This window comes from Camelina sativa, chromosome 4 (assembly GCF_030686135.1).
Source record: "Camelina sativa cultivar CO46 ecotype springtype chromosome 4, ASM3068613v1".
NCBI classification, from domain to species: Eukaryota; Viridiplantae; Streptophyta; class Magnoliopsida; order Brassicales; family Brassicaceae; genus Camelina; species Camelina sativa.
In genome coordinates, this window is record NC_141883.1 from 8,654,367 (window position 1) to 8,726,455 (window position 72,089).

The 72,089-nt window shown below is 37.3% G+C and overlaps 2 protein-coding genes, 1 long non-coding RNA gene, 1 other non-coding gene and 3 pseudogenes across 12 annotated transcripts; 3 read left to right on the plus strand and 4 right to left on the minus strand.

The window, feature by feature from the left end:
- Positions 1-8,237: 8,237 nt before the first annotated feature.
- On the minus strand, positions 8,238-9,686 carry LOC147945612 (uncharacterized; annotated as a pseudogene).
- Positions 9,687-13,849: 4,163 nt separating this feature from the next.
- Positions 13,850-17,579, plus strand: LOC104780200 (agamous-like MADS-box protein AP1). Of its 8 annotated transcripts, none has more exons than XM_087510071.1 (8): positions 13,852-14,232; positions 15,768-15,846; positions 15,939-15,998; positions 16,120-16,224; positions 16,393-16,434; positions 16,677-16,718; positions 16,897-17,015; positions 17,240-17,579. In XM_087510071.1, the coding sequence occupies exons 1-8, from the start codon at positions 14,048-14,050 to the stop codon at positions 17,343-17,345; spliced, it is 738 nt and encodes a 245-aa protein (XP_087366197.1). In that variant the 5' UTR covers positions 13,852-14,047; the 3' UTR covers positions 17,346-17,579. The 8 variants fall into 8 exon arrangements, with proteins under 8 accessions (XP_087366200.1, XP_087366197.1, XP_087366199.1 ...); XM_010504697.3 differs by having other exon boundaries at positions 13,874-14,232; positions 15,939-16,003; positions 16,125-16,224; XM_087510074.1 differs by lacking the exon at positions 16,393-16,434 and having other exon boundaries at positions 13,850-14,232.
- A 6,513-nt stretch (positions 17,580-24,092) lies between these two features.
- Positions 24,093-25,618, plus strand: LOC104783720 (BAHD acyltransferase At5g47980 pseudogene; annotated as a pseudogene). Its single transcript, XR_015596664.1, has one exon. The product of XR_015596664.1 is annotated as a BAHD acyltransferase At5g47980 pseudogene (transcript).
- Positions 25,619-29,415: 3,797 nt separating this feature from the next.
- LOC147945613 (putative long-chain-alcohol O-fatty-acyltransferase 5 pseudogene) lies at positions 29,416-30,962 on the minus strand (annotated as a pseudogene).
- A 1,712-nt stretch (positions 30,963-32,674) lies between these two features.
- LOC104780202 (uncharacterized) lies at positions 32,675-34,187 on the plus strand. The gene is made up of 2 exons (XR_766665.2): positions 32,675-32,891; positions 33,553-34,187. It is a non-coding gene; the product is annotated as an uncharacterized LOC104780202 (long non-coding RNA).
- A 2,293-nt stretch (positions 34,188-36,480) lies between these two features.
- On the minus strand, positions 36,481-40,185 carry LOC104780203 (O-fucosyltransferase 27). Its single transcript, XM_010504700.3, has 10 exons — positions 39,692-40,185; positions 39,334-39,418; positions 39,066-39,136; positions 38,880-38,968; positions 38,540-38,783; positions 38,339-38,451; positions 38,153-38,243; positions 37,927-38,055; positions 37,310-37,860; positions 36,481-37,238 (listed from the first exon to the last, which is right to left on the minus strand). The coding sequence occupies exons 1-10, from the start codon at positions 39,887-39,889 to the stop codon at positions 36,764-36,766; spliced, it is 2,046 nt and encodes a 681-aa protein (XP_010503002.1). The 5' UTR covers positions 39,890-40,185; the 3' UTR covers positions 36,481-36,763.
- Positions 40,186-47,202: 7,017 nt separating this feature from the next.
- Positions 47,203-47,309, minus strand: LOC147945614 (small nucleolar RNA R71). Its single transcript, XR_015597880.1, has one exon. It is a non-coding gene; the product is annotated as a small nucleolar RNA R71 (small nucleolar RNA).
- Positions 47,310-72,089: the final 24,780 nt, after the last annotated feature.

The window sequence follows — 72,089 nt, forward strand, 5'->3', positions numbered from 1 at the left end:
GTCTGCTTACTCCTATTTTTCAGCGACTGCGTATTGCTACTGACTATGTCTCCATTTGTACGGAGAGGTGCGTTATTGATGAGGAGCATTTGAGGAACTCCACTTGGATGAAGAGGGAGATTCTATGGCGTTTTTGTGATTCTACTGGTACTCATCTGATCAGATTGCCACGACCAGACCTCACCACTATTGGAAAGGATGCAGAGCAGTTGCATTTTCTTCCTGGTCCCGCTGATTTTGTTATACCATCACCTTCCCATTGCCAGAGTGCTACCCCACCTGCTGAGCCACCTGCTGCCGGTTTTGCTGATGATCACCCTGCTGGGGGTTTTGAGTTCGGTTCTTCCTCTGGCACTACAGCGTTAGATTTCCCTGAGCCACCACAGCCTTCTGCTACTATGAGTCAGGGAGCCTACCGGGAGTACCAGACATCCACCATGCGTGCCATCTGGAACGCGATTTCTCGATTGTCTCGGTGTGGCTGTGTCCGTCCCACTAGGCGAAAATCACGTTCTCCTCCCCTTGGTGGAGCGAGCGGTAGCGACGCTGATCTTGTTGATGGTGATGCTGATCCTGAGGATTGATCCTACTTCTGTTTACGGTTTCTTTTATCTTTTTTCTTTTTCACTTTGAGTCATTTTTATTTTTCCTTGAGTCAGTTTGTCATTTTTTCAGATTGAACTTGTATTGCATTATGAACCATTATCTATCATGTTGCATTTAATGTTGTGTTTGAGTGATTCTTAACAGAGATGACTTCCATGAGAAAAACACAAATAACATGCAACTAACAGGGATTCCGAGTCGGAGAACATTGGACAATGTTGCATCGATCGATGCAATATTTGCATCGGTCGACGCTGAGGTTAACAGATTGGTAACACGTATTTGGTTCATTATTTCACTACTTTTTCAATTTGATTTTTCTTTCTTGATCAACTTTAGGCTTGATAACACTGGGGACAGTGTTGTTTAAGTCTGGAGGAGATTAGTACTAACTACGTTTTCTTTCTTGAGTGTGAGTTGTGTCTGTCAAAACCATATTTTTGAGTCAAATTTTTCAAATTTTCTTTTTGGAATTAGGATCTCTAACTAATGGTTTCTGTTCTTTGGCTAACACTCTTATGAATCTTGATTATGCTTGATCTCAGAACTGAAGTTTAGAAAAAGGCTATGAGCTGTATCAACAATCCTGAAAGCCCTTATCCAAAGGATATCTGTTTAAACTAACGTTGTCTCAAGTTTTATCAGGATTTTAACCGGACTTAATCTATTACTTTGGGGTTTGAAATCAGTGGACTAGACTTCTTCTTCATGCCATACAAAACAGTGCAATTTTTCAAAGTATGTCTCCTCTTTCTCTTCCCTTCGGTACTTCAAAAAAAAAGATCAGAAAATAAAAGAAGAGAGGAGAATAAAAGATGAGATGATTTTGATCAGTTTAGAGGGGTAGGTAAATTACCTGTGACCCCATTATTCTACTCTTGAGTCAAATGATCACACAAAGCTTGGAAGCGAGGGGTAGGTAAATTACTGATGATCCCGGTATTCGCTTACACTTTTGATTAAAAGAAAAAAAAATCAATCCCTTGGAAGTGAGAAAAGGGAGAGGAAAGGAGATGTATGAAGAATGTCTTGGCTTGAAGAGAGTCCATATGCCACTGATCGATATACCAAGGTAAGAACTCACTTGTATTTGCTTTAATTTATGTAATGAGATGACAATGGTGAGACTGGAGATTCCTAAGGATTGTGAGATTTGAGTAAGGAATGTTGATGCTTCTCAATTGACAAAGTATATGAAGTAAGCTCTGAAGATCAAGGCGATGAAGAGTGCGAAAAACAGTTACCTGCAGTTGAGAGAATTCCATGTTTTCAAACCTCTTTCACAGGTCTAAGTTTCTGTTTTGGTTGAGGGCAAGCAAAGGCTAAGTCTGGGGAGTTGATATATCATGGTTTTTGTGGTTTTTAACCATGGTATAAGTACGCTTTTTGAGTCTTTTGATTTGTTTTCTAGGTTTTTTTTTTGAGTCTTTATAGGTTTAGGTACTCATTGGCACAGATAGAATACAAAGAAGCTAAAAAGGGTGATTTGGACCATAATCAAAGCATTAAGGCTGATCAACGAAGGTCGGAGACGAGTTCAAGAGTATGCATTTGTCGATGCATCATTAAGCATCGATCGATGCAGTCCCCAAAAGCCGAACTAGAAGTTTTCTCCACAAGCTTTAGAAGATTTACAAAATTTGCCAAAGTTTCCCTTATTTACAATTAAGGCCCAAAACGTGTTTTAGAGTATATTTAGTATTTTTATGGTCATTGTTAAGACCTAAGTTATTTTCTAGCAAGTATTATTTTTCTGCAACCTTGAGAGATTTTTGAGAGCGGTTGGAGAGACGGATCTGATTTCATCTGTAGAGAGAAGATTCCTAAACTCCTTATTTACTCTTTTAATATCTATTGCATATTATTCAGAATCATGATTTGTTCTTCATTGAATATGTCTGAGTAGTTTGCTTGTTCGGTTTAGGGTTTTTCTTAGGGTTTTGATGGTTTATTAGATCTGTTATTTTTAGGATTCATTATCTTCTGTGATCTTCATCTTAGGTTGTTCTTCATATTAATTCTTGATTGATCACCTAGAATTAATAACCTAGGAAAATAAATTGATATGAGAGTATAATTGATTTTCCTGATAAAACCTTTTGATGAGCAAAATTATTTCCTGCAAACAAATTTGATTTAATAATTTTGTGAACAATCTAAACTTGTTTTTAAAGCTGATTTTTAACCTTGAATTTTACAAAGAGATTTGGATTTTCTGGTTTTAAATTTAGATAATATTTGCAGTGAGAACTGACTTATTTTACAAAAGAGTTTAGAGTTCTAGATCTCATTTAAATTGCTTGAATCCTATTAATTTATTGATTTAATAATCTGTAATTTTCTGAGAAATTCCCTATGCCTAGCTCTTTGATCCTTTGAATTTACAACACTTTTTAATTCTATTTTCTGAATTGTTTTTAAATTAATATATTGATTGAGCATAATTAAAAGATTAATAAGTCTATTGTGTGATTTAGAGTCTCTATGAATTCGACCCCTAGAGTATTACAACTGCAAGGCTGTTAGTACCATTCGAGGTATTACAATTTGAGCATATCAGAACTCACTCAACAGCTGGTAACTGTTCATCACACTCTTCATCGCCTTGAACTTCAAAACTTACTTCTTATACTATGTCAATGAGATGCATCAACATTTCTTACTCAAACCCCACAATCCTTTGGAATCTCTGATCTTATATCATTGTTAATCTTGTTACATAAATTTGAACAAATAAAGACGAATTCTTACCATGGGAATATCGATCAGTGGCATATGGTCTCTCTTCTTACCAAGACATTCTTCATACATCTCTTTTCCTCTCCCTTTTCTCACTTCCAATAGGCTGATTTTTCCCTAATTATCTAGGATCTCATTTTATTTATTTTTATCAACCCCTTGCTTTTTATTTTTATATTTTATTAAGCAGGTTTCCATGAGATTCAAAGCATGCATGCTTTTATTCGACATCCGTCGGCTCATATATATCCTTTTTTTCTTTCTGATCTTTCTCTTCTATTTTTCTCTTTTTTTTAGAGTATTGAAGGGAAGAAAGAGGGGAGACATACTTTGTGAAGAAGTGCAATGTATTGTATGGCTCGAAAAAGAAGTCTAGTCCACTGTATTCTACCTCCCAAGGTAAGAGATTAAGTCCAATGAAAATTCTGATAAAAGTTGAGATAATGTTAGTTTAATCAGATATCCATTGGATAAGGGCTTTCAGGATTGTTGACACAGCTTATAGCTTTTCAAAACTTCAGTTATGAGATCAAGCTTAATCAAGATTCATTAGAGTGTTAGCCAAAGAACAGAAACCGTTAGTTAGAGATCATAATTCCAAATGAAAAATTTTAAAAATTTGACTCAAAAATACGGTTTTTACAAACACAACTGACACTCAGAAACAAAACGTAGCCAGTTAGTAACTATTTGAATCATGTGGTGTATACAATTAGGGCGGTACAAGGTTCTTATAAATGGTCATCCCCAAGGTGTATACAATCCCGCTTTCGGATTATTCGGATCATGTGGTGTATACAATCAGTGCGGTACAGGGTTCTTATAAATGGTCAGCCCCAAGGTTTGATAGTCCCCAAGAGAGGGCTTCGTCAGGGTGACCCTTTGTCCCCTTATTTATTTATTTATTTATTTTGTATACGGAAGTTTTGATTACAAACATCCGAAAAGCGGAGCATGAAAAATTGATTATTGGGATAAAGATGGCAAGACCTTCCCCCTCTATTTCCCACCTATTATTTGCGGATGATAGTTTGTTCCTTTTTCAAGCTAAGAAGGAGCAATGCGAGGTTATTCTATAGATATTGAAGCAGTACGAAGGAGTTTTGGGACAACAAATAAATTTTACAAAATTGTCCTTATAATTTGGGCATAAGGTTCCAGAGGACACCAAAGAGGAATTGAAAACGGTTCTGGGAATTTCTGGTATTGGCGGAATGGGTTCCTATTTAGGATTATTGGAGAGTATGGGGGTTCCAAATAAAACTTTTCTCTTTTGTTAGGGAGAGGCTTCATACCAAGGTTAATGGGTGGTCAGGTAAGCTACTATCCAACGGGGGGGAAGAGGTCATGATAAAGTCTGTAGAAACTGCTTTATGAACCCACATGATGTCTTGTTTTTGCATTCCCAAATCAGGAATGGCAAAATTAACAAGGATTGTCGCTAACTTTTGGTGGAGTCATAATGGTTAATGAGGAGGAATCCATTGGATGGCCCGAAATAAGCCTTGTTGCGGTAAGCAAATGGTGGTTTGGGTTTTTGAAGTGTGGATGATTTTAATACTGCACTTCTGGCCAAACAATTATGGAGACTCATAACGGTACCTAATTCATTATTCGCGAAAGTGTTTAAAGGACACTACTACTGGAATTCAGATCTTCTAAGAACCAATTAAGTCATACTCTCCGTCATATGGCTGGAGGAGTATTATATATGCTCGACCTCTGGTAAATAAAGGACTTATTAAAAGGGTTGGGTTTGGGGCTTCCAATTTTGTATGGACAGATCCATGGATATCAACTCAACCCCCGAGGCCAGCTTTACATCATGATTCGAATGTTGATATTTCACTTAAAGTTGATCATTTTATTGACACAAGGACAAATTCATGGAAATTGACCTGCTCAATGCTACCTTTGTTCCGGAAGATGTCTCGTTCATTTGTGTTATGTCTTTGAGGACCCCGCATTCTATGGCCTCTCTAGGCTGGTATTTCACCAAAACTAGTAAATATACGTTTAAATCGGGCTACCAGACAATACATAAGGATCTACTAGGTTTCCTAATAGTGGGGGGGGGGGGGTTTGGACCAGATATTCAACCCTTACAAGCTTTTGTATAGAAAATCAGGTGTCCCCCTAAGTTAATACATTTTATGTGGCAAATTCTTTTTGGTTGCATAGCCGTTATCAGGAATTTACACAATAGAGGAATATGCTGTGATTCTGGGTGTAAAAGGTGCAACAATCATCAAGAAACTATAAATCATGCCATTTTCATTTCTCGCCAGCTCTCCAAACATGAGCTCTTTCTCAGGTTCCAACGGCTCTAGGTGTGTTCCCATCTGAGTTGCTCTGTGAGAACATGGATTATCTTTTCTGGCGAACACCAAAGGATGCAAATGCGTATGTGTTTCCTTGGTTGTTATGGTTTATCTGGAAAGCGCGAAATGAAAAGGTGTTTGAGGATTTGGATAAAGATACACGGGATGTTTTACAACACGCGGAAAGTGAGCAAAAAGCCTCGAATACAACTCAATTGGAGCTTATCCACGAGCCTCACCAACCTTGTCCTGGACCCTTACAATCCACAACCTACTCGGGATATAGGTTTTTTTATAGATGACTCTTGGAAAGAGAGCAATTTTTTTTGCAGGGATAGGGTGGTACTGTTCCCATAGTGAAGACCCCTCGCCAATCATGGGGCCTGCAAATCTCCGTCGAAGTTTGTCGGCTTTACACGCAGAAGTGGAAGCACTCGTGTGGGCGATGAAGTGGATGATGGAATCAAACAAGAGAGATGTTGTGTTCGTAACCGACTGTTAAAATTGGTGAAGTTTGTGTCTTCCCTGCCGAGTGGCCAGCCTACTCTCCCTACCTAGAAGATCCAAAACGATAAGAGGATTTTTATTGATTTTTCTTTATTTTTAGTTTCTCGTCAAGCTAATATAAAAGTCGATAATTTGGCACGTAGAGTATGCGCGAAACTGCTTCTGAATTTATTTGTAAATGATGTTCCTTCGCATTGGCTGTTCTAAAAGTAATCAATTAAAGATGTTGACACAAAAAAAATACATATAGTTTATTTATTTTCTCCGATAAATGGCTAGGGTTTTATACTAGTAAACATATAAGTTTCTTGTAATCAAATTTAAAACCAGATTGTTCTAAACAATTGCTGCTATTAGCCAACATTGTACACCAACAGTTCAGTTTTCATCACAGTTGTTACTTAAATCAAATCTTGGTTGTATTTCAATCCCTCATATAACAGATATATTGTTTAGTGGGTAAACATTATATCTTTGTGGTATGGACGGTATTTATTTACCGTTGAAAGAAAGAACGTGCACGTAGAGAAAATACAAAGCGTTGGGAATGTAAAGAAGGCAAAAAAAAAAAAAACTATGTCCCTAAATCTGATCAAAGAGTCAATTGCAAAATACAAACTTGTCTTAAGAATTGCAACATCGTGTAAGAGTTCCCCCTTGGCCTACATTTGTGGTACCACATCTACTTGATTCTTCAAATATAGTTATCTATTATACCCACTAGTTGTTCCCAAAGAGCATGTCATCCATCATCCTAGTAAACCATGTCTTATAATCCCACTAATGAAAATATATATATCGTATATTATGATAGATCGGTTTCTACTTTTCCTTTTCTGATTAAAATTATATTATCTTTTAATTTTTCTTACAAAATGTATTATCTTTATATTTAATTTTTATTACTGTGACCGCGAAATCGGATGGTCCCCAACCTTTGATAGCTCAGCGTGAGATTTGAATATTAGGGTTTAGTACAATTTGGAAGCCTAATTTATGCATTATGGTCCCCATAATCTTCATTATATAAGTTGGTAATTGTACACTAGATATATGAATTTACAAAAAACAAAAGTGACCAAATATTAATATATTTTGTTACAACGGACCACATTTGAAGGTGAACCCATGAAAGGTCTATCGCGCTCAAGTTTTTATTACTAATCTACTACTAAATCGCATTAACCCAAGCTAAGTTATTTTTTATTTTGAATGGACCACTACTTTAGCAACGTATATATACATACAACTAGGCACTTACATTATTATCTATAAATAACCATAGCATATGTATAGTCTCTCATGCATTTGTGTACTATATACAAACGTAAGAGTAGATGTCTAAATATATACATTTTGCTATGTAAAAATACCAATTTACCACCCCTATAGACTATAGTCTGGCCTTCTTTATATGCGATGGTCAATCTTCTTAAACGATTTTAAGTTCAAAGTTATTTTCAAAGTTCTTCCTATGTTTAAATTGAGTTTTGTAGAGGATAATATGGACAAAATTCTGAATCCACTGATATTATATGAAAAAATAGTTGTCATCAATCAGATGTCCTTGTATCAAACATAGATCTTGACTCTTTGTTCCCCAGATCGTTTCCTATTGGTAATATATAGATTTAATTTGTCTTTAAAGATATTTTCAAACGTTTTTAATAATTAAGATCAAGAAATATATACGGTATATTTTTTTTTCCGTCAAATTAGATATATAACTTTTGACGGTTAAAATAGAGTTTGTTATTTGGAAAAATACCATTTATTAAAAAGTTGCGGGACACAAGATTTTTCCTCACAACATCTCAGATTCATGTAACTCTTCTAGGTTTGTACATCTGTGGAATGCAGTACACGTACAGTATTCTGTATAAAACTGGTACTGATACGTTTATCTATATACTAGCTAGTATATGTTTATACTTATGCTCAATATTTTTTTTTTTTTTAATAAAATGTAAAATTTATTCAGAAAAACTTTTGTACAGCAGTTGCAGCGTTTGTTCTAATAAAGAGCATACATTTTAAAAGAAAAAAGCTTGAGAAACTGGTGCCTTAGTTAGGAGGATAGCGAGTGGCGAGCCATGTGACCAGACCATCGTGTAACTTCCCGTCTCCCTGTTCTTGGATTGAAAGCAATCGATTGCGAATTTGTTGATCAAGTCGTCGACCTAGCTGAGCTGCAGGAAGGAAAGTGTCCCCATTGCGTCTTGCGTTTCGTTCCATCCACAATGAATGAATGGTGAGCTGAAAAACATATCGTAATAGATATAGTCTGGTAGAGCCCAATGAGGTATCTGTCAATAACGGTAGTAGGTGAGGCCAAGAGGGTGTGTAACGCGTGAGGAGTAGTTTGGATGTGAGGCCAGACCAAACCTCCCGAGAGTAACAACAAGCAAAGAACAAGTGATTTCTAGTCTCCAATGACTGGTGACAGAGAGTGCAGGTCGGATTGACACCCACATTCCAAGCCCGCATTCTATCACATGTGGAGAGTCGATTATGGATGGCTAGCCAAACCATAAAAGCATATTTTGGAGTAGCGTGCTTGAACCAAACCCCCTTACTCCAAACGTTTTTCTGTTTATGCAGTCTTATGACTTCCCATGTGTCTTTAGTGCTGAACGTATCACGAAAACAGTCCCCTTTACCCTTCCAGAGAACTACATCGTCCCCTGTTGCCTGCGGGTGAGACTGCAGCTGATCAATGAGCTGCTCAACGTGGTTGAATAAAGCATTGCGATGGTGCTGTCGGCGGTGAGTTGCCATAACCTCAGCGACAGTCGAATGTAATCCAATACCCAAATAAATACAGCCTCTTTGACCTATGGACTCAATCAAGCGCCCGTAGGGAGACCACTGATCATGCCAAAAAGAGGTGTGATGGCCGTTATGCACCCCATATTTCACAAAACCAGAGGCTATACCACGATATTTCAGGAGTTTCCTCCACATCCAGGATCCTAGAGTAGTAGTAACTTTGATCGACCAGAAAGAGCCTTTGCAAAACAGATAGAGTCATAGCCACAGGACCCATAGTGAGTTAGTCGACAGTATCCTCCAGATAAGTTTCAAACAACTTACCTTATTTACTTCCTTTAGAGAGCGCAGGCCTAGACCACCCTCATCCTTGGGAGTACAAACATCACACCATGCAACTTTCGCCTTCTTTGTGTTTAACTTTGGACCAGACCACAAAAAAGCAGAGCATAGGCTATCTATTTCGCGGATACAAGAGCTGGGCAGCCGAAAAGCAGACATCCAAAAATTAGTTAGACTATGAATGGCTGAAGCAATCAGTTGTAGGCGACCAGCAAAGGATAAATGCTGAGCCGTCCAGCTACTAATGCGCTCCCGGACTCGCTCTATGAGAGGACTATAGTCTGCAGATGTCATTCGCTTCGTGAGGAGTGGCAACCCAAGATAACGGACAGGTAGGCTACCTGAGGCAAACGGGAAGGATTGAAGAATGTCATCCCTTTCACTCTCGCTTACCCCTGCCATATACAAGGTTGATTTTTCTAGGCTGATGGACAGTCCTGACATCGCTGCAAAAGTGTCAAACAGGTGAAGAATACTCTCAATAGAGCTTTTTGTACCATTAGTGAATACCAATATGTCATCGGCAAAGCACAAATGTGTCAGCTTCAGATTGTGACAACGGGGGTGATACCCGATACGTTGCTCCAGACCCGCCTTGTCAAGTAAAGTAGACAAAACATGCATACAAATGACGAAAAGGTATGGGGACAAAGAACAACCTTGCCTCAAACCTCTCTCACTACGAAATAGTCCTGCCAACTCTCCATTCACCTGAACAGAAAATGATGCTGTTGTGACACAGAGTTCAATCCACTTGATAAACTGTGGAGGGAAATCTAAAGCAGAGAGCGTATTGAGCAAAAACGACCATTGCACTGAATCAAAAGCCTTTGAAATGTCAATCTTTAAAGAGCATCGGGGAGATACTGTTTCTTTGTGATAGTCTTGAACAACCTCTGACGCCAGCAAAACATTTTCCATCAGAAGTCGTCCCTTGACAAACGCTGACTGATTCGGAGCAATGAAGTGTGGGAGGAGTAGCTTCAACCGGTTTGCCAGAATCTTTGATATCACCTTGTATAAGACGTTGCAGCAAGAACTAGGACGATAATCTTTCATCTCCTTAGCCTCGATCTGTCTTCTTAGGTATGAGGGCAAGAATGGTTGTATTCACTCCTTTTGGAATGAATCCATAGAGGAAAAAAGACTGAACAGCCACAACAAAATCCGCCTTAATGATTGGCCATGTCTCCCTGAGGAACTCCACCGTATAGCCATCAGGACCCGGGCTTTTGTCATGTGGCATGGCAAATAATACCGCCTTGATTTCGTCGACCGTAACCTCGCTCATAAGTTGGACCTTGTCAGCCTCTGAACAACGATAGGACAAAAGGTTTTTCAGCTCCTCCACCGAGGTGCCTGTAAAATAGGATGGTTTATGTGTAAGAAACTCATGAAAATATCGCTCTGCTTCCGCCTTCATCTCTTCCTGAGAATCAACTATTACACCATCAGGGCGGAGTATCTCCTTCATCGCATTTCTCGCTTGTCTAATTTTTACAGCCCTATGAAACACCTTATTGTTGCCATCCCCCACCTTCAACCAATGTAACTTAGAACGTTGCTTCAAAAAACGTTCCTCTAAGCCCGAAAGGTGCATCCATTTATGATAAGCAACCGATTCATTCCTCATTGCCAAACCCGCAGGGTTCAGAAGAACCTCCAGTTGTAGTTTACATAAACGATCAAAGGCTGCTTTGGTTTGCTTGGATAGATCTCGAAGGCGACTCTTACTCAGATTTTTGATTGCCGGCTTTAGAGTTTTCAGTTTTTTGGAAAAACGGTATGTTGCTGCAGTAGAATGAAACAGAGGCTCTGTGATGTTCCAGTGAGCCTGAACCAGTGGCAGAAAATTCGTATCAGAAACCAAAGCATTTGTAAACTTAAATGGTTTTCTCGTGTGTTGCTTCTCCACACTAATCTGAATCCTACACCGTAGATGGTCAGAACATCCCCCAGCCTCAAAAACACTGTAAACCGGCGCAAATTCAGTAAGCCATGAGTCGTTGACTAGAACACGATCAAGTTTCTTACAGATAAGTGCAGCACCATCTCGTTTGTTGCACCAAGTAAACAATGGCCCATGAGATTGCATATCAGTCAAGGAACAATAAGAAACTACGTCTTGACTGATGGATCTGTATCATAACAAGAGTGTTCCTCCGCCTTCAGAATTTCATTAAAATCGCCATAGATCATAAACCATGGACTTATGCTCAATATTGCTTAAGAAATATATCGTTCTCATTAAATCGAGATTAGAAGATCAAATTTGTTTTTGGCTGGAGTTGGAGGTCCATCTCTTCCTCCTTTTAAATTCTCATGAAAAGTAAAATCCATTATCAATCTCGAACCATATTCAGAAAATTAGGGTTTCATAAAGTATGAGGTTCAAATCAGTTCTAAACTCAAGAACTCAAAAATAACAAAGGGTATGGTTGATATTGGAACCTAGGATTGTCGATTCTTCGAAAATACAAAATTTCATTCCGGGCAATGGACGGCAAAGGTATAAGAAACTGATATGAAATTAGGTTTTTCTTTTTCTTTTCCAAACTTTTGATTACCACTAACCTAAAATCTAAGTTAATAAAAGAAAAACTATTTGTTATTTCCAAGGTACAAAAGAAAAAGTTTAGACTTATTTCCCTAATTCTTCTAGTGATATTTAATAATATTTATATACAAAAAAAAAAATCATGCAAAATGATTAATTAGTGTCTACTTAGAGTCATGTTCTAGAATAATTATTCATGGTTCTATAATTCGCATGAATTTCGATTTCTCAATTTTAGAACTCGGGATCGGGTTTCCTTCAATTAACCATTAATAAATCTAGTTCTGTAATATCCCTGAATATTTAAAACCTTACAAAATTTTATTTAATCTACCGGCGGCCTCATTTTTGATATCCAACTTCAACTATAATACTATTTTCCGCCAAAGCAAACCGAAAACATATATTTTTTATGGTTTAATTTTATTTAAAATAAGATATATAATTTCTAGATTTTTAGTATTAATATTGAACTAAAAATAGTAATTATATTGTTCATTATAAGAAATAAAAAATATAACATAATTTTTGTGTAGTGGTGGATCAAGTTCTTGTATAGATAGGTTCAAAATGAAGGATACAAGACTAACTGTAGAAGAGACCAACTTCATCGGTGCTTTTGTTATATTGTGGTCATCTGTTGGACTAAACATTCCGAAGTGCGTATAGGTATGTGTATTAAACGACTAAAAGTATTCATTCTGGAAATAGTCTAGGTAGAACTATCCATTAAAGATTAGTATGTTGTAGTTAGTTAGATTTGAATTCCTGTTTGGTAATTGGTATATTATTTGTAATGGGGTATCAATCATTTTTTTATATTAAAAATGTAATAACAAAAGGCTAGCATATTTAAACTTTATAGTAAGATTTTAAAAGTATGGAAACATCTCATTTAAAATTTAGAACTCTCAAATTTGTTTCAATTTGGTTGGTAAGAGATAATACAAGTTGAACCTCATGACGACTTAAGAAGCGTTTCAAGAACCTCATGAGTCTTTGGTTGTATTGATTGTAGACTATATCTTTTAAGTAGTGTTGCTTTCTTGTTTTCTCTTTATTGCTAAGAAATCAATTTATAAAGGTTGTAAAATCAGACTTTTCATTTAGATGAACCACGTCCGTCTACGGAGTTTAGCGGTAAGCACATATACCAGATCATGAAATAAGATGCAACATACTGGAATGTCTGGTAAATTTTTTGAAATCGATGATCCATTAATGTCGTTTGTTTTAAATATATTTTTATTTTCCGTGTATGTAGTAGTTCCATATCTGTTATGAAATACAAATAACACGACTTAATTTCGTGAACAATAAAGATAATGTATGTCAACCATAAAATAAAAAATAAAAATAAAGATAATGCTGTTTAACAAAATGAACACAAAAATTGTTTTAACCTTCAGTTGTAATAGCCAATTACGTACTCATGGTATGGAAAAAAAAAACTACAAAATTCAGTTTTTGTCTTCTTTGTTAAAACCGAGAACTTGTATTTTGTTCAATAAGATTTTTTGTTCATTTATTAACTTTCACTATGTTAAGAAGATGCATATGTGATAGGTCAAGTTCTTTATTGATACTTTAATACATATGCATCTTCTTATCCATTCATATATATTTTATCATATGGTCAAAAGAACCAATGGCATCACATCATTTGTTAGCAAAACTTTGATCTTGAATTAGTAGAAGGAGCCAAACTCCGTATACAATTAAAACCAGCAATTGGGTTAATTATTATCTTCATTCACTAATAAAAAATAATTGATCTTCAGCAATTGGGTTAATTATTATTATTATTATTATTATTATTATTATTATTATTATTATTATTATTATTATTATTATTATTATTATTATTATTATTATTATTATTATTATTATATTTTATTTATTTATTTTTTGTCAAAAAAAAAAGAAAAGTATATCACTTTCCCTAATTGTATCATTTGATACTTTCTCTTTTTTCCTCCATATATGCCTTTTGTGTGTGTAAATATATGTATATGAATGGGTTCACAAAAATAGAAACATAAATCAAATCTTTGCGTAATTTCTCATCTTCCTCTACTTTTCTTCTTTTTAAGAGAATCTAGGGTTTCTTCTTCTTCTTCTTCTTCTTCTTCTTCTTCTTCTGTGGTCAAATTTCCAAGGTAGTCGTTTAGCTCTCTCTTTGGAATTCTGAGAAGAAATTGTAGACATGGGAAGGGGAAGGGTTCAGCTAAGGCGGATCGAAAACAAGATAAGGAGACAAGTGACATTTTCGAAGCGAAGGACAGGTTTGGTTAAGAAAGCTCAAGAGATCTCAGTGTTATGTGATGCTGATGTTGCTTTGATTGTCTTCTCCCCGAAAGGCAAGCTCTTTGAGTACTCTGCTGGTTCCAGGTTTGAATTTTTCCTAAGCTAATTAATTTACCATCTTATTTTAAGATCGATTTTTTATCTATATATATAGCAGCTTATATTTCATGTTTGACAGATTGGGGAAACTAGTAGGTTTCACCTAGTGGAGATTGATTTGAAATTGGCTGAGATTGTTTAATTAAATATATTAATTGCCGCTTATGTGGCTGTGAGAGTTTGATACACATGTTAGGTCTTGCATCTCTAAGTTAGAAATGATCATAAAACATGATCATGATCAGCCAATATATATATATATATTTTTTTTAAAGAGAAGTAAATTAATAGTGGTGACCTTCATCAAGCAAAGAATTTTGAGATATTACAGTTCATATATCAATAGAAAATGTGGTGGAAGAATGTGCTAAATGTGTGTATTAATAACATTTTATTCTCGAGAACATATCATGAAATCAGAGATCTTTCTTTCCATTCCTATTTCAGTTTGAAATCTACCAAAATGTTTTAGATTTGCAGTAGATCTAATGCTCAAAGGTAGTTCACTTTGGTTACTAATATTGAGAGATTAAAGAAAGTTATAAATTCAAGTAATTAAGTAAAAAAAAAAAAAAGCATCGATCTTGAATCAAAATAAACTGCAAATTTTTTCTTATGCATTAATTCTGCCATTTACAATATACTTAAAAATACAAAAAGAATTGTTGGCAAAAAGTATTCTATAATACAAAATAATTTGATGGGATTTTAACTAACTAAGTATATTCTGGTAATAATAAAACATTATTTATCAGACAGATTCAATATAAAATAAACACAATCTAAACTAAAATAGCAATTTCGATTTTCTTTAAAATTAATCTATTATCAATCTGAAAATCTTAAATAATCTAGTAATAAGATAACATAATTTATAATGTTAAATGCCAAAACAGAACAGTAAAATAGTTGAAGACTTAATTTGTGATGACTCATGTTAGTCTTTTAATAAACGGTATCATTAGTTCAAATGAACCACACACCTAAAGAATTATCTCAATATAAACAAATATACTAAAGAGGGAAAACAAATCTACTATAAATAGGAAGAGTCAGGTTTCGATCATGATTGTAATAACATGAAACTCTGATTTGATTATGTTAAAATAAAAATTTAAGCTATACAGCTAAACTCTTGTTGGAAATTCGAAGCATGACAAGCCGTTGTCATGGAGCTTTGTGCATTGTTTTGTCTTTTTGTTGGTCGAACCTAGGACTAACCTCGATCCTCACAAGAAAATATGCAAACCCATATTGCTTGCAAATATGTTTCAATAAATTTGATTAGTCTTGATCTACTGATTGCTATAGTCTAAACAATACCTTAAATTATTTTATAAATTGGTCTGTAAATGTGGATCAAAGTTCTCGATTATTGCTAAATGATTTAGAAATGTTTCTAGACAAAAAAAAGGAGTGTTTGCCGACTAAAGTAAAAAATGACTGTTCAGTAATATGTTGTATGATAATAGTTTATCCATCAAGTGTTGATTCTCGGTTAATATAACGATTTTATTTAGCATGGAGAGAATTCTTGATCGATATGAGAGATCTTCATACGCTGGTCAAGAAATTCCTACACCAAATTTGGATTCACAGGTTCGTAAGCTCATCAATCTATCTTTTATATGACATATTAGTATATGAATCATTGTCTATGGTAAACTTAACTAATTATTGTGTATCTTTAGGGTGAATGTTCAACAGAATGTTCAAGGCTCTTGAGGATGATTGATGTCATGCAAAGAAGCGTAAGGTTCGAAAATTATTACTAAAGGATCATCAAAACATAAATTACATAGACATGTAATCTCAATATATTCAAGAAAACAAAATTGCATCTTCCCTTATTTAATTTCTTTATTTCGTGAGATAAGGCACTTAAAAGGAGAAGAGGTGGATGCTCTAAGTATCAGAGAGCTTCAGGGTCTGGAGATGCAACTTGATACTGCCCTCAAGAAAACTCGCTCTAGAAAGGTTCTTATTTATCCAATAGCTATATATATAATATATCTTGTATACATGCATAGATCATTTGTATATATTATGTCTATTAATGTGCAGTGTGTGTATGCGTATATATAGACAGATATATAGATACACTACATCTAATCATGTAGCTATTGTTTTGCTTTGGGAGCACAGAACCAGCTCATGTTAGAGTCCATAGCACAACTTCAGAAAAAGGTAGCATACTAACTTGGAGACACTTAATCGTAATGGCTGTACCTTTCAAAACTCATGAGTACCTGCTGGTGGTTTTTTTTCTCTATTGGATTTTTAGAACAAAATACTTAAAACTATATCCACATATACGTAATCTTCAGTTTCAGATAAACGAAATAAAACATATTCTAGATCTAGATGAATTGAGTCCAATATGGTTTAAACTAATAAACGTGCGACTTTTCTTTTGATGGTACGTATAGGAGAAGGAACTAAAAGAACTGAAGAAACAACTAACAAAAAAGGTGAAACTGATTTTAGAATCTTTATTTTTATGTAGAATTCACTTAACTTTTTAAGAGGGACTAGTCTAGGTTTTTGTTTAGAATTTATCTTATCAGTTACACATATTGTATTTATGTTTGAATGTTAATCAATCGCTGAAAGGTAAATAGTAACTATAAAACGAATTCAATTTGGCAGGCTAGTCAAAGAGATGACCTTGAGCCGCAAAACCTTAGGCATGACTTGGGCGCACCGCTATGTGCACCACCCCGCGCGCTGCCCCCACCTCTATCTCCTCCTCCTCCTTCATCTTTTGGGTACAATATTGTTCAATTTCAACATAGCTACGAAGATATTAATAGTAGAAATTATGATGTGTTCAATGTTTCTTAGGGATAGGAAAACTAACGTTACTAATTAACATTAACATTTTTTTTTTTTATTACCATTAACATATTATAGTCTACATCCTTGATCAATAAGTGGCCTATAGGAATATTTATCTATCATGTATATGAATTAATAAACTACTTTTATATAGGGATACATCACTAAGGAATGGAGTGGAAGAAGTAGCTGCCGGAATCCTAATTCGGAAAACGAACACAACGTTGCCGCATTGGATGCCCAGGCTCACCAGAGAATAGAGCTCCAACGTTGCCACAACACATCTTGCTTTGTTAACTTTCAGTAATATAGAGTAACGGAATAACTTCTCCGGTTAAGTAGAACTACTCAGAATACAAGAAAATATATTATGCTTTGGCATTCTTAGAACCATCATAAGATGCCCTCAAGTTTCAGACTTCGAACAAATTAGAAAACTTGTATGTCAAATGTGATTTTGTATATTTTATTTATGAACCTGAGTGTTTGCGACAAATCAAATTTCAATGTAATAATAAAAAAAAACAGAGATACAATAAAATAACTAAAAACGTCATGCAAAATGTGTTGCTATAATAAAACAAAATGCATGACAATCTTTCTCCTATTGATAATTTTCCCAAAAATAATCACGATATATTATAAATATTCATAACTCATAAACACTTAACTGTGAAATGACTATATCTTACAAAGATTTTCATGTATTTTTTAGTGATATTTAAATTATGTACATCCTATTTGAAGATTGGGAGGTACCGCTTTTTCTTTTTCTAATTTGTTATAAATCTAACCTTGGCAACTTATTTGATTTTGTCTATTGGAGCTTTAACTGAAGGCAATGCTTATTGTTGATTAGGAGGATAAAACCGCTTTTGCTATCGTGTCAGTCGAGGTTTTGTTCTTGTGAGCGTAATTTTCTATCTATCATGGGAAAAAAATTCCAACCCTGAAAAAACAAAAGATATATGGAGATTTTATAATAGAGTTAGTGCCTAGCTAGTTGTGTTGCACTCTCGCGGGTGCGATTCTAGTTTATATTCAAGGCTCCAGCTCATTTGATTATTTGTATTAAAAGTGGGATTTTTAGACGCCAAAAGATTGGGAAGTTGTGAAGGGGGGATTGAGGAACCTCTGGATGACTACTTAATGATCAAGCTAGTTTGTATTCTTTTACGTATATACTAAAAATACTTTGAGAGAAATAGCTAAAGAAGTAGAAAAATATATCTCGACCGACATTATTTGTGGGCTTTTATGTCCTTTTTTGTCATGTGTACTCAATTTTTGTCTGACTATTTCCAAACGCAATTTTTTTTTTCCGACTTTTATAACCATGTGATTCTTTTTTAGTGTTTTCTCTTGATCACACAATACGCAGAATCATTTTTGGTAAGTCATCTATTCTGAAATCGTTCATGTAAAAAAACTAAAAAGAAAAATATATTTTGGTGATAGAATAGTAAAATCAATACATTAAAGTTTTGTTTATGTCTAAAGTAAAATCTTGCTAGAACTTAGAAGATATAAAAAAAAACTTTTTCGATTTAGAAACTCTCTCAAAACTAAATCTTTTTTTCTAAGTCTTGTGGAAAATCTCTCCTTAAACTTTGTATTTATAAAATTAAACTACTCCTTATTCTATTAGAAATACACAAACTTTTCCAGTTCCGGGGATGGGGTTTTCAAAACTACTCCTTATTCCATTTTTTGGACAACTTCCTTATTTGTGATTCATATTTCTATATCGTTATTACTATTTCTCTATTTCTAAAGTTTTCTTATTCAAAAAATAGCTTACTCTTCAAGTCTTGGAATTACCCAATATTCTCCTCCGTAATTCCAACTTGAACTCCAAGAAACTCGATCGCTTGAACTTCGATCAGTCTTCTCATTTCTTTGAACTTAACTCTTGCTATTGGCTTAGTGAGGATATCCGCCTTCTCCTTCTTTCCAGATACATGTTCTACATTAATTTGTTCATTCTCCACACACTCACGAATACAATGGTATTTGGAGAGTATGTGCTTACTCCTCCCTTGAAACACTGGATTCTTGGTGAGTGAAATGACCGACTTGTTGTCAATCTTCAGTAAAATCTTCTCATCTAGACTTAATAATTCTTTTAACAACTCCTTAAGCCATATGACTTGCTTTGCTGCTTTTCTTGCTGCCATGAACTCTGCTTCACACAATGATAATGCGATGTTATGTAGCTTTTGGGAAGTCCATGAAATAAGTGATGAACCAAAGTAGAACATATGTCCTCATGTGCTTCTTCCATCATCAACATCAATATTGTGACTACTATCACTATACCCCACAACGTTTGCTTGACCCGTCTCTTTTAAAGAATAGTCCTAAGTTGATGGTTCCTCTCACATACCTTATAATATGTTTAAGTGCTTGTTCATGCGACTATATCGGGCTTTGCGTATACCGACTTAGAACGCCTACAACAAACGCCATGTCTTGTCTTGTATGAAGGAGATACCTTAAGCATCCTATGTGTACCGCCCCGACCGCCACCTCTCAGTGGGCCCCATGTCCAATTGCAGTCCATGGGTCCACTTTCCCTAATGGGTCTCATATCCTCTAACTAGGCCCATGAGCCAATCCATATCCGACGGCCGGTTTGCTACAACCGGAAGGCTTTAAAGACTTGTTACCGTCCCTACAAGTTACCACATGATCTTTTCCTGTGTTTTATCCTCACTCGCACAGTTTCGACAGTCACTTCCCGGAAGGTCACCCATCCTGAGAGTACTCCAGCTCAAGCACGCTTAACTCTGGAGTTCTCTCAGGATCCTTGACCGAAAAGATAAGTGCACTTTAATGACATAGGTGGCCAGATCAATTTTTGTATACCTCTTGGCAAGTCTCTGAAACCAGGGTGTCATAATATGGTTCTTCTGTACCGTGTGGCATCGATATTAGGTTCTTTCTCAGCCTTTGAGATCATTGTATCTGGCTCCATTGCCACAAGAGCCGAATTGCACGACTCCATCTTTGTATCTTCAAGTATTCCTTGAGCACACTACAAAAAAACAATCGATTTGCGATAAAAGAATTCATCGCAATTCCCTCGCAAATCAACAACTGCAAGAGATTTGCTAGATACTACGATTCCTCGCAAATCACGTCTTGCAAATTACAAACATCGCATATCCCTCGCAAATTTTGCGAAGAAATTTTTCCCTCGCAAACCACCTCGCAATTTGCGAGGATATCTCTCCTCGCACATCACTAGCAGTTTGCGTGAAACCTTTTGACTCGCAAATCTGAAACAATTTGCGAGTAACTGAATCCATCGCAAATACGTTGCAAGTTGCTTATTCTTGATTAAATTGAAATTAATCCAGAATTGAGAATTGAATTGGGAATTGAATTAAAATTGAAATTAAACTGAAATTTTAATTTCAATTTACAGTTGGGAATTAGAATTCCTATTAAAATCTACATTTTAAATAAAGTCTATAGCAAATTTGCGAGAGCTTATATCCGTCGCAGTTTTCCGTCGCAATGAGCGTATTTTCTTGTAGTGGCATAGCCTTCTTGTTTTATTTGAATTCCATCAGCTCCTTGAATTACATATATACCAAGATAGTAAGTTAATTTTCCAAGATCTGACATCTTAAATTTCTTTGACATATCCTTCTTGAATTGATCAATGAATTTTTGCGAAGTTCCCGTTACGAACAAGTCATCGACATGGATTGCCACAATTAAGAAACTCTCATTGTCTCTCTTGAGGTACATTGACGGTTCCTTGTTACACTTCTTCAAGCCCATCTCCTTTAAGAAATGATCGAGTTTCACATTCCAAGCCCTCGGGGCTTGACGTAGCCAATACAACGCTTTGTAGAGCTTATATACTCGATTATCTTCTCCCTTCTTAACAAAACCTTCAGGTTGGGTGAAAAAAACCTACTCATTTAAATCACCATTCAAGAATGCGGTCTTGACGTCTGAATGATGTATTTCCCAGCCTCTTGTTGTCGCAATAGCTATGAGTAACCTTATAGTTTCGATTCGAGACAGTAGTACAAAGACTTCAGCGAAATCTATCCCCTTTTGTTGCACATAGCCTTTTGCTACAAGTTTGGCTTTATACTTATTCACCGAACCATCAAAATGTCTCTTAACCTTGTAGATCCACTTTAGTCCTATAGGCTTCACCCCATTAGGTTTGTCAACAGGCTCCTAAGTTTTATTTTTTGCGATAGACTCCATTTCAGCCCTCATTGCTTCGACCCACTCTCGGAAAGTCATAGCTTCAAGAACACTCTCTGGTTCTCCGTCTATGGGGAGTAAGAGCTTTTTTACGCTCTAGTTCATATAGTAGAACATAATATTGAGGTACCTTGGCTTGTTGAAGACACGGCCATATCTTATCACTATTGGTTGATTTTCAGCTTCCTCAACATCATTCTCTTCTTCTATGTCTTCATCATGGTGGATAGACTCTTGATCTGAATCTTGATGATCATTGGTAGCTTGTTCGTTATCATTATCTTGATCATCATCATATCCAGCTATATCTTCTATACCACCTCTATAAGATAATTTAAACCTCCCCGGTTCATCTTCAGTTTGTCTTGTCGTCATTAACCAATCCCAAGCTTTCTTCTCATCGAACATCACGTCTCTGCATACAAACACTCCTTTAGTGATTGGATCATAAAGTTTGTAAGCCTTTGAACCCGGTTATGTTCCAAGATTGATCACCATTCTTGACCTATCATCCAACTTGTTTAGATGAGGTCTCGTGATCTTTGTGTATGCCACACATGCAAACACTCTCAAATGTTCGATATTTGGTTTCTTGGACGTAAAACATTCATACGGGTCTGAACTTGCCAAGTTTTTGTGGGAACTTAATTAATAAGATACGTTGAATGACGTACGACTTCTCTCCACTTTTAATAACATCGTCCACATTTAGCTTGAGTAATCGTCAATTAAGACAAACACATATCGATTGTTTGCTGGTGTAGATGGAGAAATTGGTCTAAAGCTTGAGCTGCATGGTAAGTTGCTTTGATCGGAAAAGAATGTCTAATTTGCTTTCCAACCAAGCAAGAGCTGCACACATTCTTCTCATGTAGTGCCTGCAGCATTCTGACGACCATTCCTTGCTTCACCATCTTGTTCATGACGCCAACACTAACATTCCCCAAACGTGCATGCCATGTTGATGTGGTGTCATCATCTTGTAAAAGTAGACACTTCGGGTAATAACCTTCCGTTGGAGTCTTGTAAAGTCGATTCATTGATCTTGTGACATGTACAAGTAATCTTCCGGCTGGATCTTTTAGCGTCAAACTGTCACCCTTCATGTTAAATTCACATCCATATTCGGTCGCTTGTCCAAGACTTATGATATTATACTTAAGATCGAAAATGTAGTAAATCTCCTCGAGTGATCTCTTTTCACCCGTTTTTCCTATAAAAGTTATAGAAGCCTTCCCAACAATGTTAACATTCGAACCATCACCAAACTTCACCTTCCTCATGATGGTCTCATCCAAGCTTGTGAAGAACTCTTTGTTGTCTGTCATATGATTACTTGCACCATTGTCTAAATACCAACTACTCTTATTGGTAGTATCATACTTCTTTCTTCATTCAAGAACACCACTTCATGAACATAAAGAGCATCGGCTTTGTGAGTCTCGTTTAAGTTCGTTTCTTGGTGTTGTATTGGTTTGTCTGGACACATTGATGCATAGTGACCTGGTTTATCACAGCGCCAACATATGATCTTGAACATATCCTTTTTCTGCTTTTGATTTTGGTGTTGATCATTAGCTTCTTCTCCACGGTTCTGGCCATTAAAACACCCTCGACTTCTACCTTTACTGGAACCGTCGGCATAGCTTCCTCTGCTTCTACCAAAAACACTGCATCCATAGCCTCATCGGTTGAAATCTTCAAAATTACTGCGTCCATAGCCTCATCGGTTAAAACCTTCTCTGTTATAACTTCCTCTAATTCTTCCTCGGAAACTGTCGTAATCTCCACGGTTGTTACTAGAATTCTAGAATTCGAAAACATAAGTTTTTCTTGATCTTCACTTTGGGTGTCTTCCCCTACACACTCTTCGTACGCCTTTAATATTAAGTTAGATAAGGAAAATTTTTACATGGCAAACGTATCATTCATAAATGTAAACTAGACTAAACCTCTACGTTGCCATATGCCCAATTTATGGCTGGTAATTGATTAAGCGACTTGCTCTGACCAAGAGTCCACTTTTTGCTCTGTCATGTCCACTTTATCTGTTCTTTTAATTTAAGTAGATTTTCCCATATTACAAAAAATATATTTAATACAATGTAATCTGATAACAGTAAATATTCATTTATGAAAAGAAATCGATTTGTTTCCTCTGTTGTAAAACTAGAGTTCTGCAAACTATTTATTTTTGATTAAATTTAAAATAATAATTCATTAAATTAAATAAAAGTGGACATAGTTAACTAGAATTAATATATGCTTATATTTTATATAGTGTATCTACTCACAATTAATAGCCATTAATGAAACGAACTCAATTTTGTTTTGTCTGTTAGAATAACTAGAATAATGAATTTAACAAATGGCCTCATGTTTTAATACTCCACTTTTTTCTGTCATTTAGCAAATTTCTTTTACTTTTCATACCATGTAATCTAATAAAAATAAATAGTAATTATGAAAATTAATTATTTTTTCTTTGTTTCCAAATTTGAGTAATGTATATGATATCTTGGTGATTAAACTGAGAAGAAATGGTTCACCAAATCAAATAAAGTTGGATTTTTAATTAAATATGGACTTTACTTCAAATACAGATATTTTAAATACATGATAATTTAATTATTATTTTGCTTAAATAATATAAGAAAAATTAAGACAAAACAATCTCAAAAGAGTTCATACCATATTTTTTAGTCCTAATAAAGAAATCCCTAAAGAAAAAGAAAAAAAGTTAAAGAGTCTTTTCGAAAAGTCAGTGATGCTTAAATAATTTTACCTATTAGTAAACCACCTCTATAAAAGGAGTACATCTCTAAGTGTTAAGAGAGGCAGAGAACCATATATTTGTAAACAAACAAAAGAAAGAAGAATCGATATGGAGATGATGAAGGTTGAAACAATCTCTAAAGAAATCATAAAGCCATCTTCCACAACTCCAAATGATCTCCGAACCCTCCAACTCTCTATTTATGATCACATCCTCCCTCCAGTTTACACAGCGGCCTTTCTCTTCTACACCAAAGATGAATTGATTTCTCCAGAACACAGTTCCAACAAACTCAAGACTTCTCTGTCCGAAACCTTGACCAAATTCTACCCTCTTGCCGGCAGAATCAACGGCGTCACCATCGATTGTAACGATGAAGGCGCTATTTTCGTCGACGCTCGTGTCAATAGCTGTCCTCTCTCTGATGTCCTGAGATGTCCGGATTTTAAAGCAATCCAACAGTTACTTCCTGTTGACGTCATCGATAACCCTTATGAGGCTGCAAGTACATGGCCTTTGCTGCTTGTGAAGGCGACTTATTTTTCATGTGGTGGCATGGCCATAGGAATTTGCATCAGCCACAAAATCGCGGATGCAGCCTCCATCTCGACTTTCATTCGGTCCTGGGCTGCTATGGCTCGTGGAGAAGGTGAATCAGTGGCTGGTCCCGAGTTTGCGGCAGCAAATTTTTACCCACCAGCAAATCCGTTCTTTAAGCTTCCGGTAGACGAACATGCCAACAAGATAAGCAGAATAACAAAGAGATTTGTATTCGGTGCATCCAAGTTGGAAGAACTTAGGACCAAAGCTGCTAGTGCAGACGTCGTAGCCCGACCTACTCGGGTGGAGAGCGTCACTGCGCTTCTCTGGAAAGCCTTCGTTGCAGCTGCATCGTCAAACACAAATACTTCTGTCACGAAGGTTTTGATTCTGCCCTCTAACTTGCGTCCTAAGATACCTTCCCTTCTGCCAGAAAGCCTAATAGGAAATGTCATGTTCTCTTCTGCGGTCTTGAGTGTTAGTGGAGAAGAGCAAGTTAAAATTGAAGAGGCCGTTAGAGACTTGCGAAAAAAGAAAGAGGATTTACGAGTTGTAATCCAAGACGAGGGTGGGTCGACGTCTTTGATGATGGGTTCTAAAATAGCAAATCTGATGCTCAGTAATTATTCGATGTTGAGCTATGAGACTCACCAACCCTACACCCTGAGTAGTTGGTGCAAATTACCTCTTTATCAGGCTAGTTTTGGATGGGGATCCCCGGTTTGGGTCGCCGGCAATGTGGCTCCAACATTAGAAAACGTAACTATGTTGATCGATTCTAAGGACGGAAAAGGAATTGAAGCGTTGGTAACATTACCTGAAGAGAACATGATGTGTTTCGAGCAGAACCCAGAACTCCTCGCCTTTGCTTCCGTGAATCCTAGTGTCATGGTCTAATAATAATTATGATATATATATTTTTAATATGTTATACAGTAATTATATAATAAAATTACTACTAATAAAATGGACATTTTAAGTCCTCTTAGAATGTCCACCTCAGCCAAATGAAAAACATTATCAAGAAGCCACGTAAGCAGTCTCAAATCTAATTCTCTATTCCTCTAATTTGTGTTGAATACTAAGCGACTAAAAAAACGACCTATTGGGCTTATACGACCAAACCAAAAGTAACAACGAAATATGTATATTGACCTTATACGTCCACTTAAGTTTAATGGGCTTATGGACACATTATTTACGATGACTGAGAGAAGAAGAAAGTGATTGTCAGAACTGTACTGAGGACAAAAGACAGGGAAAGATCATGTGGTGATTTGTAGGGACGGTAAACAAGTCCTTAAAGCCTCCGGGACATAGCAAACCGACCATCGGATATGGATGGGCTCATGGGCCTAGTGAGAGCATGTGAGGCCTATTAAGGAAGGTGTGCCCATTGACTGGGAGTGGACATGGGGCCACCAAGAGGTGGCGGTTGGGGCATTACAACTCTTGATCGATAAGATAAGTACACTTTGGTGACATATATGGTCAAATCAAAAAATTTAAATCTCTGCGCAAACCGGGGTGTCACAATAAATAATTTTAAATATATCAAAAAAAAATTTATATTGTTAAGATTGTTTGTCTAACCATCATAAAAATATATATTATAGCAGTTTAATCAATTATTATGAACTGATTATTTTTTTTAAATGTTAAACTCATTTATCAATAACATGAGCAATTATTTACAAGATTATCATAGACAAGAAGTTACAAAGTTAGGAACATAATTTAAATTATCGGAAAATTGCAAACTAATACATTTTCAAAATTGAATAGGATTTTTAATATATTTATTAATGATAATTAGATACATAGATAGTGATTACTATATCTGTAATAGAAGGGTTATGAAATAAATGACAAAGTGAGGTAGAGAGTAATGGTGTAACATTACAAAAGAGAATTTGTACAAACAAGCTTATGTACTCTTAATAAGCTAGGAATGTCAATTGGGCTTGCCCGGCCCGGCTCGGCCCAAAACTCGCAAACCACGCATATATTTGAGGTAGGCTCGGCCCATCCCAAAATATTTTCAAGCCTATATTTCAAAGCCCGGCCTGACCCTACCAGGGGTACAGGTGTTTTTTCGGGCTTTCTTACAAAAAAAAATCAAAATTATAAGTCTATACATATGTACACACATTGAGCTTTACAAATAAAAATATGATATTTCTATACTTATGTACACTTTATCAGTTGTACATGTAAAACTGTTTGTAATGTACTTGAGATAATCAAAAAAATGCATATCAAATAGCAGAGGAAAAAAAGTTAGATTTTTATCTAATTGAAAATTTTTAGATCAAAAATTTACATTGACTAGTATAAAAAAAAAAAGAATGAGTGTAATAAAGAAAAAAAACCCTAAAAATACTATGACATCAAAATGATAAATAATAGTGTTTTTCGATGATAAGTGAAAAAACGTGAAATCCTCTCTTTTAGAAACCCTAAAAAACCCCTCTCCCTTCTCTCTAGCCAAAAAACTCGCCGCCGCCTAGGTTAACCGTCTTCGGTGGCTTCTTCATCACCGTAGTCAGGTTTCTCTCTTTAGTTTGCCTTTGTTTCTTTTTTTATCAGCACATCCATCTCTTTTTTCTTCTAACGACATCAGAGCTAGATTTTCAGATCTAAAATTTTTAACTTTAGATTTTTTTAACCTTTGGTTCAGATTCTTGGCTCTAGTTTTCTCCATCAAATTTTGCTTCAGATTTTGCTGTTTCATGGCGGAAGCAGTCTCCAACTGCTCTTTCACTACCTCTGATGAAGAATCATCAACAGTGCAGATTGAGATCTCTTTCCTGTTTTCAAGAGTCATTCTTCCTGAACTGTCTTTAGGCTTTGGTTATGTCTCACCGCCTCTGGTAGCTTTGCTTTGAAGCAACATAAAGTGTCGCATGGCGCTTTAATTCAGTTCTAATTTGTGGTGAAGGAGAATCTTGCATTTTAACCCGTTTGTGTTGTTTTTTCTTGTCTTGGATTTGTTTTAATTTTCATAAGTTTTAATTTTTTTTTTTTGGATCTCTGAGTTCTGTTCCGGAAAGTAATAAATATATGTTGTATAATTTGTTTGTGCGGGTTATTTCTCCTTAGTTTACCTTAATTAGTCTTAGTTTCCGATAGTGTTCATGTACTCGCCAGCTTAAGTTTATGAAAAAATTGTTTTCCTTACCAGCTCTTTGTATTTTACTTTAAATATTATGAATGAAATATATAGCTATAGTTAGAAGAGAGGGTTCTTTCTAATCGTAAATAGCGAGTGTATTAGTTTATGTATAACTTTTTTACACATCTCTTTAAATTAAACAACACCACGAGAATGAAATCTTCTTTTAGAAGCAATTGTACACGTGGTCAATTATGATAGAGGGTAGAGACCACACGAGTTCGGATCACTTTCTCAATACTACGTACGAGTTAGCTGGTATGGAGTTTTCCACCATGACGCCTGTAACATCCTCAAATTCAATTGTGGGCTTTTTTGAAAATTGCAGCCCATCAGGGACAAATAACTTGCAAAACGACGAAGGGAGTGTTACTGGAGTAGTCGTAGTCATCGTTTAAACCGTTAAAGGTAAGGTAACCTAGATCTCCTTGACTCCTTGTGCAGGGAGTTACTGGCTTTGTCTGATTTGTCGCTTTGTGTTGTTCTATATTGTTGTGGCATGAGGACCTAACCACCGTGAGGTTGATCCGCTGTAGTCCGTAGACGGGTAGAGTAATTACCGCGAGAGGTAAACGACGAAGCGTTACGTCTCGTGTTGTTTTTGTTGTGTTGTTCGTTTATTGCTAACCAGTACTTAACCAACTAAACCAGGAGATTTAAGTCCAGAATCGAAAGCTTGATTATCGAACATTCGAACGTATATGGTGTCGTGCATGGTTACGTGTGTTAGACGACGGTCACGTTGGTTAATTTAATCTTGTGGTGAATCGATTAGTGTGTCTGGTTTAGGAATTGGTATTAAACCGGGAGCATGTGATGGTGGATTGACTTGTGGTGTTATGAATAGGGGTGTCAATCGGGCTCGCCCGGCCCAGCTCGGCTAGAAATCCGTAAAGTCCGCATATGTTTGAGCTTGGCCCGGCCCGGCCCGAAATATTTCCGAGCCTATATTTCAAAGCCTGAGCCTGACCTTAACAGGGCTATAGGGTTTTTCGGCCTTTTCGGGCTTATCTTACCGATCAAAAAATTAAACTTAGAAGCCTTAAAAAGTAGTGTTTGAAGGTGTACTATAAAACAAATCAATCAAAAATTTAATAACTCATCTATATTCACTACAACCAACTTAATTTAATAGAAAAAGTTTAAAGCTAAATAAAATTTCAATACTTTAACCAAACAAACCAATATATAATTCATATAAAACATCATAGATAAAAATTTTTAAAGTATTAAGTATGGTAATTAAGTAAATATGAAAACTAGGATTGGAGTTTAGAACTTTATTTACAATAAATTATTAATCAAATATTGCAATCAAACAAAAATATTAACAAAAAGGTACAAATTTTTTTATTTAAGGGTTTTTCGGGCTGGTCCGAGCCCGGTCGGGCTAAGCTCGAAAAACCCTATTGCCCAAACGGACTGAGCCGAAAAGTCCGATTTTTTTTGGACATATATATTTAAGCCCGAGCCCGATGTTTTTCAGGACCGGGCCGAGCCAGCCCGCGGGCGCTAGCCCTAATTGACATGCCTAGTTATGAATTATCAGATTGCTGGTCTGATGGTATTATTAAACTAAATCTAATTAATTTATTTGGAAAATATCTTTGTAATTAAATCGGATTTGGTTATTATACTAGTAAAGAAAAAAAGTATAGCCATGTTTTTGTCACACACAATCGTGACTAAATTTTTTTTTTGTCACGAAAAAGTTACCAAAGAAATTCGTAGCAACTTCGTGACAATTTAGCCACGAAATAATTACGTGACAACCGTTGTCACCGAATAGCCACATAAACATTTGTGGCTAAATAGATACAATAAACTTCGTGGCAAAACTGTGTCTATGCGAAACCAATAAGAATATTCCGCAATCTTCGTGGTTATTCTACCGAATTATCCATCATATCCTACTAAAACGCGGAAAAGTATATAACCACGAAATATAGCGTAGCTACATCGTGACTAACTGAGTGCCACAAATTATAATCGTGGCTCGCTCGTGGCTACTCCAACGAATTATCTATCCCATCACCATAAAAGTCCGATGGCTATGTAGGGACTAACTAATTCGTAGCTAAAGTGTGACTCAGAGGTTGCCACGAATTTAATTCGTGACACTTTCGTGGCTATCCCACCGAATAAGCCATCAAATCCAACTAGCCCGACAACGATTAAGTCGGTGCAGGAGTAATAGTAATAGTCTTCTTCTTCACAGCCAATTCCGCCGCAAGGAAAACGCCTCGTAACATGAAGAACATAGTAACTTCTCCTGTGGGCATCTCACGAGTTAAGTAGAAGAAGAGCGAGTCGTGAACCAAACCGAAGACGGTGAACGTCACCAAGATCCCAGAATACAGAGCCCAATCTGAGCTCATTCGCCGTTCAGAGACTTGCCGCATTGGTTTGTAAACGGCTGGTTTAAGAATAGTTGGCACAACAGTATTCCATCGACGACCCCAGAAGTCTTGTAGAGACGTAGCTAATTATGGTTTATTAGACTGTGGCTCCAAGTCACACCCAAGAGATATATAAACAAAAACTGAGTAATGTACGAATAATCTCAATCTCTAGGTACATATGTAAAAAAATAGAGTCGTAATAGCAGAACATGAGGCAGAGTTTGTTTGTAATCATACAAATTTAATAGCACACCAAAGATAGCAACTTTAACGGCAAAAGCCAATATGGGTAGATGAGTTTGAGGTTTAGGGTTTTGTTGGGTTTTGACTGGGAAGCAAGTAAAGCAGAGAAACCGAGAGAGACTTGCGGGAACTGGGACTAGTGGATCTTTATCAAAGGAGAAAAGAATGGGTTTGAAATTTGCGAGCCATGTGAGAAAAAAAGGCTGTGAAGAAAGAGAGATGCACAGTGGAGAAAAACAGAGGAAGAACAAGAAACAGAGCAAGGATGGGGGAAACAGAGAGGAACCGAGGAAGTCCTGATTTGATTCTAGGTGGCAAATAGTAACAATAAGATATGGAGATGATTGTAAAAACCAAGACTTTTATCAAGTTCTTGAGTTCTTCCTCCATCTCTCAGATCTTTTGTGGTTTGCTGTTGAACTTTGGGCAATAACTTAAGTTGTGACTTGGCTGATTTTCTTTAATGTCATTTTTTACTAGTAATCAAGACTTTTATCAAGCTCTTGACTTAAATATTTGAAGAATCGAGTACATAGAGTAGGTAGGAATTGAACTAAATATAAAGAAGTTTTATAAATATCAAGTAACGTTCTTGTTGCCTTGAGTTAAACGTTGTGATTTCTCAACCATACCAAAAAAATAACAAGAATTTGTCTCCATTGGCTGATGAGTATCCGTACATATACCATAAATGCTATAAATTCTCAACCATACATGATACATGTAGTAGTAATGCTACGTCAAATTGTGTGGTAGACTAGTAGTAATGGTGTCGAACTGTCAAATGTTGAAATTGCCGGCCGTCAACAATCATGTGTGTCAATATTTCTGTAATTGCATGAGGAAGAAGAGAGTGTCCTTACTCCTTAATGGAATTACAAGGTGCATGGTGAAACAAGCCAAGTAAATATTGATTCCAAGTTTGTAGAAATCGTCCACAAAGTTCGTCTCATCCATTTGTGTGGTTTGTAGTTGCTGATTGGTACAAACTCCAATTATTATGATAGTACCTGCACACAGTTCAATATTTCAAACTAATTGGATTGCTCATAGACATAACTCGTAAGATAAATATTTCAAAATATGGGAAAATTTAGGCAGAAAGTTAAACTAATTTTTAAGGTCACTATCCCATCACAACTTGGTTAAAAATATCCATATGACCAAACAAACTCACAAAGACAAAAACAAATTTATACTATTCTTTTTGGAAAGTCTTATTACAAGCCAACCAATAACTATGTTTGTTTTATGTTCTAATTTAATAAGGAGACAAATTTAAGTGTGATGAACCTTAAATTTTAGCTTGTAATGGGGGTTTATTGTATGCTTAAGTTTTAATTTTGATTAATGGGGTTTTGGAGTTTAGTGTAGATTTAGTATTTCGAAACTTGAACGGTACCTTGGTTACCTTTTGGTTATTTACCTATATTTTTTAAACCAATTTTATGTTTTCTATTTTAATTTAAAATTAAGTGTGCTTAAAATTATTAAAGTAAAAATTAATTCTTCCTAATAAAAAATAAGGACTCACAAAATGTCAACTGAAAATAATTATAAATAAGAAAAAGCACAGGAAGAGTTAGAAGTGGATTTTCATATTTTACCAGTGTCTTCTCCTAATGACGAATATATAACTGAAGAGAGTTAGACGATTCGTGTGATGACTCGGATTCAAATTCCGATTACGGTTCCGAATAAGTTTTTTATTTATGAATTATGTTTGATTATATTTTATAAATTCTCATGTTTTAATTATGTAATATCTCATTATAATATGTAATATCACATTGCAATATATCATTATATCTATATATATTATGTTTTGTTATATTTAATTTTCTAATCATAATAATGAATATTGCTAAATCATATAAATTAATTTTGATAAGCCATATAATAGCACTAATATTGATATATATTATGAGTTCTTTTCTTTATATATATAATATTTATCTAAAGAATGAATTTATTATGTTTATTATATATTATTTTATCAGGAAATTAGTGTTGCTAAATCATATAGAAATTAATATTACTAATCATACAATTGTTACCAAAATTCAATAAAATAAAATAATTTTCTTAAACCAATTTTTTTTAGATTGGGGGGACTAACCCAAATAATTTCCCACCATACCCACCAAATAATTTCCGACAATTCCACCAAAATTAATCTAATTTTGCGGTTAAATGAAAATTTGGCTAAATAGTAATTTTAAGGGTATTAGTAAAAGCTTTTCCCCTTCATCGTTCATATAACCACTTCGAGAAAAAAATCAGAAAAACCTAATGCCTCTTCTTATCGCCTCTTTTTATCTGATTATCCTCTGCTTTCCCGAATCTGAAAGTAGCTCCGCTCGATTTCTTCCTTGACGCACTGCGATGAGTCTCTCCGGCCACCGTCGGCCACGGTCCTCCGAGTCAGGTCCAGTAGGTATCCGTCTTCTTCTTCTTCTTCTTCTTATGCTTCTTCTTCTTCTTCTGCTCCCTAATTACTAGTTCTGTCTCTTTCTCTCTTTGTCTTCATGCTCTATTTCTATTTTTCTCTAAAGTTGTTTAGATCTTTTAATTTTGTTTCTGTTTAGGGTTTTCGATCTAGGATTTTATTTGTTCATATTATTCTTTAATGTTTTGATTTGAGCATGTTTTCAACTAAGATGATGTTTAGATATGTTTGATTTTGAATTTTAAACATAAGTGTTCGATTTTGTTTTTTTTTTTTAATTCCTGTTTGATCGTTTATCTCTTCCAACCATAGCTTTGTTCATATTGTTCTTGTTTGCTGAGGAAGCGTTCGATATGTGTGATTTTTTTATTCTTGTTTACTGCTCTAATTATGGTGTTTAGATATTGTTCTTTTGCTGGTTTATCTCTTCAAGACACTTAGCTTTTGCTTTAAGTGTTGTCATTTGTTTGTTATGTGTTGCTATTTGCTAGTCTTAAGAACATGTTTTTGATGGTTAGGATTTGTATATGTGGATTCGAAACTTGGCTTTGTTCTATGTTTAAACTTAACTCTCAACTTTGTGGATTTGTTTACTTGACTTGTTATTAACATAACCTAATTTTTGTTTTTGTTTATCTTCTAACTGCAGAGCTGCAACGTAGATGGATTGGATGCCACCATGTGCCATACCGCCAGGAGCCACACGTTCTACAAGCGCAGCATCTTCACACGCCAACAACTACATCCAGCAAACTCTCGATGCATTGCTGAGTGCTCCTGTAGGAGAATCCCAGCCACACCTCCACCCGAGGAAACTCAATGGAGCTTTATGGTTAGTTTGGAGACAAACTTCAAGACGCTCAACACCAATGTTGCAGATTTGAATACTAACATGGGAACAGTTATGAAAGAGCTGGTTGAATCACGACAAGCACTTAACCCTCTGCTGCTGCTCATGCTCCAGCTTCTACAATAGCTGCTCCTGCTCATGCTCCAGCTTCTACAATAGCTGCTCCTGCTCCAGCTTCTACAATACCAGCTCCTGCTCCAGCTTCACACCAAGGCAACTTAGATGCTTGGTGTGCATCATTAGGTATTTAAGTTTCGGTCAATGATGGTTAAGCTTTTTTGTTGAACTTTCTAACGGATAGACTTTTATTTAGCAAGTCTTTTGGTAAAATGTAAGATAAGACTACTTAATGTTATTTAGTAAGTCTTTTTTATCAAACTAATTATAGTAATGTAAATATCGTTATTTGAATTTCATGTTTTGTGATTTTGGCATTTCGTTACAGGTTTTTTGTTTTTAGTAATTAATATTATTATTTTTTTTTTTGGGCAAATAATCAGTCACTAAACAAATTATTTTTATAGATTTGTTACAATAATGCCACCAACCAAAATCATGGCTTAATAGTAGAGCTACTAAATTGTTACTCCTTAAATTCGTGGCTATATTATCACGAATTAGATGGTGATAAAAGGGTGGCTAATATAGTCACTAAGGACTTTGACCAGTTCGTAGCTATAGTATGCCACAAATTAAAAGTGATAGTTTCATAGCTATAGGTAGCCACGAATAACCGTGATCATTACGTAGTTAAATTTAGCCACAAAATAATGGTGATCTTTACGTAGCTAAATTTAGCCACAAATGATTAGTGACAAATTCCTGACTCCGAAGCCACGAAAAAGCAACGCCAACAATTTAGTTACGAAGCTATATCTACGATTTTTTTTTGGTGACTATTCGTGATTTTTTAGCCTTATAGCCACGAATATTTAGGCTCAGCCACAAATATATTGGTGACTATACATGTATTTTTTACTAGTTTAGATTAAATCATAGATTATTATTGGAATATAATCTTTGATCGATTAATCTAAACCGATTAAGATCGTTGGCTTAGATTTCCATTGTTGCAAGTGCTAAACCAAGGATGCTATTCGTGTGGCCAAGATGATGACTAGTTGGTGTCTTCTACATATTCAGATGTGTTTGGATAGTTGCTTTGTCTAGGGTTAAACTGAGTATACCTACGAGTTGCATATATTGTGAATAACCGTATTTGTTTGTTGAGTGTATTAATATTTACAAGTATATAAATATATTTTTTTTATAAAGTATAAGAAAGAGAATTAGTATCTTTGAGTTAGATATTGAACTAAAATGGATATTTTGTGCGTGTTGATTGAAGATGGTGTGATTGCGTAAATGCATGTTTTGTTGTGGTAAAATAAGTTCTTGTGTGGGAGGAGATAGGTGCCAAGGGCATGTAGATGCAGTGAGCCGCAGAGAGTCATGCAAGGAGAGATCCTTGTAGTTGTGTGATGGTCTACGGGCGCGAAATGCGGGTAGATCATGATTGGCTAACGAGCCAACGAGTGTGAAGTGTGTGGAAGAAGTGCAAGTGGCACGAAGGATCCGGATGCAAGAGTAAACTGTGTAGGAAGAAGTGCGAAAGCATGATGAATCCGGTAATACATGGAGTTGGCGTGTCTTGACACGTGGTATCATGGGATGCAGTTCTATTTGTGTGATGTGTGCTTATGTTTGTGTGTCACAAGAATTAAGACACAGTGATTGTTGCTGGTCTTAGATTTAGACTTTGTGATTATCGAAACGTATTTGGGTGTAGAGACTTTGTAATGCATGGGGTTGGTGTGTCTTGACATGTGGTATCAATGGGTGCTCACTCCTCTTTCTTTTAGAGGTTGGTTAAGTCAAGAGTTCATTTTTCATGGTTAGTTGGTGGTTTTGCTATTAAAGAGTGATTTGGACCGGACCAAGAAGTCAATCCGTTGACCAGCTCCGGATACTGAGTTCAGGTATTACAACGCCTTTCAATTTTCTCGCCAAACAAAACATATACTCACTCTATTTCATATTAAGTGTTGTTTATGATTTTGTCACACATTCAGAAAATTATTAAATTTTCTATTTTATCTCTTATTAATATATTATACAATTTTTTTCTGTTGGTCAATAAATAAAAGTAATAAAGATAAAATTGGAAAATTAACCAAACATCTACACTAAAAATACAAAATAACATTTATTTTGAAACAAAATCTTAAATCTAAAATGACTTTTAATATGAAACAAAAGGAGTAGTTTTTTGGAAGGTCAAATGGAGTATTGAGGCAAGTTTCTCGATACGGTTGGAAGTGATCTGAATTAGTGTTAACAAATCTGACGGATATGACTGTTCCTGCGAAACCCCCAACGACTACTTATCGCAACTAAGTTTAAAATATGAAAGATCAGTTTTTCTTTATTGAAACATAGAAGTAAAATAGAAAATAAAAATCAACCAAAAATGATAGAAATAAGCATTTTTGTTCATGTTCTTAAAAATATAAATTTCAAATTTTTCGTAATCAGTTTATGTTCATTGCTGCTCTCATTCAATAGACGGCTAATAAAAGCTAGATTCTAATTTGTTACCCACCCAAATAACATGAAGAGTATTCGGCTAACCTGAGCAAGTCCTCTACTATCTTCTATCTCCAATGCTAATCACTAAGCTATAACATAAAAACCTAGCAATACTAGGAAAAGAGACGAGTCATTTAATTTGCCTCTAAGATGATATTACTTAAATATTTAGTTCGATAGAATTATGTTCTTAAAAACTACTAAACTGTTGCAAAATTGATCACGGGAAAAAAAAGAAAAGAAAAATTTCTAATACACAACCTAATAACCAGGCAATAAACTATTTTTGAGAAAAAAGGTGAAAAATACCACAACCCAAGAAGTGAGCTTCCTAGTTAGATCTACCGGCGACTTACTCATTGTCTATATAAGCTATTGCATCTTCAATCAAAATCCAGTTCTCTTTTTGATGACTCAGAGCTTATCTTTCGCCGCCCTCAAGCTCTTCTTGATCTTCAAGCTGTCCTTCTTCCTTGTTGTTAGCTTCAGAATTTACAGTCTCATTGTTACTATTACTGTTCCCTCCACTTTCCTTGTGACCAAAGAACAATCCTGAAGAAGATGAGTCCTCTTCATCAAGATCCTCTTCTTTCTCTGCATTCTTATTATCCTTTGATCTTTGCCTTACAACGCCATCCATCCATTGCGGACAGCGGTGTGTAACCCCAAGATCTGCTTCAATCAGTGAGGCGTTTGAAACAGGATGGGTCCGTGTAATGCAAGAACATTCAGGTACAGGATGCGAAAGAAAACTAAAGGCTTTTGATCTCTTGGAAGATTCGAGTAGACCCTCGAGTATGCTTCTCTTGAGAAGCTTCCTAACTGATGTTATCCAAGTGTGATTTGCCTCGTACATATGGTCTCGGATCTCTACCAATAGCATTGCAATTTGTTTCCTACAAGTATGAGAAATATCAAGATTACTATTCTCCTATAAACAAAGATGATACATTCATTACAGTATTACCTGTCTGGTCTAAAAGTCTTAGAAGAAGCAGACTGATAAAGCCGGTGACCCAACACTAAACTAGCAAAACTCGGATGTCCTTTCCCATCACGATCAAATCCCGAGATAAATACATCTGCTTCCACGCTAACAACATAATCAACCGCTTCCCACAACAACTTGTGAGCATTAGTTCTCAACTCAATAACCGTGCTTTCGGGCTCATTGTCACTCTCTGCTACCCAACCCCACCAACCTTCAATGTTGTAGTACTTTGGTCTTGCAGGTGGAGGTGGAAGCGGTTGAGGCCTCTGTCTTGTGCTCTTCAGTGCATCATGTTTCGTTTCTTCCTCGACCGAAGGTGGTGCCATTGTCTTACTATCTTTATGTTTCGCCTCACGACCATACATCTTAGCAAGCTCCCAGCTAGTACTAAGAGAAGTTCGGTCAACGACATTCTCAAACATGCCATGTAATGGAATTAGTGTTCTCTGCCCACCAAAAACCTCTCCCCCAGCGACATATATGATTGTGTCCCATGAGTATCCATAAGCTCGTAGAAGAATACCAACCTGAGACAGAATCCAAAGCATTTAACTTCGAGTTAAAATCTGTATATATTTATACTCTTTGCTTACCTCTTCTGGCATCAGAGGGCATAAGCCCGCTAGGCGTTGCTCAGCTGAGTCTATAGAGAGCTTCCCTTTGACAATCCCACGTTTTATCATCCAAGCTCGTTTATGTTGAATCAGCTCGGTATGAACATCCTTTGAGTAGCTCCAAAATGCAATAAACACATTAATCATAATACACTATGAAACAGCTTCTTTCCCTAACTTGACAATACTATAAACTTTAAAATACCTGGAACAGTTCAGCGCAGCCATGATAGGCCAAAGCTTCTCTTGTCATCCCTGGATCATAGGCTATAAAAGGTCGTCCCAAAGGTTTCAGCCTGTGGACATTACACGTAAAAATAGTCACAATAGCGTTAAAGGAAAAGAAAAAAACATTCAACAAACAATGCACATTGGTCCTGAAGAGACTAACCTTTGCAATACTTTAGTGGAAAGTTCTTGAACTTCTTTTCGAAACTGTAACGCGTGGAACGCAACCCTACACCGTAACCTCTGATATTCTTCAAGATCACTTGGAAGTATAGCCTACATGAAGAGAAAGAGTAAGAATATAGTCAATGATCAATACTTTAGAGAAATGATTGTTAGCAAATAGGGGGAAATTTTTCACTACTTGTAAGCATCCACCGTGAGGGACAACTAGTTCAACGACCGAGTGCTTAATGAGAACAGGTAGAACATGGTGTAAGTAGTAATAAGGCGAAGATCCGTAAGAGACTTTAAATGAAGGGATTTGTTTCTTTCTTCTAGCCCATTTGAGATTCTTGGGAAGAGTTTTCACAACTCTAACATCTTTTGCAAGTGAAGCCATGAAGTGCTCTTCATTATACAAATACGCAAAGCTCTTGAATTGGGAACTGCTCGTAAAGCAACAACGAATAGATGAAATAAGAGCAAAGAACCAAATCAAAAGCACCAAAGTAAAAGTTTTAAAACCAATTAAGTCTCTGCACCTAATTCCTTTACTGCTAGTTGTTGATTGAATCTCAGGAATCACCAGAGTAGCGTTAAGAAGCCGAGAAACGGCTACAACATCAGGAATCTAAGAAAAATGACCAAAAGTAAAAATGCCATGAGAAGTGTCTGTCACACACACTTGATTGAAAATGTCAATATAATCCTGACTTTTTCTTTCTTACCGAGTTTCTAATCTCATGGAAACCACCTTGTATTCTAACAAAAACAAAACCATTTGTCCTTGCCGGAGGATCTGTTACCATTTGTCCCCACCAAATCACAAACCAAATACAAAAAAAAAAGAAATAAACATAAGTAATACAGAACACCAATCTTATTGAACTAATCAAAAACACAACAAGGTCAGCTATAATTCCAACTTAAGATATTGTTCCAGATCCGATAATGTAGGGAAAAAGACATGAATTGAATTGTAAATAAGAAAATAACCTGAATGAAAATCTCTGGGAGTAGCATCAGGAAGTAATGTATCTACATGCCTTGTTGGTCCCCAAAGTCTTCTATACAAAGGCGTCTGCAACATACATACATAAGTTGTAAGATCATCAAAAGCTAACAGTACTAAAAAAAACCAATTTGATAAATAATTAAACTAAGAAAGGAAGAGAGTCATGATTGCAAAACTACAACTTAAAAAGCATTAAATCTTTTTTGTTTAAGGAAAGAAGAAACGATTCTATAGATACCCAGAAGAAAAGAACAATGGCCCACTTGAGCAAATTAAAATAAAAATTTCTTTATGATTCAACAATGGAGATCCACTAAACATAAAGGTGAGATTTTTTACATGTCGAGCGAATCTGGGATTGTCAAAGACAGGCCTCCAAGAGAAGATAGTAACAGGGATAGAGTAATCGGAGACTGAGTCATCTGTGAATCCAGCGAGAAGAAAATGGACAAGAAGAGAGAAAACAGACAAGACAAGACCAAGAAGACCAATCCATTTCATGCGCGACTTCAAGAACACTTTGCCTTCTCCCTTCATCCCTCCAGATGTAAAGTAAAGTGAAGTGAAGTGAATCGAGTTCTCACTTAGTTCTTTTTACTAACGGAGGACATCACAGAGACTAATGTGTGTATAGAAAAGAAAAGTTTAAATCGGAAGAGAGAGTGGAAGAGACACGTGTGAGAACATGTCTGGAGAAGTAGATCGGTGTTGATCGGACAATGGGTTGTTTGGTCTCTCTCTCTCTGCTCTCATTGAATTTACTTTTTTTTTTTCGCTTCGGTGTTTATCCTAGGCGCCTCGATCGCGCGTGATTCTCACTTTTTACAGCTCTTGGACTCGGACGATAATTTTTTTTCTTTAAAACCAGATTTTTTTTTTTTTAAAGGGCATTCAAATTAAAGCATGAAATCAAATATTTTACAGAGCTAAATAGCCCAACAAGCATAAATTTAACTAGACATTAGCAATTACGAAATCCATTAAGTTAGAAGGGAACCAAAGTTGGACTACAGTTAGGATTGAACCAATTTGTCGGTTGGGATATTAATCCAAATCAAACCGCCTTGTGCTGCCATCAATGATTGGAGCCAAACACCATCGGGGAAAATCGCACAGAGTAGATCGTCAAAAAAAATAGGGTTGCTCCTACTCAATCATCTCATCCCTCGGATCCAGCAAACCAAAGGAGTAGTAAATTTGTTGAGAGCGTCGAATTGGAGTTGCGTAAACTTAAAGCTTTGTCCCTCACCAACAAATCAATCTGACGAAGAAGGTGATCTGGTTGTTTAAAACAGTTTCGATGTAGCCGGTGGTTTCTCTCAGTCCAGAGAGAGTAGATCGTGGCCTGCCAAGCAATGAGGAGGAGTTTCTTTGCTTCACAGGAACCCCTAAAGTGGATGAGGTTGTGTATCTTTTCAGACCAAGAGGACTGCAAAGAGAAGGAGCAACGCCGAGATATCTGGCTCCAGACCGACCAGCTGAACGGACAAGCAAAGAAGAGGTGATCGCGACTCTCCTCTGCAGTTGCACACAATAAACACAATGGATCAACTTGCAATCCCCAGTGGAGTAGTCTATCACGCGTTGGGCACCTATTCAACACAAAAAGCCAGATAAGGAAATTGTGTTTGGGGATTCCTCCTGAGAACCATACTATCTTATGCCATGGAACCTTAGGTAAAGTTTCGCTTAAAGCCAAAATTTTTTTCCCAATAGTGTGACTATCTTTAAGTTGGTCATTAATCCACCAGATGTATGAGTCTCAGCTCCTCCGAAAGCTGAAGAGCAGTTAGCTCAATTTGATAATTCACCCTCGTCTCCATAGATCGGAAATTACAGTTCCTCGAGGAAATCCTAAAGGTCCCTCACCTTGTATGTAGGTCGACATTCTCCCCAGCTTACTCCAATGATCGCTCCAAAACCGACAGTTTCTACCATTCCCCACCTTCATCTTAATCCAAGGGTAAGCTTCATCCCTAATTTTTAACAGCTTGTTTGCTATCAAAGAGTGTTGATTGTTTGACTTTCTTGTCCAGAACTGTTGAGATTTCCAGAGAGGACAGTTCATGTAAACCATGCGACCCAGCCGGATCGAAAGAAGAGCAGCCAAATAAGCTTGATCATACAAGCCTTATTCCACTTTTGCAGGTCACATACACCTAATCCTCCTTCTTTTTTTGCTGTGACTATAGTACTCCAAGCTACTCGCGCTGAGTGATGTCCCTCAGTTGTTCCCTTCCAGTAGAAAGCTCCACAAAGAGAATTTAGAATCTCAATGCATTTCTTTGGCAACACATGAGCAGAGCACCAAAAGTTAGAAATTCCTGCAACGACCGTGTATAGTAGCTGGAGTCTACCTGCAAATGAGAGAGTCTTTGTTGACCAAGCATTTAGTTTGCCTTTTACTGACTGAATCAAAGGGGCACAATCCAGAAGAGAAAGATTCTTTGTGCATAGCGGCCCCCCTAGGTACCTAATTGGCAACTGACCATGACTTATTCCTGTACCAACTCTGATTTGATCGATTTCTAATTGTGAGAGGCCTGACGTAAAGAAGCTTGTTTTAGGGAGACTGATCGCCAATCCTGAAGCTTCTTCAAACTCCTTCAAAACAAGGAGAACATTTTGCACAGAGGACACAGATCCATCAACAAAAATCAAAAGGTCATCAGCAAAACACAAGTGCGTAAGCTTTAGATTCTTGCATTTATGGTGATAATTTATTTTTCCTTCCTCTGCAGCTTTATCCAACATGACTGAGAGACAATTCATAACCAGAACAAAGAGATAAGGTGAAAGCGGGTCACCCTGCCGCAGACATCTACAACCCGTAAAGTAACCATGTACACTTCCATTAAAGCCCACTGAGAAAGAAGGAGTACAGATGCATGCTTTAAGCCACCGCAGGTAGAGTTCAGGGACTTCTATTCCTCTTAGACAACTAAAAATAAATTCCCATCTAACTGTGTCAAAAGCTTTAGCAATATTTACCTTGATAGTTATACACTTAGGACCTGTCGCTTTATGATAACCATTAACCAACTCTACAGCGAGAAGAGTATTTTCTACTAACAGCCGTCCTTTTATAAATGCAGTTTGATTTTTTTGCACTAAGTTGGGAAGAGCAGGCTTGATTCTAGAGACAAGCAGCTTAGATATTACTTTATATAGGGTATTTGAGCAAGAAATAGGTCTTAAGTCAGAGACCAGGAAAGCACTAGAGGATTTAGGGACCAGGGCAAGTATAGTTGCATTAACCGCTGAAGGAAGAAAAGCAGTTTGGAAGAATGCCAAGATACTGAAGGTGATTTCTGAACCCACTATTCCCCAAGCTGCCTTGTAGAAAGCTGAAGTAAAGCCATCAGCTCCAGGAGCTTTATTTGCTTTCAGTTTGAACAACACATTCTTGATTTCTTCCACTGTAGGGATTTTGACCATTGTTTGTTTCAGCTCTGTAGGACACCGATAGCTTATGAGGTTCTGAATCCAAGAAGTGGATATGGGAAGGGGTTGCATAAAGGCAGGGCCAAGAAGAGACTGAAAATGGTTGACAGCCATTCTACTCATCTCCAGTGGATCTACGATCAAAGTGCCAAACAAAGAGGTGAATGACCTGATAGCATTAAAGGCGTTTCTAATCTGGGTCATTCTATGGAAATAAGTCGTGTTCAAGTCTCCTTCATGCAACCAGTTAATGCGAGACCTCTGTCTAGAATAAGCTTCTTCAACTTTGCGGAAAAATTCCCATTTAGTACGCAACTCTCTTTCTTTTTGGAACAAGTCATTTGATGGAGAGTCCATGGCTTGAACCTGCACAGATTGAAGCAAAAGGTTAGTCTCTCTTACTCTGTTTTGAATGTCTGAAAAGTTCTTTTTCGAAAGAGTTTTTAACTCTTGTTTTAGTGTTTTCTGTTTTGCACTCAGAACTGACAAACTTGGTTCCAGAGGATGTAAATTTCCAGCCAAGATCCATGAAGTTTCAACCGTAGAATGAAAGAGGGGGTGAGTGGTAAGGAAGTTAAAGAACTTAAAAGGTTTAGTGCCAGCAGAAGGCAGAGGAGCGGCTAGGTTCACAAGACAAGGGGAATGGTCAGAATTTTCTGGAGCTAAAAAAGAAGCAACAATGTTGGGAAAGGAGGTAAGCCGATGATTGTTTACAAGCAGTCTGTCCAATTTCTTTGCAATAGGGTTTAATGGGTTTTGATTTGACCATGTGAAACGAGGACCTTGGTAGCATAAATCGAATAACTCCAGTTGCAAGAGACAATCACGCAATTCAAGCATAGGGGAGGTTAGATGGTCGACATTGGGATTGGAGTGCTCTGCCGGATGAATGATTTGGTTAAAATCACCACCTAACAGCCAAGGGAGGGAGTCCAACTGAAAGCGTTGTTGAAGACATAGGAGATGACACCAAAGGTCAATACGTTCTTCACTTAAGTTAGGTGCATAGATTGCTGTAAAGTAGAATCTATGGCTTCCTTGAATAGTAACTTCAGTTGTAAGCATATGCTCTGACTGATGCAGAACTATGATTGTAGCATGTGACTTCCAAATGATTAATATCCTTCCATCTTCAGCAGAAATGTGATTAGAGACGAAGTGCCAACTAGGACAGGTAAGGCTCATAACTCTGTTCAAATTTGGTTCCTTTATATGGGTTTCAATAATAGCACCAAAAAGAGGCTGATGTATAGCAAGCCAAGAAGCAAAAGACTGATGCTTATCCGGATTATTTAGACCACGAATGTTCCAAAAAAATGGTTGTATGTACATTAAGAAAGAAATAAGGGGTTAAGACTGAAGGGGATCCTCTCCCTCAGATGGGAGATTCACCACAGTAGAGAGAGGAGAGGTAGGATTCATTTGTTTGATCACCTTTTCAGGTGGAGATAGTGATCCAATAGGTAGTTCAGAAGGTTGTTCAGGAAGAGCAATAAGGATAGATGAAGGGCAATTTGAAGGAGGTAAGGTAGGCGAATGGGGAAGGGTTTGTGTTGGGAGGGACAAAGAAGCTAAAACATCAAAAGGATTGTTATGAGCGAAAGAATGGGGCGGCTGGGGGGGGGGGGGGGAAGAGCAATCCATTGGGGACGAGGTATGGGTTGGAGAAGAAATGTGTTTAGAGGCTTTTTCTGGGGAGATACCTTGGTTAATGAGATTTTTGTCAATTTTCAGGGTAGGTGATATGTCTATATTTTGTCTCTCCTTAGCATATATTTATTATGCATTTAGTTAAGATAACTCATTGTTTTGCATCATTTTCTATTCTTTTCTATACACTTTGCATGTCTAGGTAGCTCTTGCATCATCTTTGCATACATTGTGCATTTCAGAGTATTTCAGGTATCTAGGAGACATTGGAAGCGCATCCATTCGAGCCAACCTTCCAGACGCCGCTCGAGCCACACCTTCCAGACGCATCACTCGAGCCATTCTCAAGTCACCAGACGGGAACGCATCACTCGAGCCATTCTCAAGTCACCAGTTGGGAACGCATCACTCGAGTCATTCTCAAGTCATCAGTCGGGAACGCATCACTCGAGCCAATCTCACAACACTCCGGGAACCCTCTCTCGAGCCAATCTCACAACACTCCCAGAACCCTCTCTCGAGCCAATCTCACAACACTCCGGGAATACTCTCTCGAGCCAATCTCACAACACTCCCAGAACCCTCTCTTGAGCAAATCTCACAACACTCCTGGAACCCTCTCTTGAGCCAATCTCACAACACTGCCAGAACCCTCTCTCGAGCTAATCTCACAACACTCCCGGAACCGTCTCTCGAGCCACCCCCTTCGAGCCGTTCCACTCGAGTGGGATTAAGCTTTTGACGTCTTCATCAAAGTTGCAGGGAATTGAGTCATATTTCCAACGCCGTTTATTTCAAGCCAATCGGAGGTGTGGTTCAAGAGGTACCATCGTTTTAGTGGATGCGTATACACCCAGCTCGAGCCATTTTCACCGACCACGCTCGAGCCACTTTCACCGACCACGCTCGAGCCACTTTCACCAACCACGCTCGAGCCACTCCTACTCACACCACTCAAGCCACTTTCATATACCAATCGAGCCACTGGACGCACACTGACTCGATCACACATGTCAGGAAGACGCTCCTTACCTTGTCGTTTTAAGTTTTAGAGCTTTCCATGTTGGACTACTATATATATTTTTTGTTAAGTCTTTGCCGAGATCTTATCTTTTAGCTCGTTTTAGTTCTTTTCGTTAAAGTTTGACCTAGCCACCAAAACACGCTCTGAGACTTGTAATCCGACATCTCCGAGTTTATTCAGTTTTTGCACTTGATTTCTTCGAAAAAGTTGTTATTCCTATTTTTATCTATCTTACTATGCTTGATTCAATGTTTTCTGTGTTTGCTTTCTTGATGATGATTTTCGGATCTGAGTAGTGTGATAGTTCTTGAGGATGGGATAGATTAGGTGGAGGATATTAGTATGTAGGGTGTTTAAGCTTGATTCGTATGAAACCCTTATGGACTAGAGTTAGAAATACTAGTTTCTCTCTGATCAATTGGAACTAGGTCTTAGACACTTCCACACCTAAAAGGTGTTCGATAAAATGTCTGACCAACTAGTGCCAGAGACTTACGTTCCTATCCTAAGAGATTAGTTGTCTAGGATGTTTGTTGACGTGAATGAACTAGTTCGTCATGCCTGCTTAACCATGTTTCTCTAGCGAGAGCTAGGTTTGGAAGTGTTTGAGTATGAGTAGCTTCAGCCAAGAGATTGGATTAGCTAAGTCGTGATGTTCATTGTCTAGGGATAGTTTGCTTGTGGCATGTTAATCACTCTGTAGACTAGGAGACTCCACCGACATCAATTACACCCATCCTTAGGACTTCTTTCTTCCTGGTTTTTATTGCATTCTTGAGACTGTTTCTTATCTTGCGGTTTTGTTCGTGCTTAGACTCGTTTTCGTTTTTACTCTTGTTTACTTCTTGTCATACATTTTCGTCTCTAGTATTGTGACTCATTTCCGTTTTGCATTTTCATCATTCTAGGATTGTTAGACAAACACTCTTTTTATATTGGCTTGACTTGTGATTTCTTGATTGCATCTTGATTGCTAGCAACATCCCATTTGGATTGACACCTTAAGTACTACAAAACATAAGGTTAATTGAACCTGCTAGGAGACACAAAAAATCCTAGTATCAATTTGGCGCCGTTGCCATTTGGGATTCGTTTTGCTACATTTAAGATTTCAAGTTTTGCAAGATTAAGTTCTGTTACACTTGTTATTCTGAGTGCTGACTTGTTTTGGTTGTCTGCTTGTTTGTTTTGCATCTTAGGAACCTATTGATTGCAACCTTGCATGCACACCAGATCAAGAGGACATAAGAATATCCTTCCTACTATCGACGACATCAATCGGTTACAAAGACCCCAACAAGCTCGTCCTCTTACTGATCATCCCGCACCAGTCACCATGGAACAACCTAACAGACCTAATCCGATACCGCGACACATTGGTGTTGGAGACGCGCCGAACACTCATACTCAGTGTGCTGGAATCGTCCCTCCGGCTGTGCAGAATAACAATTTCGAAATCAAAAGTGGTCTGATCTCCATGATCCAAGGGAACAAGTTTCACGGATTGCCAATGGAGGATCCACTCGATCACCTGGACGAGTTCGAATGTCTGTGCAGTCTCACCAAGATCAATGGAGTGAGTGAGGATGGTTACAAGTTGCGACTCTTCCCATTCTCCTTGGGAGATAAAGCTCATCAATGGGAGAAAAACATTCTCAAAGGATCCATCACCACTTGGGACGACTGCAAGAAAGCCTTCCTGGCCAAGTTCTTCTCTAACTCCAAAACAGCACGTCTCAGGAATGACATCTCCAGTTTCACTCAGAAGAACTCATAATCATTCTACGAAGCCTGGGAGCGTTTCAAGGGTTACCAGAGCCAGTGTCCACACCATGGTTTCAGCAACGAGTCCCTGCTGAGCACTCTCTACCATGGTGTACTTCCAAAGATATGCATGCTGCTTGACACTGCTTCAAATGGCAACTTCCTGAACAAGGACGTCGATGAAGGATGGGAACTCGTTGAAAACCTCGTCATGTCTGATGGTAATTATAACGAGGATTATGACCAAACAGTTAGAGGAGGAGAGTCTGGTTATGAGGAGAAGTACAAGAGGGACCTTAAGAATGTCAATGACAAGCTTGACCGCCTCTTGCTCAGTCAGCAGCGAACCGTCCATTTCGTCTCTGAGGATGACCCTTTTCATGTTCAGGATGGGGAGGGTGAGCAGTCCTAAGAAATCAGCTACGTCCAGAATCAAGGTGGATACAACAAGGGTTACAACCCTTACAGACGAACCCCAATTTGTCTTACCGGAGCACCAATGTTGCAAATCCACAGGATCAAGTGTACCCTCCTCAGCAACAACAACAAGGCCAACAAAAACCTTTTGTGGCTTAAAATCAAGGATTCATGCCTAAACAACAGTTCCATCAAGGTTATCACGCTCCTTCCGGACCACCACCAGGATTTTCACCTCAACAAGTTCAACCTACTCAAGCTCCAGATAAAGAAATGAAGCACATGATACAAAAACTTCTTCAAGGTCAAGCTAGTCATTCTCTGGAAACTGCTAAGAAGCTTGCTGAACTCAGTCAGCGAATGAAGTGTTCATACAATGATCTGAATGTCAAGTTTGAAGCTCTTATCTCCAAGATGAAGTATATGGAAGGCAAGACTGCTTCTATTTCTACCCAAATACTTGGCAACCTACCTGGAAAAGCAGTTCAAAAGCCCAAAGACTATGCTACTATCCATGCCATCACCACCCAAGTTGTAGATGTACGGCTCACTTAGTATAATGAGAGTTTAGATGGAGATGATTTTCTTCAAGATGAAGTTCAGATAAAGGATCTTGTCGAGGTGCTTAAGGATCCAATTAAGTCAGCCAAGCAATCTGATCCTGAAGCTACTAAAGATCCCGCTGCTCCCAAGGATAAACCTGTGAGATTCATTCCTCCACCATACAAGCCATCTCTACCATTTCCAATGAAGTTTAAGAAGCATCTTACTGAGAAGTATACAGATCTGTTTGAAAAACAAGTCAAGGAGATTGAACTTAGGATGCCTTTGCTTGATGCATTTGCACTTGTGCCTCAATATCAAAAGTTTTTAACTGATTTGGTAACAGAAAGGACCAAAGAGAAGGAGGAGATAGCTAAAGGAGATCAAGCTAAGGCTCTGGAAGATGAGATGGTAGTGCATGTCATAGGTGGGGTAATTCATGAATGCAAGGCTGTTATGCAGAAGATGATTATCCCAAAGAAGTTAGAGGACCCTGGTTCTTTCACCTTGCATTGTTCTCTAGGTCCATTGGCCTTCAAAAAGTGCCTATGTGACCTTGGTGCTTCAGTAAGCCTCATGCCACTCTCTGTAGCTCAGAAGCTAAGATTCAACAAATACAAGTCATGCAACCTCCACTTAATATTGGCTGATAGGACTACTAGACTTCCTCATGGTCTACTAGAGAACATGCCCATCAAAATTGGACAAGCTGAGATTCCTACTGACTTTGTGGTGCTCGAAATGGATGAAGAGCCTAAAGATCCACTAATCCTGGGAAGACCTTTCTTAGCTACAGCTGGAGCAGTCATTGATGTCAAGAAGGGGATGATTGATCTCAATCTGGGTAAAAACTTCAAGATGAAGTTTGATATCAAGGATTCTAAGAAGAAACCAACTATTGATGGGCAGACCTTCGTGATTGAAGAGAAGGATCAGAAAGCTGGGTTTGTCATCTTTGAGAGTGTGAATGAGGCAGACACTGAGGTTTTGGTAACCAAAGAGAAAAATCAAAGTGTCACTCGACCATTCTCCAACTCGAGTGCAGTCGTTACCCTCCCTACGCGTCAAGACCTGCTTCCTAAACCTCATCAACTGCAAGAGTCAAGTCCTCCCACGATTGACAGTGTGTATGAACTCCAAAATACTAAGATTCTAAGGGATTCAGTGAAAGAGTTAACATCTATGGTGAAGGAGGTGAGTGGGCAAATCAAGAAGCTCCAAGGTACAATGAGAAGTTCTCCTCCAAGGAAATTAAGGAAGAGGTTTGAGATAATGAAGAAGAGCAGTTCATTTGTTGCTGAACCTGGACAGACTGTTAAAGAGTATCTGGCTAGACATGACATTCTAGAGGGGTTTCTGGAGCCTCTCTTAACCCTCCCAAAGCATAAGAAGTATGCAAAGTCAAGCTCAGAGACTTTAAACAAGCTCACTTGGGAGGAAGTCCCAAAGGTATCATTGTAAATATTTTTAGGATCTTTGTGTTTTTAATTTTTGTTTTTAGTTTTCTGGTGTTCAGGAATCTACAGAAGGAAGTATGGGCAACAGAAAAAAAAAATGAAAGTGGCAATCAAAAGAATGGGTTTGGAGTAAAGCTGGGAATGATGAGTTCTACAGAAGAGATAGAGGATACAGAGAAAATAAAAGAAAGGAAGAATCAGACAGAGTGTGTTGGTTATGTGGGAACAGAAAAAAATCTAGAGATGAATCTTATCATTTTGGCGACCCCACTCTTTTCTAGTCCATCAGCGCCCCAACTCTCCTCTCACCCTCACTTTGTTTCGTTTACTCATTATCTCGATTGAGTCACCCGACGAAGACGTTCCGCTCGATCCGCTGTCCCGAAACTGTCACCATTCGAGCCAACGAAGCGTCACACTCGAGCCGCCTCGCCTCTACTCGACCAACATCGGAGCTGACCGGATCCGTCGCCAGTTCAACTACCTTGTTCGAGCCACTCTCGATTCCACTCGCTCCCGCTGCATCACCATCCCTCCTCACATGTTTTGTTCGATCCCACCACCATCTCGCTCTAGACGTCATACTCACCACTCGAGCCACTGTCCGAACTCACCAATCAAGCCACTGCTGAACTCACCAACGAACACGTTCTCCGGTCCATTCTGCAGCTCGAGATGAGCATGAGCATGAGGCTGAGGTTGAACAGCGAGATGAACATTAGGGTGATTATCAGGGCATGCCGGAAGTTGAGCAGCAAATCGAGCATCAAGGTTATTATCAGTCTACAGAGGTGGTAGTGTTAGTCTCAGACCATGGTGAGTCCAGAGTCGACGACATGCAGTGCGAGGAGCAGCCGAACAATTATCAGAACAGGCAGGTGGTTGAGCAGCCAGTCAACGAAGCAGCTGAGTTCACTCATGCGGATCCAGAACAAGGTGAGGGACAAAGTCAGTTTCATGCTCCTCCTTGGGCGAGCACCGACTCCTTTTTTCTACTAATGTGGTACTCATACCTTCCCTTGTATATACCATTTCATTCCTGCATTGTTTTCTGTTGTGATTCTGAAATCCTCCTGCAAATTTTTCTTACACAGGAGACTGTGTAATTTAAGTTTGGGGGAGGGTTTGAGATGATGTATCTGATGATGTGTTTTGTGATTCTTATTTCAATTTTTTTGTTTTGCATCATATCATGTTTGAGTTTGCATCCATCTATTTGCATATAAAACCCCAAAAAAAAAATTTGAAAAAAAATCGAAAACTTTCACAAAAACAGAGTGTTCATGTAGTTTACAATTGTATATTATGATTGAGTCTAGTGTTATTCATACATGGTTGTTGCATTTAGCATAGGGGTTGATGATGATTGTAACCTTGGTAGCATGCTGGATTCAATAGGATAGGATCAATGCCCTTGTTAATAGTTCTTTGATGCATGTTGATTGAATTTGAAAATGTAAGATTGAAGCATGTTTTGAATTGACATCACTCCCTATCTATCTGAACCTAATTCTGACTTGCAATTATCTTGTTATGCATTGAAGTTGAACTCATGGATACCATATACATACTTGGATTGTCTTTCACATTTTTACCACCCTTGTCAATCCAAGTAGTTGATTCCCATCTTTGGAACAGTTTCCCGCACCCTTTAACCAATCATTCTTTCAAGCCAATTGTATTCTTGAGTGTTAGGCCTTTTCCGAGTTGAGCTTGTTAGAAAGTGTTTGGTTCTAACCGACAAGAGTAGGATCCTGTGTAGTTCTAGTTCGCGTTATCCGGACTAGTAGGACTAGGTGAGAACTTGATTTTGGGTATTGGGTATGGATTTGTGCAGAAAAGTACATGGTAGAAAGTCTTAAGGAGGGGGATGTGTTATCAAAGTTTACAAGTCTAGTAAAGGATTTGGGTTGAGCAAAGTAAAAAGAGTTATTGGTCCTGGGCATAAAGTAAAAGATTAGACAAAGAAAAGAAAGTAAAAATGCTTAAGATGTCTAGAGCCATTAGAAGAAAAGAAAAGGAACCACAGTGATAATAAAGATTTCCCAATCCGCTAGAATGAAAAAAAGTGAACTCTTCCTAAGACTAAGTGTAAAGAGTTTGAGATGATGTTTCTGATGAAGGGTAGAGATAGGACCAACTTCTGGATTAGAATGTTAGGACTGAGTTTCCTTGGGACCTTGGGGTAGACAGGGCACTGCTCTTGTATGTATCAGTTGGTTTCAACCTTTAGCCTTCTTTTGATCTCAACTCCTTTTCGTAAGAGAACCTTATTCTGTATTGACAAAACCACTTGAGAAGGAGATCATCTTCGTCTTTGACCTTTCGCCCTAGCCAAATGAGTTCAATGACATTGCACAGCTTGATTCATGGTTCTCTGTTAATGAATGTTAAAGGGGATGATTGATAGGATTGCATTTGTAGATTAAATAAATAAAATTCCTTCACCATGCATCATAGAATTAAAAACAAGGACCTTGATTCTAACTACTCTATTCAGCATGTTTTAGGTTCTTAGACCCCATCTTCACACCTCTTTTCCATACTTTGTTCTTGATCGTTTGCTTGAGGGCAAGTAAAGACTAAGTTTGAGGGAGTTGATATGTCTATATTTTGTCTCTCCTTAGCATATATTTATCATGCATTTAGTTAGGATAACTCATTGTTTTCCATCATTTTCTAGTCTTTTCTGTACACTTTGCATGTCTAGCTAGCTCTTGCATCATCCTTGCATACATTGTGCATTTCAGAGTATTTCAGGTATCTAGGAGACGTTAGAAGCGCATCCGTTTGAGCCAACCTTCCAGACGCCGCTCGAGCCACACCTTCCAGACGCATCACTCGATCCATTCTCAAGTCACCAGTCGGGAACGCATCACTCGAGCCATTCTCAAGTCACCAGTTGGGAACACATCACTCAAGTAATTCTCAAGTCACCAGTCGGGAACGCATCACTCGAGCCATTCTCACAACACTACCGGAACCCTCTCTCGAGCCAATCTCACAACACTCCCGGAACCCTGTCGCGAGACAATCTCACAACACTCCCGGAACCCTCTCTCGAGCCAATCTCACAACACTCTCGGAACCCTCTCTCGAACCAATCTCACAACACTCCCGGAACCGTCTCTCGAGCCACCCCCTTCGAGCCGTTCCACTCGAGTGGGATTTAGCTTTTGACATTTTCATAAAAGTTGCAGGAAATTGGGTCATCTTTCCAACGCCGTTTATTTCAAGCCAATCAGAGGTGTGGTTCAAGAGTTATCATTGTTTTAGTGGATCCGTATACACCCAGCTCGAGCCACTTTCACCGACCACGCTCGAGCCACTTTCACCGACCACCTCGAGCCACTTTCACCGACCACGCTCGAGCCACTTTCACCAACCACCTCGAGCCACTTTCACCGACCACGCTCGAGCCACTTTCACCAACCACTCTCGAGCCACTCCTACTCACACCACTCGAGCCACTTTCATATACCAATCGAGCCACGGGACGCACACTGACTCGATCACACATGTCAGGAAGACGCTCCGTCTTACACGCTTCAGGGGATTCCCAAACCGACTCCTTACCTTGTCGTTTTAAGTTTTAGAGCTTTCCATGTTAGACTACTATATATATTTTTTGTTAAGTGTTTGCCGAGATCTTATCTTTTAGCTCGTTTTAGTTCTTTTCGTTAAAGTTTGACCTAGCCACCAAAAAACGCTCTGAGACTTGTAATCCGACATCTCCGAGTTTATTCAGTTTTTGCACTTGATTTCTTCGAAAAAGTTGTTATTCCTATTTTTATCTATCTTACTATGCTTAATTCAATGTTTTCTGGGTTTGCTTTCTTGATGATGATTTTCGGATCTGAGTAGTGTGATAGTTCTTGAGGATGGGATAGATTAGGTGGAGGATATTAGTATGTAGGGTGTTTAAGCTTGATTCATATGAAACCCTTCTGGACTAGAGTTAGAAATACTAGTTTCTCTCTGATCAATTGGAACTAGGTCTTAGACACTTCCACACCTAAAAGGTGTTCGATAAAATGTCTGACCAACTAGTGCCAGAGACTTACGTTCCTAGCCTAAGAGATTAGTTGTCTAGGATGTTTGTTGACGTGAATGAACTGGTTCGTCATGCCTGCTTAACCATGTTTCTCTAGCGAGAGCTAGGTTTGGAAGTGTTTGAGTATGAGTAGCTTCAACCAAGAGATTGGATTAGCTAAGTCGTGATGTTCATTGTCTAGGGATAGTTTGCTTGTGGCATGTTAAACACTCTGTAGACTAGGAGACTCCACCGACATCAATTACTCCCATCCTTAGGACTTATTTCTTCCTGATTTTTATTGCATTCCTGAGACTGTTTCTTATCTTGCGGTTTTGTTCGTGCTTAGACTCGTTTTCGTTTTTACTCTTGTTTACTTCTTGTCATACATTTTCGTTTCTAGTTCTGTAACTCATTTCCATTTTGCATTTTCATCATTCTAGGATTGTTAGACAAACACTCTTTTTATATTGGCTTGACTTGTGATTTCTTGATTGCATCTTGATTGCTAGCAACATCCCATTTGGATTGACACCTTAAGTACTACAACACATAAGGTTAATTGAACCTACTAGAAGACACAAAAATTCCTAGTATCAGTAGGAGCAGATGTGATCAAGCTAAAAGGGGAGTGAGCTAGTGAAGCAGAACAATCAGCATCCTGATCCAAGTTGTCAGCTATAGGAGTAGCATTTAGAGCCGAACTATCAGCAGCTGAGCAGTCTGCACCCTCATTTCCCGAGGGAGGCACAACAAGAGGGGAAGTACTATGCTCTTTGCCTTTTTTGACTTTTGGAACAAACACTGTTTTTCCAGTCACTATGCCTTGCTTCTCTTTATCAGTGGGAGGTTCCTTGGAATGAGACCATGAAGGGGTAACAAGAGGGCAGTATCTAATAACATGTCCAATTTCCTTACAGTGAGAACAAGTAGGTGGGATCCATGGGTATTCTACAGCAATGGTGATGATTTCTCCACTAGCTCTCTCGACTTCAACGGAGGTAGGTAATGGTTCACTCAAGTTCCTTTCCACCTTGACATGGGCTTCATATATGCTTACTAGATTTCTAGTAAAGTCATCCATTTCCTTAGGCTCTCCAACTAGACCAGCCACTAAGCTTATACCTTTATGGTGCATCAGGTCAAAAGGCATACCTTTTAGGTGAGCCCAGATGGGAATTGCATTCATGTCAGTATTGGCTCCACCAGAAGAGTCCCATTGGGCAACTAGGAACATGCACTCTCCAATGTACCACATTTTCTTCTCCAGTACCTTTGTACGAATATACTCGTTTGGCAGCCTTACTAACATAGAATTATTTGCATGATTCAAATGGACCTCTAGCTTTTGCTCTCTTCCCCACATATGGCTAATCACACTTTGGATATGCCGATAAGTTGGAAGTCTACCTTTAAACCTACCGATGATAACGTCTTTATGAATTTCAGCTCCTTCTTAGAAAAATGAGTCGGGGATGACAATTCTGGGTTTCCCTTCAGGTGAGTAATTTACAGGCGCTAATCTCTGCAAGGTTTTATCCACATCTCTTTTTAATTTTATGTATCAACGAGTTTGGTTTAATAGCAGGTTCTTAGTGCTGGACAGGAGGCTGATGAGGACGACGGGTTGGGGACAGAACTGGTTTACTTAATGGAGTAGCAAGAGGAGGAGGCACAACTGGAACGGTTACAGGTGGAGTAGGAAACAGGGAAGTGCAGTTATGGGAGTCGACATCAGTAGAACCCATATCAGTAGTTTGGCCAGACAGAGCAGAAACCGCTCCAGACACAGAAGCGTCTTCAATAGTAGTTCGAGAATCTGTAATTGTTGGAGCTAATGAAGCAGTCTTAGGAGCCCTTACTTCGAATGTTGGCCAAGAACTCGACGAGCTACCTTTGGGTGAGTTTGAAAAAGAAGGCCATCAGTTTGAGCTGCAGTTTTCCTCTTTGGTACTGTAGCACAAATACCAGATCTAGGGTTTTGAGCGAGTGAGTGATTGTAACTGTCAAGAATAGCCTGTGCCTGGGTATTGACTACCACAGGAGTTGGCTTGTGATGCGCCGGAAGCGCTAAGACCACTCTCTCAGGCTCAATATAAGCAGTTTGAGAGGAGTGTTGGGAGGGGGAATAAGGGGATAACAAAGAAAGAAGAGGAAAGTCAGAAAGGGAAAAGGGAAACTACAGGGTGATGGTCGGAAGGGTCAGGGGGAAAAGGAGGGGGACGGTTGGAACTACCTTCAGGCATAGCTGAAGTAGGATGTTGGCCGGAAATTCGATCCTTAGGGAACCAGCGGTTCGCCGTTGACTTCATAGTGAAAATCCACAAATATAATAAACTGAGTTCTCTTACGTAACCATAATTTTATTAAGAGGTTTTTTTCCCAATTTTAAAAAGGGAAGTTTAATTCCTTATATGTTAATAGAGAAGCATTCACAAGAAAATGATGATGTGTCGTCGTTAGAGAGCTCAAGACACTAATGAATTTATTACCCTCATTTTTATGGATATTTACATAAAATTGTTTTTCAATGATTAAGGAATATTCCTTTATAATTAATTAAAAAAATTCGAACATCAAAATTTAAAATTTATTTTAACCATTTTATAACATATTTAATTATTAAAATATAAAATCATTAGATATAAAACGTTTTCAAAAACCAAAAATTATTCACCTATTAAAAAAAAATTGATTGCTATTCAAATATTTAAAGTTTTGAAAATAAAATTATCACAATAATCATTGTTATAGGGAATTGACTAAATATATTATAGGGTTTAATATTTCACGGGTGAAACAAATTCTTACACAAAATAAAAAAAAATTTAAAATAAAAAATCTTGCATAGATTAACAAAAGAGCGGGTTATACATATATTTAGTTGATACATAATAGTTTAATCTAAAAATATTTTCATAGGTTATAGATATATATTTTTAAAACAAATTTTAGATCCAAAAAAAGAAATTTACACATAACTCTAATTTTATCTGTATATATTTATTCCGCATATAGTGCGGGTTGATACCTAGTATACTAGTACAATTGGTAAGAAGGTTTGGTGTTTAATGGTAATTTCACCCTTAGAATCATGTTTTAGAAGAAAAAAAAATTATGAAACAATGTCGTCATGATTAAAAGTCACGTAGAAAAAAGAGTGATAAAAGGAAGTTGTTATTGAAGGAAAAATATCCTATCAATTCATAAATTAGTTGATAGAGTTAGTGAATTGATTTGTGGTTTTTACGAGAATAATGCGGTAGATTGAAGTAGAGTGGTGGTAAAGTCGTGGTTATGGAGTAGAGTAAATAACCCTCATAGACTTAATTTTAGTGGTGGTAGAGTACGTAATAAAAGAATTCTTAGAGTTATGGGCGAAATAGAGATAGTTGATAGACTTAAACCATCTCCAATGCATATTTCTATTTTTTTCTCTAAAATAGAGCATTGAGTTTAGTGTAAAATAAAATAGAGGTGAGAATAGAGTTGCTCTTTATATAGAACAATCTTGAGCAAATATTGCTCTATAATAGAGTTTTGACTCTAAAATAGAATGGGGTTGGAGATGTCCTTAGTTGTAGTGGCGGCAGAGTAAAAATATATAATTGAGACTATTGAGTTATATGGCAAACTAATAATTAGTGAAAGTAGAGTTATTGTTGATGATAGAGTTATCTTTGCGAATATAGTTTTTGATTGCTTACTAAAATAGCATAAGATTCGTAGACTTAGCGTTTCGTGTGGTGACAGAGTTAGTAATTGGTAGTAGATTTAAGTAAATTTAGGTAAACATTACATAAGTAATTTTAGGTTCAATGAGGTCGCCTAAAGGTGAAAAGACAAAATTTCCCTAAACGAAGAGATAACTGAATTTGTACAAAGTATAAATTGAGATAACTGCTGCTACTACCACCGCTGTCGGATATTTTCTGTTCATTTTTGAAACGACCCGACCCGTTTTTTTTTTTAAAATAATAATTATAATAAAATACAACTAGTGGTCCCATATCCACTAGCCACCTAACCATAAATCATAACCAACAGCTGTCGGATATTTTCTGTTCGTTTTTGAAACGACCCGACCCGTTTTTTTTAAAATAATAATAATAATAAAATACAATTAGTGGTCCCATACCCACAAGCCATCTAACCACAAATCACAACCAACAGCGGAAAATAAGCAGTACCAATAACCAATAAATAACCAATAATAAACCAATATTATAACATAAGCAATATCCAAATACCAAACAACAGAAAACATGAAACCAGCAACCTAGCAATGTTTCTAATGACCCAACTCTAGCAACCTAGCAATGCCAGACAACATCCAATCGAGTCCCTAGAACATCCTCCTCTTCATTGCCTGAATTCCACAATTACGTCATCGTCGTAACTGAGGTAGGGTGTCGACCGACACTAACACTTGCTCGACAAAACCCGAAACCCTAGTGGTGTCGCCGACACCTCCACATGGTGTCGATCGACACTCGCTAAAGTTGTCGAGCCGTCCTCGCGTTGGTGTCGACCGACACTCGAACTGGTGTCGATCAATACCAATGCCGAGCATCGATTCCCTTCAACCAAAAACTCCGAATCTCGCCTCCAAGCTTCTCCAATCCACTCCAAGCATTCCCAGAAGAAAAACCCAGCCACAACAGTCACGAAAAAACCAAAGGAAACTCAACAGAAACAATCACATAAGCACAAAATCACAAAAATCTAGAGATCTTAGCTTAGATAAGCCATGGTCACGCACTCACCTCTTTGCAGGAAGTTTCTGACCAACAATGATGAATCTCAAACTCCCAGCAAGCTTCCCACACGTTCCTAGCCTTGAATCCTCACTCCCTCAGCAAGATCTCACCCAGAAAGCCTTGAAATCTCACCAAAACCCACAAAAACTCAAGCACAAACTTTTCTCTTCTTTTTCTCTCTGATTCAGCGGCGAGACAACAATGAAACACAACCTAGGTCGTTTTTCTCACTTAATAGTCCGGTTCTGTCGTTTTCCCTAAACCAAACCAAACCAAATCGATAATTAAATCGAACTGGTCAAACCAGAAATCATTGGTGTCGACCGACACCACCCTTGGTGTCGGTCGACACCCTCCCCCAAAACGCACAGTTTTGGTTCACGGGTGTTATATCAATTGGTGACAGCTTGTCCTGTGGGAAGGTTGTTAAAGGGTGGGGACCAGAGTTCGAGGAACGCCTGGCGCACCAATAACCTACTGGTGGATTGGGATATCCACAGTGATGGGTTAGGATCGATGCCCTGCAGGGCTAGCTTGGGATCCGTTGGGACGGCTAGAGGGGGGCTAGCAGGGTCCACGGACGGTCCGTTAGGGCAGCTAACAGAGGGCTAGTGGGGTCCGCGGGACGGTTTGTCACAGTTTTGCTGTTGCTGCTAGTCCTAGGCGTTTGGGTATTCGGTTTGGTTTTGGATATATCCATTCGATTATGGGTATTTTGGGTAAGGAAGTTTTGGTTCCATTCGGTTATTTTAGATTTTTTGTTTGGGTTCGGTTATTTTCGGTTCGGTTCCGGGTACCCGAAATAGTGAATTTGATCAATATTTGAAAAATATGTTTAAAACTTCTAACTATTTTGGTTATTTTAAATATTTTAGTTATTTTAGTTTTAATATATTTGATATTTACAAATTTATAATTGTAATTCTTATTTTTTTTTTCATCAATTGTAATTCTTTTTATTGGGTTATATTAGGTTTAAATAAAATGAATATTTTGAATCAAACGACATGTAATCTAAATATATTTACATCTATAAGTAATATGTATTGTAACAACCCGTCTCGTGGACCCCACTAGTCCCCCGCTTGCTTGCCCCCATAGGCCCCAAGCTGGTCCTACAGGGCATCGATCGTAAGCCCTCACTGTGGATATCCAAATCCACTAGTAGGTTATTGGTGCGCCAGGTGTTCCTCTAACCCTGGTCCCCACCCTTTAACAACCTTCCCACAAAACAAGCTGTCTTCAATTGACCTGCTGGTGGATTTGGATGTGAGTTCCTGTCCACGGTGAGGGGTTAGGATTGATGCCCTGCAGGGCCAGCTCGGGGTCCATGGGGACAAGCTAGAGGTGGGCTAGTGGGGTCACGGGACGGATTGTCACATGTATTTATTTAATTATAAAACATATAATAAGTAATATGTATTTAGCAAGCAATATTTTTTAGCTAAAAATCTTATTATATAAAGTTTGGTTCTCAAAGTTAGTAACTCACCAGTTCGTGACACGTGTTAGTTTTAATGATCAGAAATCAAAGTTACAAACTCACCAGATCGTGACATGTGTCAGTTTTAACGATTAAATATCCAAATCAATAACTCATCAGATCGTGAAACGTGTTAGTTTTAATGATCAGAAATCAAAAGTAAAAGCTTACCAGATCGTGACATGTGTCAGTTTTAACGATTAAATATCCAAATCAGTAACTCATCAGATCGTGACACTTGTCAATTTTAACGATCAGAAATCACATAGCAAAGTTAGTAACTCATCAGATCGTGACACGTGTCAACTTTAACAATCATAAATCACAGTTTTCAAGCTTGATAAAATAATGCATAAGATAATTGTAATCTTATTATATTAAACAAAACTTTGTTAATCCTAAAAGGAAAATTATTATAAATACACCCCTCTATATAAGCAAAGAGATGATGATATATTTTTCATCAAACAAAATAATTTCGACTAGCTTTACTTTTTTTGGTAAAATTTGCAATTTGTTTGTTTTCTAATCGAAGCAACTATATAAAAAGATTCTTAGATATTACCAAGTGTTTTCGTCATCGTTTCTTTAAATTTTGTTTCGTTTCTCAATTTCATAATGTATACTATGCAATCTTTGACTTTAAAGTGTTAACAAAGTTTCTTATGCACAAGAACTAAAGTTTTTGGGATTAACAAATTTCTCATGGTGTTATTATTATTTCTATTAATTTGCAAGACATATAGCATAAAAAAAAAGATGAATACACAAATGCAAGATAACAGAGATTATATAACACTAGATCAACTAAACAGAAAACGTTCTTATCGTCGAACAATAGTACGTCTTACAAGAAAGTGGAAAGCAAGAAATTAAAAAAAACACAATGATTGGAATAAATTTTCTCATAAAATAGAAAAGGGGTTAAGGAAAATATACAGAAAATTGTTAATTCTAAAGAATATATATACTCACTTATATATAAACATAGATCGTCTCATATTATTCATCTAACAAAATAATTTATTCAAAAATATTGTTTTCAACTTTGTTCTATTGGTCAAACTTTTATAATGAGAAGAAAAAATTTCCTAATTTTTTTAAACCAAAATATATTCCTACTTTCTACTTTTTCAGTATATGTTGACCCAAAAAAATGGAAGATTAATATATGCATCTTCTTTTTCTAATACTGTATTTTAAAATTTATTGTAGTAGTTTTAGATTTTTTTTATTTAGTTTATTTTTCATTAATGAATTATTTGAGATTCATATAGTATCGTGCTTATAATTTTCTGTTATTTTATTAATTATGTCAAATTAATTTTCTTCTAATTTCTCAACCTTGATTGGTTGGTCATAAACCTTTTTTTTTGTGCAAACATAATGGCTACCATTCATTCAATCTCAGAAGAAGATAAGAGGAGAAGGTCATCAACCTAATAGTTGGATAAAATAGGCTAATCAAACACAAGCCTACAACAAACATAGATAGAGTGGAAAAACATAAATCGTTGTTGATAGATCCATAGGAGCTTGAAGACAGAGACTACATCATTGGGTGTCAAAGAAACTTCCATGAATACATTGGGAAATTTAACATTAGTTACTATCAAAAGATTTTGTGATGTTGGAAAAAGGTCTTCAGTTTCATTGGTCGTTGGAGCAAGCCACTTTGAGATAGCTAAAAGACGTGAACATCTTCTCTCCACATAGGAGGAGGGCAGAGCCAAGATTCTCTCTATGGTGAAGAAGGTTCGAAGCAAGGTTATCTCCCCAAGGGAGGAAGGTGGAGTGAAGGTTCTCTCCATGGTGGAAGAGGTTGGACACAAGGTTCTCTCCATAAGGGAGGAGGACAGAACCAAGATTCTCTCTATGGTTAGTGATACACTATTTTGATGTAATTTATATTTTATTCAAAATATTTTTTTGAGCCAACAAGTTTAGTGATTAAAAAACTATACAAAAGTGAAAGTTAAGAGACATATAATAGCTGGTTTAATTTGTTTATATAGACATTTTCTAGGTGGTGGTAAATAATATATTTCGTAACATACAATATACCTAGGTGTAAAAAATACAGTTTTAGTGGTAACATATATAAAAGATTTGTATATGAATATAAATCAGTATATTATAGCAAAATGTTTTATTATAAATAATGTACAATAAATTTTAATAAATTTTTATTAAATTTTATCTTATTTACAAAACTTTAAACCCGCATATTGGGCGGGTCCTTATCTAGTATAGTTATAAAACATCTCCTTGTGATAAATCATGAGCTAAATATACTCAAATTCATGCCAAAATTTTTAATATGGAATAGGGAGTGATTACAATGTAAAATAAACGATACAATACACATATTCAATTTACAGATTTCCCAATATTATGGTTGCTCATGTGTTTGATTTGAAAAAAAAAACAATTCACAGAACAAAGAGAAAAAAAAGCCAATGTTTTCATACACACACAAAAGACAATAAAACAAAAACATTTAGCATCACGAACCAAAGAGTATGGAGAGTCTCATCAACGTGCTAAGCTTCTTCTGGTCTAGGCGATAAGCTTCCTCTTGGTTGATAGGCTTGTCCAAAGGACAACATGATTCCACTTCCTAAACTCTTGGACAGCGTAGTCATAGATGCTATCTGAGATTACCATATTTCCTCATCGGACCAATTCCATCTTCGTTCTCAAAACACTTGCATTGTAACCTGAGAAATCATCAAAAGTCAAACAAACAAGCGTTAAACAAGTGATGAATCTTTTAAATTCTCATACCTTTACAAGAATCAAGAAGACAAACTGTATACAATAAACTTCCAATGGAAAGGCATAAACTTTAAACCAAGTAACCATCAATTTGATAACCATATAGTGTATCATACCGTTTGTATGACTTCATTCACATATATGGATTCAATACTAGAAGTCTTTTTCACTTTTCAATTACTTAAACAGGGGAAATTAATCCATAAACACTACAAGAAATTAGAGAATTGATAGCACTATAGCATAGCGTTTTATGTCCTTTTGCTATCATTGATATACCCTTTAGTTTTAGATAGCGTTTGTTAAAATGTAAACGTTATGTTTTACTGGTCATATTTTATTTGTAAAAAAATATTTTTTAATTGTAGTATACATAGCATTGGTATTTTTAAAACGCTATGCATACTTGACGCGGAAAAATAAATCTAATTTTCGCTAAGTATTTAGTGAAAAAATAGAGCGGCTAACAAATTTTTCATCCTCACACTCCATTGTTTCACTTCTCAAGCTTTTTCTCACACTCGTTTACTTTTTGCTTACCAATTCCCCAGATTTAGAACCATGCTTCTCATCCGACGAAATCCTTACCCAGATTCAAAACCAGATGAATCATCTTCCTCTTCTCCATATAACAAAACCCAAGTAATGCCATCTTCAGTAAATCCATTTTTTATCATGTCGTTTCTCTCCCTCTCACTCTTTCTTTTGAAATCGATCCCTAGCCACCGTCAAAGCAAGAGAGATTGGGATTCAAAACCCTAGCCACCTTCGCATAGATCTCTTTTCGTCTTTACCAGATCTATTCATTTTATTTCATATGTATTGTGAAATCTGAGGTAATTACATACTTGCATGTGTTTGTTTCACTTTAGTCACTTAGCTATGAGTTTGTTCTTTTGAAATCAGATCCGAAGGTCTCGCTTGCAGATCTAGAGATCTCCATACAAGTCTCTTGTTTCTTCCGAGTGTGGGATTAATTTCAAGAAAAACATTGAGAAAAGTATTTACGTGGTTAGGTTCAATGAGATTATGTTGTCATCTTTGCAGCTTCAGTTGTGATTAAAGGTTTTGACTTGTAGATCTGATTTGTTTGTTGCAAAAGGATCTTATCTGCTTGCTTCTCCATTGATTCATTGATTCATAACTCCTAATTATACTTTTTTTTTGTTTATCGAATTGCAGATAAAAGTAAACTGGATTTGAAGTCTTGAACCATTTTTTTCTGGGTTTGAATAGCTTCTGTAAATATGAATGTTTATTGAACTCGATTTGAAAACAGGAGTGGAACATTTCAAGATGGAGATTTTGATCTGGATAAAAAGGGGCTAAAGTTGATCTCGAGATTGTCAAAAAAAAAGAGGCTAAAGTTGATCTTCAGATGAGAAGCAAGGGAAGTTTAATTTCAACCCTAATCTTGTTTATTAGCTATCAATAATTCGATAATTAAGGGGATTTGTTGTGTGTTTTATGTTTCTTTATAGCAATATGATGGAGTTGTATAATTAAGTGAGTTCAAAAATTATTTTGTCGTGAAGTAATAGTCTTTCTTCTCATTGACTACTAGTATCTTGTAATCCTTAATTAAGAGTTTCTGAATGTTGGAATTTTTTGTTAGCTTCTTCTCAGGGACTCATAAGATGATTTGGACTAAGAAGACGTGTTGAGTGGAGCTGGAGAATTTGAAGTGATTACAAGACGACAGTAGTGGAGCTTCTGAATTTGGAATTTTGTGTTAGCTTTAAATTCAACACATTTTGTAATGAATATTTTGTATCATTTTATTATATAAATATAATAAAATTATGGCATTTTCTCTTTTAATTTGTCAAATTATCTAAAAACCAAAAAAATAATCCTGGAAAATAGTAATTTTTATAAAATTTGGTGTAACAATTAATAGCAAAGTATTATTGCTATTGTTGAATTTACGATAGCATAGAAGAAAGCGCTATATTTGATGAAGACACAATAGCAATATCAAAAACCGCTATTAAAAGTGGCGTACCTATTATCACGGGCGATGATAGAGTGTTTCATAAAATGCTATAGTATCTTTAGATAGCGTTATTCAGATGCTACGAAAAGTCAATATTCTTGTAGTAAGCTACTAAATTTGTCTGTCTTGATGTAGAGTACAAACAGAGTGCCAAAACAATCCAGAAAATTATGGAACTTGGTGGAAAGATTCACAACAGACATACAAAACCACAAGAAAAAAATAGATCTTGGGTTAGGTTTACGATTTTAAAGTTATTACCAAATTCCCAACATAGAGCCAGATTGACAACCCTACGAACAATCAACTTTGGAAGCAATTTCTTATCAAACCAAATGGAACCATAAGACTATCTTTATATCAATGGCAAGATCTTGCTCTCAAGTTTCTAGATCATGTTTCAGTCCCAAAATCTGAGATCTGTAACCAAAGAAAACCAAAAATATATAATCAGTCTGTCTCACTTGACTTTATACCCTTTCTTCTCTAACAACAATAAACTGCTAGAACAGACGTGTAAGTTAGTACATGACCCATAAACCTGCTGAACTCTTATCCCATATATGGTGCTAAAGATAGCTTAAACAAAACCCAGATTCAATTTCTATTGGGTCTGCTTGTTAATACTTATACCCTAGTTATATATCTACAACATTGAAGTAAAGGAGAGAGAGGGAGAGAGAGAGAGAGAGAGAGGTACTGGCTTGGTCTAAGAAGAGAGTTCGAGACCAAGCTGTCTTGCGCAAATAAAAAGAGAAGCAAAAGCTTCTGGCCTAAGAAAGGGAGGTCGGCGCCGGTGCTAAGTCAGCCACCGCAATACGGCCTCAGGTCTACATTTTTTATCGGTGGCTGGAGCTCGAGAGAGAAAAGAAAACTAGGTCTAACTATTTTTTTATCATGTTTATGTGTGTTTTTTGTTAGTTTTATATAATTACGTTTTTAACCTGAAAATAATTTATAATGGCTGATAACATCATTATTTTACCCATTTTAGCTATATTTTTAGTATTCAATTAGGAAGAGATTAGTATGATTTCAAGGCTTTAATGTCTATTATCAAGTATTTTAGGTTTCAAGAAGGTTTCACAGGTTTTATAGTAAAAAGGACCAAAAGACAAGGAAAATACGTTTTAGGAAATATTCAGAGCTTTACAGTACGTGCAACTTTTGAAGAACTTATACAACTCACATTTCGATTTACTTGGTTTATATGGAAAGCTGAGAGAGTCATCTTTCTCCTAGAAGTGGAATCAAGTCAATCCATTCACTCTGCAGGAAGTTATGCCCGATTTACCGAGACGTGTTATAAACCGACGTAAGGAGAACCATCAAGCCAATGGGCTTTTATTGAAGGCCTGACCAGCGACCACCACGGTGGCCCAGTCCAAGTCTTCACCACGTTCAAGAACATTCCTATGCCGCCCCTTGTCCTGCACTCAAGAAGAAAAGACATTTCGACCCTTACAAAACTCTAAACCTAGACAAAACCTTATACATACTCTTCTAAGCCTTAGGGTTTAGTGTGTGCACATTTTGGAGCAGCCAAGAGATCCCGACCAGAGGAGCAGCCAACGACCTGAAGCCCTCTCTCGTCCCTCTCTTTGAAGCTTTGAGATCCACCAACTCTTTTCTATTCTATTTGCTTTGTTCTTTGTTTCTAAAGAAAGAAGATCCTTACAACTTTGTTTGACAACCATTGAAGTAATATCTAAATCTCTTTTCTCTATTTATTCTTTTATGTTTATGAGTTTATTAAACCTTGCTTTGATGATTCCCTTAAACATGCTAGAGTAGTTTTCTAGTTGGGTTTAAAGGGATAATCAAAGGGGGGAGATGATCTTAGTTTAGGTGGCAATTTTTAGGGTTTGTTAGATTTATATCTTGTTTATTCTATACTTTAATTCTAAGTCTTTTCTTAATGCTTTAAGTTAGCCTCATGAACTAACTATGATCTAAAGTGTGTGTGCTTTGCCAAAAGCTTGCATGTGTGCTTGATCTAGCTTAGATGTGTGAGGAGTCATAGGAAGCAAATACCCCTTACCTATGAAATTTCATGGATTAGAATCGAACCTATTTTAAATGCTTTGATCTATGCGTCGTTGCCTGCGACAGTTGAGTAACGGAGTGTAGAGATCTTAGACGGTTAGCTTGTGAACTATAAGTTAACGGTTCATTCGTGTTTCGTAGTCTGAGTTTTAGATAAACAAACTAACCCTAAACTTTCCTAGATAGATAGATCATTGAACCCCTTTGATTTCCCTTGATGCCCAACGCTTGTTTTATTATTTTTACTTGCTTTTATTTTAGTTTATTTGCTTACTACAACCGTGACAGTAAAACTCCCATTTTTATTGAGTCCTAGCCTTACATATCTTCTGACGGATTCTCTAAACAACAACTCTCTCTCTGTGGGATCGATCCTTAAATACTACTACCGATTAGCTGTGCACTTTCAGCCGTCGTGTGGTCTTTTAAGGTGACAGATTTTGAAGTGAAAAACCACACACATCAAAGCTTTTTGGCGCCGTTGCCGGGGAGAGATTGTTGTTTACAAGAGTCTAGGAACTAGAGTAACGTCTAGGACACCTTGCTTCTTAAAATTTCTTTTTGTTTTTCATTGTTTCAGGAGACCTTGAGGATGAACCTCGACACTCTCCCAGGAGATTTTGAGAATCTCACTATCGCACAGCTTACATCACTTTATCGAGCCACAGACGGAGACCCATCCGGTCCGCAAGCTCACTCGATGAATAGCTCTTGCAATGGGCATTCTCGACTAGCTCATACACCTTGCTACGACACTGACAATTCTTTCACTTTGTTCGACGCGGATTTTCCATGTTTTGCCACAGAACAGTACCTTGAGGAAGAGGCTTTCTACCGAGGTAATTCTAGAAATCGACCATATCCAGCACCATATAATTTTTATGAAGATTGGGAACCCGTCCCAAATCACCGCCCAAGCCGTTTTCAAAGGCCTTATCCAAGAAGGGCTAACACCAATTTAAACCGCCGCTCACACCAATACCGAGATCCTTTCCGACTTCCACACCATGTCTTCCAAAACAACTATCACGAGTCAATTAAAAGCTGAAGAAGAAATGATGCTGAACTTTATAAGTCGGATGACGGTTGATCTTTCGGGAAGAATGGATGATATTGCTATTGAAGTTAAAAGAATAGAAGAGGAAAGTTCCAAAACTGCTGAAGCCATGGAGAGGAAGCTCCAATGTTTTGAAGAAGAACAAGTTCAACATTCAAAGGAGATAAGAGAAAATGCTAAGGATGTTAGCGATTGCAACTTGAGGATAAATACCTTGGAGAGTCGTTGCTATAGCAATTCCGAAGCCATTCTTAACAAGACCCTCAACCTGTGCAGCCATATGGAGAAGTATGAAGAAAGAGCTATGAAAACCGAAACCAAAGTGGAAGAAATCGGTAAACGATTTGATACCTTGGGAGACACTCTAACCGAAGAGTTCACTAGTCTTCTTGTTCCACTACTTGAGTCTAACATTGGAGCCAGAAAAGTTGCTATTGAAAGGAGAATCAAGTCTCTTGAGGAGAACCTAGAGAACTCAATCTCGTGTGTTGCTGGACACACCCAAGAAGAAACTCCAATCGGTGGAGAAGAAGAAAGAATAAAAAAGGAAACCCTTGATGAAAAAGGAAAACATTCATGTTTCCTTTTTGAGAAGGGAAACTTGGGCCCTATAAAAACAAGGGAGAACCCTACTCCTCCTCCACAATATCTCGACGTGGAGAAAGCTCCCCTAGAAGATGAGGAACCAAAAAATTATTTTGTGACAGATAAGCAACAAGTTTCAATGGAGACAAAGAGTTCTAAACCCGATTTGGAGGAGATCCCTCAAAGAAGAAGAAGTTCCTATCCCCACCAAGGATTGTTTTGCTGTATCAACTCTTGAAGCCTCACCACCACGGGACCTAGAAGATCTAGAAGACGGAGAAATCGCTGAAGAAGAAGAGGACTATGAAACTGATTATGAGGATGAGTCCATTGGAGATGATGGATCCGATTTTTCTAACCTTCATCAAGGAGAACTAGAAGCTGAGCCAATCATAGAAGAAGAAGAGGAGCACCAAACCACCGAGTTTGGGGAGATTCAAACAGTCTCTAGATGGGATGAGCCCCCAAGAGACAAGTTTAAGACTTTGATGAAAGCTATTCCGTCCCACATCTCATTCGAAGAAGCATGGAGCAAGTTCCCATTGAAGCGTTTCTTCATGGAGAGCTATATTACCGAAGAACATGTGGAGGATCACTTTAGAGAGGCAAGACTATCTCTTTATCCAAACGCACCAGCCGAGACACAAAAACTATGGCGTAGAAGACGCATTAGCGAGGATCACTTGGAGAAGTTCAACAAAGCTGTTAAAGCTTTACCCCTTGGTACGTCTTTCATGAATGCTTGGTACCAACATGATATTTCTCGTTTATTGTTGGAGAGCAGAGAATCAATAGACGAGATTAGAGATATGTTCCTAAAAGCTTTGGAACCTGAAGATTTGCGAACACTACACAAAGTGGAGAGCCCTGGCCGATTCCTCATCACTTGTTCTATCAATGATGTTAAATTCAAAGATGCATTATGTGATTCCGGTTCATGTATCAACATCATGTCAACCGATGCTGCTAAGAAGATTGGCTTGAGACACTTACAACCTTCAGACATACGCATAGGAGTCGCCAACTCCTCATTCACAATACCCGAAGGAATGGTCCGAGACATTCAAGTGAGAGTCGGAATCTGCAATGTTCCAACCGACTTTCAAGTTATCAATGCTGAGAAGGGAAGATTTACACCACTTATCCTTGAAGGAGCATTCCTAGCCACAGCTGGAGTCGTCATGGACTGGCCTAACCGAAGAATGATTCTCACCAACATCAATGGAGACATTTTCTATGAAGCTAAACCATTTAACCCTCCAACTCGAAGATGTAGAGAAGAAGATTATGCAAGAGAGCCACCTGATGTCTATATTGGAGAAAGATCCAAGAGAGCTTGTCTAAGGAAAACTGACTCTCCTCACCCTGCTTGAGAAATCAAGCTAACGTCGAGCCAACGACGTTAAACAAGAGCACTTCTTGGGAGGCAACCCATATCTAGTAAGTTTTTATTTTTAGGATTTATTTTCTTTTACTTTTAATACTTTGCATTTTAGTTTCAGGTTTATAAAAAAAAAAAATAAATAAAAAATAACACAAAAAAATAGAAAATTGAAAAGCCAAAAAGAAGGAAGAAGAAGGACCATGGATTGGCAATGCACACTATGTCTAGTGGCAAGCACCACCTACTGACCGGACATGTTCAACGTGACCGACATACGCCGAAGGCAACAGATCATCACCGTCCTTGAGTGATCGATGTCGAGAGTCCCCAACAGCCATACCAACCGTATCCAATGCCATGTCTTACGTACCGCATCCGCGTACGACGTACCATGTACGACGTACCACGTACCATGTCCTATGTCCCACATACCATGTCCTGCGTACCGTGTACCACGCCCCACCGTACCTGCTGCTGTCCGCGAATGTTCATCCGTGTACCGCGAGACAAATCTGAACCACCACCATCCCACCACCTACCATCACCATTCTTTTACTTAGGTATGTTTTTGTTATTTTTATTTTATCATTGTTATTGATGGTTTTAGGTTTTTGTTTCAAGGAGGTTGCATTTAGAGATATATCAAACACAATTCGATTGGACTTAGCCTAGTTCAAACTCGATGTCAAGCAACCAAAGGAAGTATAAACGGTTAGCCACCACAATTTCATTACCACAGCCGAATTCTAGACAATTTTTGGGCAACCATTAAACGTCTAGAGTCGACACAACATCGTTCCATCAAGGTGACATTGTTCTTAAACCCTACACTTTTTCTTATGATTTTTAATCCTCAACTCTTTCTTTTTTCCCACCGAGGACAGTGTGATTTAAGTCTGGGGGGAAGGATGTTCCATCCTATACTAATGCTACTTTCTATTTTGTTGACTTAAGACCTTTTTCCACTTTTTACATCAATAATCTTGATGTTTTTATCGAGTCACATTTTTTTATTTTATTGAGTCAAAACTAGTAGGGTATTATGATCTTATTCTAACGGGTTATTTGATTTGGATTAACACTCTTATGACTCTTGATTATGCTTGACAACAGAACCAAAGTTTCGAAAGACTGTGAGCCGACTCAACAATCCCCCAAGTCCCTATTCGATGGATATTCAGATATCTAACGTTGTCTCAAAATTTTAGAGGACCTAAACCAGACTTAATTATCAAGCCGAGGGAATTGGTATACATTGGACGAGATCTCTACATTCAAGCCACACAAGACATTGCACTTCTTCAATACTCTAAAAAAAAAAAAAGAGATCACTAAAAAAAAAAGAGAGAATAAAAGATGAGATGATTTTGATCAGTTTAGAGGGGTAGATAAATTACCTGTGACCTCATTATTCTACTCTTGAGTCAAATGATCACACAAAGCTTGGAAGCGAGGGGTAGGTAAATTACCGATGACCCCAGTATTCGCCTACACCTTTGATTAAAAAAAAAAAAAGAAGAAGTGAGAAAAGGGAGAGGAAAGGAATCATACGAAGAAAGTCTTGGATTGAAGAGAGTTTGCAAGCCATTGATCGATTTTCTCTTGGTAAGATTTCACTTTTTATTATTGTTTTAATTTATGTAAAGAGATGACAATGGAGATTCTGGAGACTCTAAAGAATTGTGGGATCAAGGAGCGTTGATGATTCTCATGGTGGATTACAAATGGAAGTTCCTAATGTCAAGGCGAAGAAGAGTGCAAAGAAATTATCCCCAAAGATAAGTGAATTCCCATTTTTCAAAACCTCTTTTCCATGATTTATTATGATTATTTGCTTCAGGACAAGCAAAGTCTAAGTCTGGGGGAGTTGATAACATCATTATTTTACCCATTTTAGCTGTAGTTTTAGTATGCATTTAGGAAGATTTTAGTATGATTTCAAGGCTATCAAATATTTTAGGTTTCAAGAAGGTTTTACAGGTTTTATAGCAAAAAGGACCAAAAGACAAAGAAAATACATTTTAGGAAAGATTCAGAGCTTTACAGTACGGGCAACTTTTGAAGAACTAATACAACTCACATTTCAACGTACCTGGTGTATATGGAAATCTGAGAGAGTTATCTTTCTCCTCGAAGTGGAATCAAGTCAATCCATTCACTCTGCAGGAAGTTATGCCCGATTTACCGAGACGTGATATAAATCGATGTAAGGAGAACCATCAAGCCAATGGGCTTTTATTGAAGGCCTGACCAGCGACCACCACGGCAGCTCAGTCCAAGTCTTCACCACGTTCTAGAACATTTCTACGCCGCCCC

Excerpts from the sequence above, each read along its gene's own strand:
- LOC104780203 (XM_010504700.3), bottom strand. The coding sequence starts at position 39,889 with ATGAAGGGAGAAGGCAAAGTGTTCTTGAAGTCGCGCATGAAATGGATT. Across the intron at positions 38,969-39,065 it reads TCCATGAGATTAGAAACTCG|ATTCCTGATGTTGTAGCCGT; the intron begins GTAAGAAAGAAA and ends CATTTTTCTTAG. Across the intron at positions 38,056-38,152 it reads GCTGCGCTGAACTGTTCCAG|GATGTTCATACCGAGCTGAT; the intron begins GTATTTTAAAGT and ends AGCTACTCAAAG.
- LOC104780200 (XM_087510071.1), top strand. The coding sequence starts at position 14,048 with ATGGGAAGGGGAAGGGTTCAGCTAAGGCGGATCGAAAACAAGATAAGG. Across the intron at positions 16,435-16,676 it reads TAGCACAACTTCAGAAAAAG|GAGAAGGAACTAAAAGAACT; the intron begins GTAGCATACTAA and ends TGGTACGTATAG. Across the intron at positions 16,719-16,896 it reads AGAAACAACTAACAAAAAAG|GCTAGTCAAAGAGATGACCT; the intron begins GTGAAACTGATT and ends TCAATTTGGCAG.